The sequence below is a fragment of the Physcomitrium patens genome, chromosome 3 (genome assembly GCF_059467195.1).
Source record: "Physcomitrium patens ecotype Gransden chromosome 3, ASM5946719v1, whole genome shotgun sequence".
Taxonomy (NCBI): Eukaryota; Viridiplantae; Streptophyta; class Bryopsida; order Funariales; family Funariaceae; genus Physcomitrium; species Physcomitrium patens.
Window position 1 is genome coordinate 9,593,767 of NC_143412.1, and position 72,089 is coordinate 9,665,855.

The 72,089-nt window shown below is 29.6% G+C and overlaps 2 protein-coding genes across 2 annotated transcripts; both read right to left on the minus strand.

Annotated features, from left to right (window-relative positions):
- Positions 1-20,999: 20,999 nt before the first annotated feature.
- LOC112279975 (14 kDa zinc-binding protein) lies at positions 21,000-21,806 on the minus strand. Its single transcript, XM_024514813.3, has one exon. It carries the CDS (start codon positions 21,675-21,677, stop codon positions 21,087-21,089), a length of 591 nt encoding a protein of 196 aa, XP_024370581.1. The 5' UTR covers positions 21,678-21,806; the 3' UTR covers positions 21,000-21,086.
- A 506-nt stretch (positions 21,807-22,312) lies between these two features.
- LOC112279974 (violaxanthin de-epoxidase, chloroplastic) lies at positions 22,313-26,370 on the minus strand. The gene is made up of 8 exons (XM_024514812.3): positions 26,002-26,370; positions 25,491-25,813; positions 25,002-25,117; positions 24,694-24,790; positions 24,114-24,366; positions 23,734-23,872; positions 23,082-23,331; positions 22,313-22,947 (listed from the first exon to the last, which is right to left on the minus strand). The coding sequence occupies exons 1-8, from the start codon at positions 26,045-26,047 to the stop codon at positions 22,576-22,578; spliced, it is 1,596 nt and encodes a 531-aa protein (XP_024370580.1). The 5' UTR covers positions 26,048-26,370; the 3' UTR covers positions 22,313-22,575.
- Positions 26,371-72,089: the final 45,719 nt, after the last annotated feature.

A 72,089-nucleotide genomic window follows, 5' to 3' on the forward strand; every position in this document is an offset into this window, starting at 1 on the left:
CTCAAAAAGACTAAAAAATCACTTATAAATGATATAGTATTAAACTAAAATTGCTATTGCCAAAGACAAGAAGACTAGAAAGTCTTGAAACAAGACTAAAGACTAAAAAGGCATTGACAAGAGTGAAGAAGGCTTCACTCTTGCCTCCATATATATTCTTAACTAAGAGCTATGTGGCAATGTCCTATAAGACCTCTAAAATGTATTGACTTTATAAGACACATATCTTAATATACAAGACAAGTTTTTTATATGTGTACTACATAGTTAGCTTGTTTTGCAAGCTACCAATATGTGGTTAATTTGTTGACCAAGTTTCTAACTTACCAATCAACTACAAATACAATTAAAGTCAAAGTAATTTCTATGAAGCCATTAAGAAGCTTCTCTAGAAAATATTATGAAATAAATTTATTTTTTTTTACTTATATTTAATCATATGGATAAATATTGCAATAAATATGTATGTTTGTGATATTATTCCTTCTTCTAGGAATGAGTTCCATGAGGAGCGGTCATCATGTGTTGAAAAAATCTAAGATGCAATAAATTATATTTACTACATACTTTGATCTTTTTTTTCTTTAAAAATGGTTGATAGGTCCTCTCAACTATAAATACTATTTTATACCAAGGGAGAAAGACCACCCTATTATTTGATTATTATTGAGGCTTTCATAACTCTCTTCAAATAAAACATTTAGAATTCTATCAGGAGTCATTCCTACATCTAATAAAATTTTCAAACATCGACAGTCCTTTTTAAGGTCAAGATACCAAATACGTTGTATTTTGCCATCTATTCAAAAAAAAATATGTTGTTCTTGAAGATCTTCATCTTAATTATATCATCTTAAAGATTTTAACAATCACAATGTCTTCTCCGATAATTCAGCAAGTGATAGCTTTTCTATTGAATCTGCTAGTTGTTGATTTTTTTATCTTCTTAATGTCACAAATATATAAAATTTATAAATAAGAATAAAAAGTAGAATACTATCTTCTCTAAACCTTGTTTCTTTTGAGGCAAAGATTTGTTATTCTTCATCTTAGTTTTCATAGATGTTGTCCATAAAAAGACTCAACTTTCTTTATTGTATTTGTAAGATTCTTTGCTAGCTTCCATATGCATTCACTAATACCATATGTATGCCAATGAACAAGATATTCTAATCTATTTTGGTACTACCTTCAATCTAGGAATTCTTCTACTTCAAACTCTTGATTATTATCAATTTTTATAAGAAAAGGTGTTATAGACATATATATTTACTTCAATAGTTACTTATATATATAGTCTTAAGTTCCCAAAACATCCAAAATATGATTAAAAAAATTCTAAATCCTTATATATCCTTATGGGATATTATTCATGAACTTCAAAAACTCATATCTTCCAATTGGACTATTCAAATACACTCAAATGTTACATGAAGTATTGATGTACTTTTGAACACTATCACAACAAATTTCAACTACAAATTTATTGTAGATCTTAAGATATTGACAAAATCCTAACAGTAGCTTCAAACCCTATTTTTTATACACCTATGTACAATTTTCTTCATATCTCACAAAATAAGCACTTAAATGCCACAAAATTTATATATATAGCTTCTTCATGCAATAATCTACCTTCTTCAAAAGATTTGACTCCAAAATTCATTCAAAAATTCAAGATATGGCTCCAACTATTACTATGAACAAAATCACTTACTTACTGCCTTTGATTTGGATGCATTGACTTCAATCCCCTATAACCTCTTCATCTAAACTTCAAATTTATTAAATAATATAAGAAAGATGTAGTTAAAAAAGTATTCTCTCCAATCCTAGTTGCCAATCTTTCGTTGCTCTTTGTAAACGTATGTTATGCCCCAAAGAGTGATAGTAGGTATGAAATTGACACCTTAACTTTGAGCGCCAATAATTCCTTCATAAAAAACTCCAAATCACATAAAATTTGTATCCAATCTGTATCCAAAAACCTAAACTTGATGATCATAGCCTCCAAAACTCAAATGAATTTAAAAGAGAAACTCTAATCCCTAAGAAGGCCTTGAACAACCTCCTTGAAGTCCAATGGACATGGCCTTTGACTAATAGGAATGAAGATCCCTATTCCTTGCCTTCATCCAACCATGCCTTGCTTTCATCCCTTCTAATAAGCCTCCTATTAGTTAAGAATTTCTTCTTTAAGCTTTAATCTCCTCTAAAGGTTTCGTACTAAATATTTAGGTTTTATAATTTTTTTTTTTTTTTTTGAAATACTATAATTAAAAAAGATAAAAATCAAAATAAAATTTCTTAAATCCACTTTCTTTAAATTAATATATTAACCATTCTAATATACACCAAGACTTATGAATATATTATATGTTCTAATTAATTTTTACATACTATAAGCAATTACAGTATAATAACGTATTAGTAGCTTATAGAACAAGTTAGCTCCATATAGTAGCTTGTGGAACAAGCTAACTATGTGGTGCATACATAGATAATTGGCCTTACAAGTTGAGATACGTGGTTAGCAAAGTCAACATGTTTTGGAGGTCCTATAGGACATCGCCATGTAGCTTCTAATTATAAGTATATAAAGAAGCAAGAGTGAAGCCTTTTTCACTCTTGTCAATGACGTTCTAATCCTTAGTCTTATTTCAAGACTTTCTAGTTTTCTTATTTTTGGCAATAGCCATTCTAATTAATATTACATTAATTTTTGAGTGACTTTCTAGTTCTCTTCAATGACAAAAGAGTGTATCAAGGATTCTCTTTCTTTGAGATTCATGTCCCTGATAGTTTGATAAGAGTGTTAACATACTATTTTTATCTTATTTTAGAAGTGAGTAGATTATCCCACTTTTATTGTTGTATTTTGAAGGTTGTGGATTATCCACCTTTTAAACAAAAAAAATCTTATTTTCTAATTCTGATCTTTTCTTAAAGAGAGTAGATTATCCGTCTTTGTAGAAATTTTTATAAGAGATTGCAGATTATTCTCTTCTAATTTAACTTTTTGGATTTATTTGAGTTACGTATGAAAGAAAAGATTATGGACACTACGTCTCGTAGAAGTGAGAATAGATTTATAACTATTGTAAGTCTTCATGAATTTGTCAACACTTTTAGAGTAGAAATCTTCATATTTCTAATGTGAATTATGAAAATACTATGCGTACACCTATGGAAGAAGTTTAGAATCTGCGACAAGAAGTTCACCAATTGATGGAATCAAGTAGATCGACCTTATAACCAAATCTAGGGAGTTTTGCTTCTACAAGTATGATGGGGACAAAGATTAGTATGCCTGAGAATTTTGATGGAACAAGATCAAAATTTTGAGGATTTTTGCAACAAGTCAAGTTCTATCTAAAGTTGCACCATTTTCAATATCCTAATGGATTTACTGAAGTTGGATTCATAGGCACACTTCTATCAAGAAGTGTTCTTTCTTGGTTTGTACTTTTATTGAAAAAATATTTACTATTCTTTTATAATTTGAATTCATTCCTAGAAGTATTTACAATGACATTTAGATAAAGTGATTGAGAATGAGTAGTAGAGACCAAAATCTTATCTTTACGATAAAGATCACAATCAGCCACCACATATGCTGCTAAATTCTAAAACCTTGCTTGCGATGTGGACTGAAATGATAAAGCATTTATCAATTGATTTTGATATAGATTAAAGGATAGTGTCAAAGATTTGTTAACAATATCAAAAATAGAATCTTTAGAACAATTTATTGCTCAAGCCATTGCATGTAATAATTGACTATTTAAAAAGTATCAAGAACAAAGACTTGGTTGGAAATAAACAAGTTAAGTAATGGCAGCAACTTCTAAGTTTTTTGAAACATATTCATCCAGACTAAAACCAATGCAAATTGATATAATACGTTTTAAAACTCTCATAGAGCAAAAAAAGACTCGACGTCGCCAAGAGGATTTGTGTTTATACTGTGGAGAAGCTAAGCACACTACTCAAAATTGTCCAAAGAAGCAACGCAATTACAAAATGACCAGCACAATTACTAAAAAAGATAATGTATCAAAAAATAAGTTTCTTCAATTATAATAGGGACCGTGCGGTTGGAATCATGTACAATACCTAGTAAAGGTCATATTCTCTCTTCAGATCCCTCACCTTGTCTTATAATAGATGTATATTTAGGACCTAATAATTACAGAGTCCTTGTCTTATTAGATTCAAGAGCTTCAGCTTGTTTTATAGACAAATATTTTGTCAGAAATCAAAAAATACTTTTGTCAAAAAAATATAATCCGTACATATAGAATCATAGATGGTCATTCATTATCTTTTAGAAATGTTATCTATGAAATTATTCTTTTAGATGTAATAATTAAAGATCATAAAAGCATGGTAATATTTAATGTAATGAGATCTTCTTCTAATCCTGTTTTTTTAGGATTATCATGGCTAAAAAATTATAATCCTCAAATAGATTAGATTTCTCATAACCTTAACTTTTTTGGTAGTATAATCTAAGATCGAGTTACAAAATAGAAGTACAAAAGTCTAGTACTTCCAAACCATTACTAGTAGGTACGAGAGCTTTTATGCATGCTGCAAATCAAGGATCATCTTTTGCTATATATGCTGTGCCCATTTCTAATGTTGAAAAAATGTTAAGTCGTATTTCTAGCTAATATGAAGAATTTCAAGATGTTTTTTTTAAAAAAATATATAAATATTCTTCCAGAGCATTGATCTTATGATTATTCAATTGATTTACAAGAAAGAACTCAACCACCATTTGGACGAATCTATAGCTTATCGTAGAATGAGTTGGCTGCATTAAAGGAGTATATTGATGAAAATTTGGTAAAGAACTTCATATGCTATTCTAAATCTCCAATCAAAGCTCTTATCCTATTTGTGAAGAAGAAAAATGAATCTCTATGGATGTCTGTAGATTATTGAGGACTCAATAAGATCATCTTCAAGAATAGGTATTCTTTGCCTTTGATTTCAGGACTTCTTGATCAACTCAATCAAACAAAGATCTATACCAAAATAGATCTATAAAGAGCATACAACTTAGTTTGTATCAAAGAAGGAGATGAATAGAAGACTGCTTTTTGAACTAAGTATGGATATTTTGAATATAATATCATGCCTTTTGGACTCATAAATATACTAATCACTTTTCAACATCTTATGAATGATGTTTTTCCTAAATTTTTAGATGATTTTATCATTTGATATTTAAACGACATTCTAATCTACTCTTAGAATATAGAAGAACATGAACTTCATATTCATCGCGTATTATAGAAACTTAGAAATGCAAGATAATATGCCAAGTTAAAAAAGTGTATATTCCACACTACTCAAGTTGATTTTTTAGAATACATCATTTTCAACAAAGGCCTTATGATCAATTCTAAGGAGGTCCAAACTATCATAGATTGGAAGATTCTAAGAATAATACAAGATGTGCAATATTTTTTAGGCTTTGCTAATTACTACCAAATCTTCATCAAGAACTTTTTTCAAGTTGTAGCTCCACTTACACCTTTGACATGTAAAGATAAACTTAAGTGGAATAAAGAAGCAAAATCATCATTTGATGCTTTAAAGAAGAAATTTACTTATGTATCAATCTCATATGGTGTCAACTTTTTTAAGGCATTTTTTATAAAAATAGATGTGTCAGACTTTGCTATACATGCCGTGTTGTTACAAATGAAAATAGTTGATAATCTCCATCTACTAGTTTTTTATTCCAAAAACTTTTTAGTAGTTATAAATTAATTATAAGATCTATGATAAATTACTCTTTGTAATTTATAGAATAGGTAAATAAATTTTGTGGTAAGTTACTCATTGGTTATTGACAACCTTGAGAATTAGACTTATGGTTAGGCAGTTTAGTTAGTAATAGTAGGTTGTTAGTGGAACAAATGGTTAAGAATTCAAAGGATCATAACCTTTAGAATCTGTTGGCTGATGGTCCATCTTTTGATAGGATAAAGAGGTTGAGAAAAGGAAGATCGGGGCCAGACTGTGAGAGTCATAGGCTGGGGTAAGTTTGGTGCTACTTCTTTATTTTTTTTATTTTTATTATTTGCTTATGAAGAATTGTGATTGAGAGAAGTATTGTTGAAACTATGATTAGAATATTATATAATATGACTTTGGACTGACCATTTTAGAAAAAATTTGTGACCTTGAGGATTCAGATGATCAAATTGTGTTGTATTAAGTAACAATATTGAATTCTGTGTGATGATTTGAGAAATTGAACATAATAAGTAAGATAGAGATCAGTAATTGAATATATATAAATCACAAAGAGAGTAAGTGGGAGATGAACTGATAAGAATATGGAAATATTATTGAATTGATAGTCATAGAATAGATTATGTGTTGAATTGAGATGAAAGTAGTAAGCCTTGGTATTTTGTAGTTTGATAATTGATTTTAGATAGCTAGAGTATAGTCAATTATAACACTAATAAACCCAATTCATATAATTAGTCTTTCTTCGTGTTCAAACCCACCTCTATTAGTTCAATTGCTTTGGTATATTGAAGCTTAAACACAACGAGAACAAAACAATTATAGATTCATTTCAAGAATGGCATCATTATCTAGAAGGCACTTTAAGTCTAGTTATCATGTATATAGATCATAAGAACCTCAAATATTTCATGTGAGCATGTATTTTGAATTGTTGTCAAGTCCATTGGAGCATGTCTTTATCCAAATTTAATTTCAAGATCACTTATTGATCCAAAAAATAACAAGGTCTATCAGATGCCCTTTCTAGTCATTCTTATCTTGCACCAAAAGAAGGAGATGCATCTTTTGATCAACAAAGAATGATTCTCTTAAAGTCCAAGTATTTTCATCTTCAAGCAATAAAATCAACATTGACTATTGATTCAACTTTTATCAAGAAAATCCAATTAAATATGTCCTTTGATCCTCTTATTCATAATATTAAGAATCTTTCTTCTAAGTCTCATGATATTTCAAAGTTTTAATTCAAAAAAACCTTCTTTATTTTGAAAGATGCCTATATGTTCCAAAAGAAGAAGTACGTCTACCTGTTCTTTAAGCATGTCATGACTATCCAGTAGTAGGACATTTTGGATACAACAAGACTTTAGAACTTATATCTAGAGATTTTTGGTGGTCACAAATATGGAAGGCAATAAAAGACTTTGTACAACCATGTGATACTTATTCAAAATTCAAAGCTCCTTACCATCAACCTTACGGACTTCTTCAACTGCTACCAATTCCAGAACAACTATGGTCTTGTATTTATATCATTTTTATCACGGATCTTCTAATCTATCATCAAGATGATTAGACAATGGTTGTTCAGGAATTGGTTACAACTATCATCAAGATGATTAGATAATTCTTTTACCATTGGTAAAGTTTGCATTCAATAATTTGGTACATTCTTTTATTCAACAAATACCTTTCTTTGCTAGTTATGGTTATCATCTACGACTTGATACTCTTGACTTTTTAAAACGTGATGATCTTGTGATGAAAGATTAAGCAAATCATTTATCAGAGTTACATACAACAATGAAGATACAATTAAAAGAAGCTTAAGAATAATGTTATAATACGTGAAGTCTTGCTTGAGAATACTTTAAGCACCTGGTTGTGGAAGGTAGAATGGAAATTGCAACAACAAAATCTTAACTCTAATAGAACACTAACAATGCTAAACAAGCTTTAATCAAATTCAGAGACACTTCAAAGGAATTCCAAAGAAACAATAAAAAATCTTAAAGAAATATTAGAATGATTACAAACATATCTCAAATACATCTCAATTCAATCTTAATTTAATCCTAATTGAAATCTTACTTCATTCAAACTTTAGGCCAAAAACTAACTAAATTTTAAATCTTAAATAAACTCAAATAAAATCCTAAACTCTAAATCAAATCTTGATCAAATCCTAATCAAACCTTAAACCCTAAATCAAATCCTAAATCTTAAATCAAATCCTAATCCTAAATCAAATCCAAACCAAAATCTAAATCCTAAACCAAATCCAAATCCTAAACCAAATCCAAATCCTAAACCAAATCCTAATCCTAAATCAAATCCTAATCAAACCTAAATCCTAAACCAAATCCTAATCCTAAATCAAATCCTAATCAAATCCTAAATCCTAAATCAAATCCTAATCCTAAATAAAATCCTAATCAAATCCTAAAACCTAAACCAAATCCTAAAACCTAAACCAAATCCTAATCCTAAATCAAACCCTAACCAAACCTTAAATCCTAAACCAAATCCTAATCTTAAATCAAATCCTAATCAAATCCTAATCAAATCCTAATCAAATCCTAATCAAATTCTAATCAAATTCTAACCCTAAATCAAATCCTAACTAAATCTTAATCCTAATTCTAAATCCTAAATCAAAACTTAATCCTAAATCAAACCCTATCCACCCTAACCCTAAATCAAATACTAATCAAACCCTAGTAATTTCTATAATAGAATTAAACCTCAATAACTAATGAATGAACTATTGATCTTAACTCAAATTTTTCATATTTCTTAAAAATTAAGTTGAAAATAATCACAAAATTTTTGAAAAGAATCGGAATTATCAAATAGACAATAACCTCAAAAACATGCTCGGGTATTGGTCGGCCTCTTTCTCCAACCTTGATGCCAATCTCCTAGAGCCAATACCTCTTCTTTTTATCTTTCAATTGATCTCAAAATTTTTATAAACATAGAAAAATAAGTCTAATATCCTTTAACATAAATTTCACACCAATCCAACTAGTAGATTGCAAGAAATCTTAAAAACCCTCCCAAGACCTAAAATTCTACTTTCTAAGACCTTGACTCACTTAAACCTCAATAACTGTCAACGACAAGAACTTGATGAAAAAGTAATTCAGAAAAGTGAACCTTCACTCAAAGAAAGATAACAAAATATAAATAAATAAGTATGTATATTGAAAGAGAAATTGGAATGGCTATTGCCAAAAGACAAAAAAACTAGAGACCCTTGAAACTAGATTGGAAGCAAGAAAGGAGTAGACAAGAGTGAAGAAAGCTTCACTCTTGTCTCTATATATACTATCTAACTAGAGGCTACATGGCAACATTCTATAAGACCTCCAATATGTGTTGACTTTATAGGACACATGCCTTGACTTACAAGGCAAGTTTTTCTACGTGTGGGCCACATAGTTAGCTTGATCTTCAAGCTAACAACATGTGTGGCACATGGCCAACTTGTTGACTATGTTTTTGATCCAAAAAGTCAATTAAAGACATCTTTGAAGTCAAAGCAACGTCTATAAAGCTTTTAGGAAGCTTCCATATTAAATACTATAGAATTAACTTTTATTTACTTGTATATGTAATTACTAGCTTACATGAGTATGTCCGTGACAATAACCCTCAATTCAACTATTATATCAAGTTAAGATTCAAAACACATATTAAGCACAACTATGATCATTAATGTACAAAATTTCATTTGTAGATCTGTTACAAAACTCTTAAAATCACTAGAAACATCAACCCTATTTTATTTCACAAAATCTAAGTCATCTGAAAACAAACTTGACTTTGTAAAGCTCTTACAAAGTCATAACAACTCCAAATTATCCAAAAACAATGCTTATAGAAACATTATTCAATCAACTATCAAATCCTACTCTCTGATTTGCAAAAGAACCCTGGAGTCGTCGTTGAGACTCGGTTTTGTACCTCAAGGTCTGATTTCGACCCTGATTCATAACCGGTCCTCTCTAGGTATCAATATCTAGTTTTTAAAAATAAATTTTACTAGAATTTACTCTTAATTTCTTTCTAAAGATGCCTATATCATTTATTTTTCTAATCTACTTTATTTTTTCTTATTTATGGTCCTACAAAGTAAGTAGAAGTCACCTTTCTAAAAAGGCAGCATTGATACCTTTTAGTTTTACTATCCTTTTGACAATTAACTATATTTCTAAGATAATTTGCTCTAATACTTGAACTAAGATCTCCTACATTATAATAATTTCCACACTCTTTCACCTATTAGTCATGTTACATCACGACATCCATTCCCCTTGAATGTGTGCATCCTCTGGCATGCACTAACAATTCTTCAATATATTGATGTAGAATGTTCTTCATCTTGGTCTGATTCTTGATCTTCAATATGCTCTTCTGTTCCAATCTCAATATCTTATATTATAGTTTCTTCTTCATCAAAACAAATATCTTCTTCTCTTTGTTTAAATAACTTGATTCGTTTGTCTACTATAAGTACCTTCAATTTTGTACCATCAAGTTCTTTTAATAAATATGTTCCATTATTTTATGCCTTTTTCATAATATAAAGTCCAAACCATCTCTTTGCAAACTTCTTCATAGTGCTATGTTGATTGTCTAAGCTACTATCATAAATTAATATCCAATGACCATCTTCAATTGCCTTAGGTTGTAATCAATATTTTTTATCAAATCTTTCCTTATTCTTTTCCCTTGTCCTTTCAATTTTTCTATTGCTACTTCAATATCATTAGGTCTTCTTTGTAGTTGTTGAATTTGTAATGCTAAAAGTTTTGCTCTATTGAGATCATTCTTCCAAGGCAATACACTCCATGTAGGTACTACATCTTCTATTGGCATTACTAGTTTTTGCCCATATATTAATTCAGAAGGCATATAACTTGTTACTGAACTATGAGTTGTACGATCTGCCCATAGTACAAATAGTAGTAGTCTAGGCCATTCACATACTTTGCCATTGCATGCCTTTACTAATGCCTTAATAATAGGTGAATGTCCATGCTTACTTTTACCATTATCTTCTGGATTATATGTTGTTGTTAAAGAAAGTTTAATTTCTATTCTACTAAAGAATTCTCTTGCTTCTTTTGCATTAAATTCACTCCAATCCGCCATGATTTTTTCAATACAACCATAGCAATAAATAACCTCTTTTAATAGAAATCGACATACACCTTTAGTATCCTTTGTTTTTAATGCTCGTTCTTCAACCATATTTAATAAATCTTCTTGTGCAAGTATCAAATACTTCATTTATCCAACTTCCATAGGCATTGCTACTAAATCCACCACCTACTTATAATGTAAAGCCAAAGGATATGTTGGATGTAATCCATCTCAATGCTAAATATTTAAATACACTTAGCAAGTCTCATAAGATCCTATAAAATTTGCTACGTCTTTGTACATTTCCTTCCACCAATATTTTCGTCTTAATTTAGTGAATGTTGTCCAAATACCTCAATGCCTTATCCATAAATTTTCATGAAATTCTTTAATAATCCTTTGTTGAGCTTCAAAACCACATATCACCCTTTATGGTACTTCTCCTCTCTTTTTTAGATGCTTCCATAAATATCCAATATGTAAAAAATATCCATATGCTTTCTTATGAATTTTCTTAAATTCTTGATTTGTCCAACCTTTTTGTGACTTTAATGTACTCAAATACTCTCTAACATCTTTCCATTCATTTTCATATAAATCTCTTAAAAATATTTCCAATGATATATTCAAACATACGCCTTTTTTGTTTGATAATGCATTAATATAAAATTTTGTACCCACATCATCTTCCAAATCAATCATCTCTTCTTCATCATTATACCTTGCTCTTGATAACATATCTACTACTCAATTTTCTTTCCCTACAATATGTTTAAATTTTGGATTCATAGATTTGATATATGTTATCTATCTCAACATAGCAATATGAGGAGTTGAATAACTTGTAATAACCTAAAAAATATAGATAATCTATTTCTATAACTACTGATGCCGTAATCAAGTACTCTTTTTCATTTTTCATAGCTATTACTACACGCCATAATTCTCTTTTGATTTGTACATATTTCCTTTGTTTGGAATTCAATACCTTTGCTCCAAATCTTCCTACATATCTATTCTCTTGTTCGTCATCTTATCTAACTACCCAGCTTATTCAATTGGACTTGTATCAACTATTAATACCATTAGGCTTCCACTTTCATAATTTACTTTCTTCAAAGTTGGAGATGAAGAAAGAAGTTCTTTCAATTTTTCTATAGCTTTTCATTGTTCTTCTTTCTATTAAAATTTTTGATTCTTTCTTAATATTTCATACAATGGGTCTAATATATGTGCAAAGTGAGGAATCCATATATTATAGAAAATACATGCTCTTAAAAATCTTCTCATTTCTGTTGTATTTGTACATTCTTTCATTTTTTTAATAATATCAATTTTTTCTATACTTGGCTTGTGTCCATATGAACCATACATGTGTCCTACCACCAAAACTTCTTTTCCTCCAAACATTGATTTTGTCCTCAATAATGTTAAATGAACTTCTTGTAACCTTTTCAAAATCTTTTCATAATCTTCAATATGATCTACCACAAACTTCTTATATTCCTTTGATCCAAAGTCTCATCTTTTCTTTCTTCTTCACATTCCTTAATTGGTACATCATCTAAGAAAGGCATTGTTATTCTTGAAATGAAATCTCTTAACACCTTATGCATTCCATTCATCATATGTGCTATAGAATTTGTAGCCCCTTGTGGTAATATGCACATTCTAACCAATCCTAATGGTGTCTTCATAGTTGTCAAATCCCTACTTTGTATTACTAATTGAAATTGATCATAACTTGAATAAAGATCACCCATTGAGTAGATAGCTCTTCCACTAAATACTTTTGTAAATTCATCCACAATTGGACTTGAATCCATATTTTTAATAGTCACTTTATTTATAGGTTGCATGTCTTGTATAAATCTCATTGTTCCATTTTTCTTTGGCACTATAATCATTGATTAAAATAAGGTACCATAGATGGTTCCAAAATTTCCATTTTAATCTTTTCATTGAGTAAATCTACTAACTTAGATAAATATATTCTTGGTACTAGAATTGGTCACAAATTCCATGGTTCATGAGGAATAGTAAAAATAACCATGGGTGCTATAATATTTAGATCAATACATCCAATTTTATGTGCTTTAAATACAAAAGCCTTTCCATGACGTGAAAGCATATTTTTAAAATATTTTTTTTCACATTTTGTCAAAAATCCATTGCATCCAACATTTAATCTATCCAATGTAATATTCATAAATTTATGTTCTATCTTCTTTGGATCCCTTAAATTTGGTTGTGTCGATGCTCCACTTATCTTTTTTTTACAATCTGATGGTAATAGCAAAGCCACTTGTTTGACCTTTCTTGCTACTGATTTATACTTAGTTTCAACATATACCTCTTGGCGACTTAAATTTTCTATAAATCCTTGAATTTTATCATAAAATTCTTTAGAATAAACATTAATAACTCTATTCTCTACTTTTAATCTACATTCTAATAGATAATTTAATTCCTCCATAGTATTTGTAAAACCTATTTTTTCATATGCACCTGAAATAAATTCATTTTCAACCAATTCTCTATTTTTCTTCAAGTTTTGCTCAATATTTTTAATATAACATTTGTCCATCTTTTTCATCTTATCAATAGTCTTAAAAGTCAATACACAATCTTGTGTCATTCTAATACGTTCGGTAGATAATATTTCTTCTTCTAAACTAAGCGGAAGCTTTTCTTTCTCTAATCCATTACAACCCCGCCTTACAATGATGTGCAGTAAAAACCCTCAAGGTCTTCAAATTTCTCATTTGATAATGGCTTCTCTCTCAACTTATCACGATTTCTCTTATGATTAGTACAAACAGTTAAAAATTGAACTGCTTTCATCCCATCTTGGCTTTTTATTCTTGTATAGGTTGAACCATCATCAATTACTTTTGTTTCCATTCGTGTGGCAATAATATATGGTTGTCCCAATATAATAGGATATGTAGACATGTCTTGTACAAAGAAATTCTGTCCATGAATAACATCTCCTATTGTCACTTTGATATTTGGACATGTTCCATACAAATCTCCTTATGAATTATTTGTTGCTTTTATCATCCACCCATGTTCAGTATCAATAGGCCATTTTTCCTTGTTATATAATTCTATTGACATCAGATTGATTTCAGAACCATGATCAATCAATGTTACAATTGGTTCTTTTAAATTTTCGAATTTTATCAAAGTTTCTATAGTAGCACTTGTCTAATGTCTTCTAGAATAATGGCTAAAAGCTTGAATGACATCTTCTTTTTCTGCAAATCTTACTCACAAGACATCTCCAAAATTTTGTATTTCATCTTCTTCATCTTCATTGCTTTCCATTGCTCTTGTTTCTTGTGCATTTGATGTCATAGAGTCTCCTATAGATTATCATTTTCTCTTTATTATATCAATAATAACTTCATAAAACTCACGCTTTGTAATTCTTAGAATTTCACCAATTATGAATTCAACCTTTTCACTTAAAATCCGCTCTTCCAATACCTTCTTCAAATCTATAGCAACTTCAATATTTGATTGTAATTTATAAGGAGGAGCCTTTGTTTTTTTTTTTTAATTTTCCTTTTTTGTGTGGAAATGTTCTCTGTTGTCTCTTTATGTATAGGATTCTTTTGTTGTCGTACTTTTTCTCTCATTGTAGTTCTTTTTGAAGGCCCTTCATTATTTTCATCTCTCCTTCGTAACTATTTTTTTTGCACCCAAAATCCCTTTTCAATCTTTTTTCTTATAAAATTTATATAATATATGTTCTAAACACCAAATAAAAGAAATAAAATAAGATTTTAAGAATCACCAATGTCTACTAAAGGTTGCTCTAAATATATAAAAACTATTATCAATATAAAATCAACTTCAATAATAGTCCTTTTATACTAACTATTTCAAAGTAGTAATTTAATCATATTTTGCGACTAACTAAAATTTAATAATGTGGCTCTTATTATATTATATAATAAATTATATATTAAATATTTATATGTGCATCATTTTTATATAGTAGCCAAGCCACAACAAGAAAATAAGTAATCTTAGTATTGCAATGAAATAGCCATATTTTATTATATTTGGTGAATTGTGGTTATTTCTTCTAATAGGCATGTGCATTGATCTTTTGTCATTCTTGAGCTTCTTTTAACTACACCTTCATTCTTACATATAGCTTTGATAAAGAATTTCTAAATCTTTTATTGTAAGATTATTAAGTTTTAAAAAATTAAAAATATTAAATCATGAAAATTAACTATAATTGGTAAAAAAAAGGTTCTTATTGATTAGAAGAATGTATTGAATTATTATATGTAAACTTTGCTAATGAAAAAAAATTGTTCAATTATTTTGATGACAGTTTATAGTACACCTCAAATACTTCTCCAAAACTTGATTCACCCATTCTATTTGCTAATTAATTTTAGGATAAAAAGCCAAAAAAAACTTTATATCAATGTTTAGAATCTTAAACCGGATTTTTCAAAATCTTGATACAATCTAAGTCCTCTTATCTAATATAATATCTTTGGTCAATCTATAATAGAAATAAATGTTGTCAAGAAAAAACTTAGTCATTTTTTTACTTGTGATAGATTTTGTACATGGTATAAAATGTATCCTTTTGATAAAATGATCTACTTTCACAAATATAGAATCATAAAAACTTGAGACTAGAAGATCTATAATAAAATCCATAGAAACAGAAGACCATGATTGTTCCAAAATAAGTAATAGCTAGAAAAGTCCAAAAGATTGATGATAAAGAATTTTTGATCTTGAAAAAATATCATATGATTGTACACAGGCTCGAACTATTTTTTACATTTGAAGCTACTAAAAATCTATTGATATTAGCTCTAAAGTCTTATTATATCCAAAATATTTGATTATTAGAAAGTCATGACAAGCTTGAAGAATACATAATTGTGCTTTGCCTTCTAGAATGTACAATTATCTATCAAAATAAAATAAATTATTCTTGAACTTGAACTTAAAAGTATCATGAGATTTAAAAGAATTATTCTTGATATCATAGACAAGGAAATTAGAGGACATACTTGATTGAATTTTCTTGATAAAGATTGAATCAATAATTAGTGTTGATTTTATTGCTTAAAGATGAAAATACTTTAGCTTCAAGAGGATTGTTCTTTGTTGATCAATAATTATGTTTCCTTCTTTTGATGCAAGATAAGAATATTTGACAAATCTTGTTATTTTTTGGATTAATAAGTAATCTTAAAATCAAATCTTGATAAAGATTTATTCCAACAAGCTTAATAATAATTCAAAATATGTATTGATATGATGTACTCAAAGATCTTATGATTTGTATATGAAGTGATTGGACTAAAAGCTTTGTTGTAGTATAATTATTTATAATATGTAAAAATTAATTAAAATATATAATATGTTTATAGGTCTTGGTGTGTATTAGAATTATTAATAGATTAATTTAAAGAGAGTGGATATAAGAAACTTTATTTTGAGTTTTATCTATTTTGATTATGGCATTTAAAAAATTATAAGACCTAAATGTTTAGTATGAAGCCTTGAAAAGAGATTAAAGCCTAAAGATGAAAATCTAAACTAGTACAAGGCTTATTGGGAGGGATGAAAGCAAGGCATGGTCGGATGAAGGCAAGGAATGAGGATCTTCATTCCTTTTGGTTGAAGGTCATATTCAATAGGCTTTTAGGAGGCGGTTTGCAACCATAAGAAGAGTTTTTCAGTGATTTGAAAAAAAATTTGAAAATCAAAAGCTAAGATTATAAGTTTTAGAACTTAGACTACAATTTGGACAAAAAAATTAGTGAGTTTGGAGTTAGGATGAAGAAGTTATAGCCATTTGAAGTTAAGGTATTATTTTAAGATATATTATTGCTCTTTTGAGCATATGAAGAGTTTTACGGCAGTTTTTAGAGATCAAAAGATGCGACTAGAATAGTGATTTTATGACTTACATCTTTTATGAAAGAATTATTATATTTGGAGTTTAAATAAAGAAGTTATAGAGAGTTGAAATTAGTGCATTCAAATCAAAGGCAGTAAGTGAGTGATTTTATTCATAGTAATGGTTGGAGCCATATCTTGAGTTTTCAAACAAATTTTTGGTTCAAACCTTTTAAAGAAGGTAGATTAATGTGTTAAAAAGCTATATATATATAGCTTTTGTATATATATATATTTTGTGGAATTTAAATTCTTAGTTTGTGAGATATGAAGAAAATTACATGCATGTATATAAAAACTAGAATTTGAAGATACTATTAGGATTTTGGCGATATCTTAAGATCTGCAATGAATTTGTAATTAAAATTTGTTGTGGTAGTTGTTAAAATTACATGAGAACTTCATATAAAATTTGAGTATGTTTGAACGGTTCAATTGGGAGATATGAGTTGTTGAAGTTTAAGAATAATATCCCATAAAGTATCCCATAAAGTATAAGGATTTAGAATTTTTAATTATATTTTGGATATTTTTGGAAACTTTAGACTTATATGTTTGATGTAATTTCTCCTATAAATGACATATATATATATATATATATATATATATATATAAACTTAGTCTTTCTTACCTCAAGACTTTATTGAGTAATTAGTGACAGCCAAGAATCTAGTACTTTTTTGAGACAAACATTCTCTACCTCGACAACATGCACATAGAAAACTTGTCTTACAAATTAAGACATGTGGCTTGTAAAGTCAACACATGTTAAAGGTCCTATAGAACAATGCCATGTAACTTTTAGGTAGATAGTATATATAGAGGCAAAATGAAGTCTTTTTCACTCTTGTCATCTTCTTTATTTCTTTAGTCTAGATTCAAGAGTAAGTCTCTGAAAACTTAAGAATTGCCATTACTAATATTGCCATGTAATCCGATGAAAGAAAATAATGAAGTGAGACTTTTTTTAAAGAAGTATGACAAAATAAAAGTAAGAAAATATGTATATTAAAAAGAAACTAGAATAAGTTTCTGAAAACCTAAGAAATGCCATGATTACTGGATTTGTTCTTCTCCAATAAAATCTTTGTTCTTGACACCTTTTAAATAATCAATTGTTGTATGCAAAAGCTTGAGCAATAAATTATTCTAAAAATTCTACTTTTGGCATTGTCAATAAGAAATCTTTAACGTTGTCCTTCAATCCATATCAAAATTGATTGATAAGGGCTTTATCATTCTAGGCTATATGAAAAGAAATGTTTTAGATTTTAGCAATATATATAGTGGCTAACCGTGATTCTTATCATAAAGATAAAAACTTGGTCTCTACTATTCTTTCTTAATCACTTTCTCCAAATATAACTGTAAACACTTGTAGGAATAAATTCAAATCATAAAAGAATTATAAATATTTTTTTTATCAAAGGTATAAATCAATGGAGAGTACTTTCAAATAGAAGTGCGCCTATAAACCCAGCTTGAGTAAATCCATTAGAATATTGAAAGGAATGCAATCTTAAGTAGAGCTTGACTTGTTGTAATTTTGATCTTGTTCTATCAAAATTCTGGGGCATATTAATCTTTGCCTCCATTATACTTGTAGAAGCAAAATTTTTAGAATTTGATTATAAGGTCAATCTACTTGCTTCTTTCAATTGCACAACTTTTTGATATAGATTCTAAACTTCTTTTATATGCATAAGATTAGTATTTTCTTGATTGGCATTAATAATGTGTGAAATTTTCATTCTAAAAGTGTTATCAAGTTTATAAAGATCTACAATAGTTACAAATCTATTTTTACTTCTATTAAGTATAACATCCATGATTTTTCCTTTTGTTTCAAACAACTTGGCAAATCCACAAATTAAATTAGAAGAGAATAATCTTCAACTTATAATATCAAATAAAAAAATTTATAAAGAAAGATAATCTAATTTTTTTAAGGAAAAAATCAGTATTAAAAAATTTAAAAAATTATTTAAACGTGGATAATTTACAACCTTCAAATCACAAGAAGAGAAGTGAGGTAATCTACTTATTTCTAAAAAAAACACAAGAACAATGTTAAATTTTCAAGGACATAAATCTCAAAGAATTAAAATGTCAATATATTCTTGTATCACTCAAAAAGACTAAAAAATCACTCATAAATGATATACTATTAAATTAGAGTGGCTATTACCAAAGACAAGAAGACTAGAAAGTCTTGAAACAAGATAAAGGACTAAAGAGGCATTGACAAGAGTGAAGAAGGCTTTACTCTTGCTTCTATATATACTCTTAACTAAGAGCTATATAACAATATCCTACAAGACCTCTAAAACGTGTTGACTTTACAAGACACATATCTTAACTTACAAGGCAAGTTTTCTATATGTATACGATATAGTTAGCTTATTTTGTAAGATATCAACATGTGATTAACTTGTTAATCAAGTTTCTAATTGACTAATCAATTACAAACACATGTAAAGTCAAAGCATTGTCTAAAAAATATTATGGAATAAATCTACTTTTACCTATTTCTACTTAATCACATAGGAAAATATTAGAGTAAATATGTATATTTGTGATACTTCTTCTCAATTTCTACTATATTCAAAGGTCACAATTTCCAAAAAAAACTTTTTCTTTATCAAACAAAAAACCTTTGTGAGGCTTTTCCACCATTGCCTCACGAAGTGAATCTTTAGATATAAAGACCTCTTCAGTTTCTAATGAAATTTACAAAAAAAACCAAAATCAATAAACATTATAAAACATCAAACTATACTTAAAGAATGTTGGAATGTCTTTATTTTTTCTATCTTTCATTTTCAATTTCGACTTGTATTTGTTAGCATTTACTCACAACATGAAGTATGTCTATGTGGATGAGATGTTTCAATTTCTACAAAAACATGATAGATAATTAGGAGATGAATATGGATACATGGCATGCACTTGATGAATTAATCATGAATTAATCATGCTAGTCCCATCTTCCCATGGCATGCACTTGATGAATTAATCATGAATTAATCATGCTAGTCCCATCTTCCCATGGCATGCACTTGATGAATTAATCATGAATTAATCATGCTAGTCCCATCTTCCCATAGCACGCACTTGATGAATTAATCATGCTAGTCCCATCTTCCCTGCAGACCATCTGCATGGAAATCTGCATGGTGTTTTTAACACTAGAATGTGCCAAATTCACAAGTTGGAAGACAACATGATACAAGATTTAATACACAAGGCACACACGATTGAGTTTTGAACCTGAACCCACCAGATGTTGATTAGCTGCTAAGTACTCCTCAGCAAAAGGTGCAGAAAGCTTGGAATAAACAACTGGAATCGAACACTTGGAGGGTAGCATGCTGTTCACAGTGTAACAATTCTGGTCACTGAGGATTTTCAGCAACAGACGTGAGCTGATCTCTGATGTGAAGTCAGTGCTAAAGCTTTGCATGCATCGAGAGTGATTGTCACAAACTTATCGAATGTGACATTTTAGACATTTTCAAAACTACTGTACATTGTGAAGGATACACATATTGATTTTCTAAAGATAGTTATGGAGATCTTGGCTGCAGTTCTGCTAGCCCTTGATTGACTGTCACCTCACGCTGTGGTGTTTTCGCTGAGCTCCGATGGCACTTGCTTTATTCGACGAAAAGGAATCCGCTGTCCAATAAATAGCTGGGACTACTTTCTAGAAACATTCCCAACGTCTGCATAGCCAGCACAACATGAATTTTGCCAACGTGGAAGCATTCAGAGATGTCATTACATAGCTTGTCACAGATGATCGCACATTTGGTCTTACTACAGAAAGGCACTCTTAACAAACTGCAAGCAGAAACCCTTGACATGCATTTACTCGCTGACATCATTATCCCAAAGCATTTCATGCTCATAGTTGGTTGTACACAGTTCAAATTATACCCTGTTGCTCAGCGACCAATTCTAATCACCTGTTTTCGGTGAGAGAAAGCCCAATTGCCTGACAAGAATATCGTGAGCCTCTAACTTCAATGTCAACAACAGATGAACTTCAAGATCTGCACAATGACACCCTTCTAAAACATACTTCGAGATCCATAGAAACACTCAAAACCTCTGGCATCAGGTTCAATTTTGAAATTTTGAAAACAGCATTAGCCTCCTCAGATTGATTTCAGAAACTCATTGCTTACAATAACTGACTCAGGTTCTAGTTAGCCTGGAGGCCACTTCAATTGCCGGCCTCCAAGCAAGTGCAAATGCAAGTGATATACAGACTGGCAGCCCTGGGGCCCATCGTTGATCACCACACGAAACCCTTCGACAAGGCCCTCCTGCTCCGCCACTACTTTGGCCGCAAATAGAAGCTCCCCTAGCACGTCCTTGTTGCGCTCACTCGCCTTGCTGAGCTGCGTCAATCCATCTCTCTCCTTCGGAATAAGAACCACATGCACCGGCGCTTGTGGATTAATGTCCCTGAACGCCAACACTTTGACGTTCTCATACACAACCGTAGCAGGAATTTCCCTCTTCACAATCTTGTCAAAAATCGTCGGCGCGCCAGCATCCACATTCAGGGCCGCAGCTTTGGCAGCCGCTTCTTCGTCTCGTTGAGCTCGCGCTGAGAAGCTCCTACGCCTCCCACTCGAGCCCCCTCCGACAAGAGCAGGAGTGATAAAAACCTTCTGCTGACGTGCCAAACCTCTTGAAAGCCTAGAAGATAGTACGAGAGCTGTGGTGAGACGAGGAGCCAGGCACGAGAAGTGCAACGACGGAGCTCCGAGCGCCATAGCTTGCGAACACATCACAGATTACACAGGGATCAACACAAATTCGACCCACACCCTGAACCCTTCCTCCTCATCACATTCTAACCATGTGGGTTTGTAAATATCCTACTCACAATGTTTCCTCTTCGACCGACTCCTTTCCATCAATATGCCGCTGCTTGCGAGCACAATGCCAAAGCATGCCCACGGTTATAGGCGCATGCTGTTTAACCCCTAATCCGGAAATGCTTCGTGAGTGTGTTTACAATTTTATTTTTATACAGTAAATAATTTAATCTTCATAGACAATTTACAACTTTGTCATCATACAAGATAAGTGATATCATTGAAAATTTATAATTTTTTGCTGAAAAATAGTTTGAAGATATTGAATAGATGTCATCTCTATGCAGTTAAGGAAAGTACAAATTCAACAATATGTGACAACTACCGAAATTTGATATTAGTATTGCAAAAATACCATTAATTCAGTTCATTCCTAAATTCATGAAGTCGAAGAATAATTATAAGTAATAAAATGATTCTTTTGGCACAATCTTCCATACCAGTGAAAGCGGATGTGACCTTCCTTCCCAAAATACACATCACTTCGATTTCTTCAAGTTGGGGCAGTTGGGTTCGGATTTCAGGGCAAACATGAGGTCCAAAAATTCGTGCAAAGTAAGCAGAACTAGCAAATTGCAGTGATTTCCAGAGCTTCGTTCGGAACTCATCCATGTTCAGTACAATTATCTCGTCTCTAGAGCCAACAACAGACAACAGGTTTGAAGAAAACCTCTCTTTTTAACGTGAATTCACAAGCTGCTGGGCTTTTTCTGACGAGCCAAAATCTGATGTGCTTGATGGTAGTCAAGTACATAAGTTCTCAAATGGGAAGAAACACACAATTCCTGGACCACATACTGAGGGATTTCTACCGAAGCTTGCGTAGTGGAACGGAGTTTCCAAATAGCTTTCCAACGTCAGATGGTTGCATCCCCAAGTCTTCAAGCAATTTCTTCTCTTCATCTCCCAAAGATTGCATGAACTCCTCCTCGTTCATTTGAGCACTCTTTCCGAACTCTCCAAGCTCCTTGAGGAGCTGCTCCTCGTCACGCCGCACCTCTTCAGCGCCTTTGGTCAGCTGAGCCCACAGTCGTCCCAGCTTCTGGATAATCTTCTCGCCACCTTGCTCCACCTCTTGTGCCTCCTTTACAAAGAAGCTCTCTCCTTCCTCCACTTCTTTCTCCACAAACTTCTCCCCTTCCACCACCTCCTTCTCCAGGAATTTCTCTCCTTCCTCCGCCTGCAAGTTTTCCAAAGCTAAGCTTGTCAACAATTCACTGCTGCAGCCAATGCTGGAGCTTTTACTGCCATCTCACTAGGATGTTGGCACTTCAGTGACAATGAAAGCACTGCAACTGGTTTGTGGGACGTTACCTTCTTTTCCAGTCTGGCAAGCAATGGCGGTTCCGGTCCACATGTGTTGTCAGTTGTGGTGAACTTCTTGAAATCCAGATTTACTTTCTTCGCTGCTGCCCCCAGCTCGGGGATGATACTGGTTGGCAGTGTTGAGCTCTTGGTGTAAACGACTGCTCCTCCATATCCATCCCAGGCGTCATTCTTGCCTCGGTAATAGATAAACACATAGTCATCCGGCTTGTTCTCTATCCTTGATGCGAGAATGTACCTGAAAGAGGTTGCGATGTGTACAAATTCAAGACTCGCATGCAGTTTCCATTTGCATTAGGTAGGTGATCAACCTCCGGTATTATCCATGCAGCTCAATGCATCACTCAGATGATATTCTGATTTAAGACAACTCTTTCATTGACTGGAGTGATATATTTTATTTTCTGGAGCCACAACTACATCACGAAATTGTGAAAAGGAAATTTCCTCCAAGACCCTAACTTCATCAGACAACCTCAATGCAAAAGACCTCACCTTAATCAGTGTGTACGACACAATGAACAAGTGAGCCTGTTACAATTTCTCCCTCAGGAATAAAGCAATCTCCAGTACTGCGAAAATAGATGGTAAGAAATAGGGATCTTAAGCCTAAAGGTAAAACAAGGACAGCAGTTTATACCAATCATCCTGATAGTGGAGGAACTCGTTTCCGTGGTTTAATAAGATTCCTGGTTGCTTTTCGTCTTGTACGAAGTTCTGCACAGTAGAACGAGTGAAGAAGCCTCCATCTGGAGTAGCAATTCGCCAGCTCAGATTTCCTGCAACACATTATGAAAGCTAGTTCAGCACAATTGATAAACATGTGAACCGGAATCGGACAAAGTTCACAATTAAAGACCCCAACTTCAATCAGTGTAAAAGCTAAAAACTACCACCTCTTGGTCATTGAATCGAAAACTGATCAAATACCAGAAAAAACCTCGATGCTGAGTTCTCGTACTGTACAACTGTTCTTAGCTTCAGAGCCAGTAAACAGAAACAAATCAATTCACCACACACCTGATAATTTTGCGGGCTCTGCTGTGAACTCATGCTTTTGACAGTCGAAAGTGTCAAAAGTTTTGTTCAAACCACTGGTGATGTACCATGTCCCTGTGAAGCGTGTAGTGTCAAAGTCTTGCACTAAGCTGGATGGAGCGGGCACCGGGAAGCGACCTTCATCAGCCTTCTGAGGGACGCAGCCTTTTCTTGTTACAGCACATTCGTTGAATTCATCGACAACTTTGTTCTCGAATAAATCACCACAACCAATCTGCAAGACATTTTCACCGTCAGATTTCCAGAGATATAGCCAAGTGTGCCTACGTGTAAGATGTAATCTTTGTTCAAAACTTTCCTGCACTTTATCTTTTATCCTTACGCAAGTTGAGACTAAACATGCGCATCATTCTCATAAACTCCCACAAAATCTCCTCTAAAATAATAACGGTTCATCTGTTACTAACGACAGGTATGTGTGGTTTCAACATTAAATCACACAACAAAAATGATCAGACTTCACAGAACAGAACCACCAGGAACAATAATCAATTTGCGCAACACTGAGCAACAACAAGAGAAAGCTGGTGAATTGCCAGACCTGACACTCGGTCTCGTCAGGTCGTCCATTACAGGTTTGTAAACATGCTACATTAGCTGCACACTTCGGGTCTGCAATGCATTTCGCTAATTCCACCCTACGCAACCAATCAACCAAATGAAGAGCTGCAAAAATAACCTCAACCAAGATTCCATGACACATATTCACGCATCGATTCATAGAGGCCTGCGTAAAATCCCACTAATTGGCGCTGAGCAAATATTTTCCATCCTAAACAGTTTTCAAACAATTTCTAGATGCAAGTATTTCCAATAATCTGAAGGTTACTGCAGACACATTATACGTACCGGCATTCCTTAAGAAGACATGAGCATGTTTTTAGAGGGTCAGCAGCCAACGCGCTTGATCCACCCCATAGCAAAAACCCCGTTGCAACAGCTGCCGCAGCTTGCAATGCAAATCCCTGCGTACAAGATTGTAGGTACGTCACATCATCAAGTAGGAGTAGAAACGGTAACCGAAAAAACACAAAAAACAAAAAATGCGCATCCAGCTCGAGTGCCCAACCAAAGTTGTCTGAATGTCGCAAATCGACATTGACAAAACATTAGCCAATCACTTGAGAAGCTGGCAGCTAATAGAGCTGTTGTGGCTTTCAATGGATGCTGAATTAATGAAGAAAAATGCCTATTTCAAGAAGTGTAACCAAAACCTCTGGCTATCAACTGATGCAGAACATCCAATTTCGAAGCTAAAGTTTCATTAAATATAAAGCTATCCACCATAATATTCCTTCAAAACCTCAAAATCAAATACATGGGCACCTTCACACCCACCTGCGCAACGTTTCTAGGAAGAATTTGAAGTCTCCACCGCGGGGATTGAACGCTACTAGCTTCTCTTGCCACGATAGCTGAAGTAGACGCAATTTCCCCATTACTACACTCGGTTTGTCCTTGCTCTTTACACTGCGACTTCGATAATCGCATATTTACTACACAAGCCCTTCTGCAACCGCCTCTAGTCGAAATCCATTTAGTTTTTGAAGACCTAGATACCAAGCCTCCTAAGCAAGGCCTACTGGATAAAGACGACAGGCGTCCAGCTGACGCCGACGTATTCCTTGAATTACTCTGTACAGATAGCTGCAAAGGATTTCCTGCAACAACCAAGACTAGATCCTCAAAAACCCTTAATTCGAATCCCAATCCAGCATCACCACCCAACGCTTCACCCTCAAAATCCCGGCACTACAATACACAAAAAAAAAAAAAAAAAAAAAAAAAAAAAAAAAAAAAACTCAACAATCCAAAACTCAAAAACCACACCAGGATTGAATAAATTTACCAGCAGCAGGATGCGGCAGAGACAGTAAAGCATGTACCACAGCCATGACTAACTAAATCCGCCTCTGCAGCTCAACGCAAGCCTAAAAATTACAAACGCTCCAAAACCCAAACTAGATTCGGAACAAGATAACAGAGAATCGAGAATGTGTGGTGGCTAGAGAGGGTATAGCAGCATCAAGTCAAGCTCCTCCTCTTCCTCCTCATTCTACAAGAGCGAAAGCCCGCGCCTCAGCAACAAAGAACCACGCAATACCACAAAAACCACCACCAAATCCCGCATTGAGCCAATGCCAATGCCAATGCCAATCCACACTGCAATAGCTAAAACTCTACTGGATTCAGCTCCCTGCAAGCTCTCTTTCGCTCTAACTCACTCCACAAATGGAGGCACTGCGAGCTCCAGTGCTTTTGAGTCGTCATCCACAAGGGGATACACTTTTCGGGTGGAAACAATATCGTCTGCCACGTCACTACCTACCATGCAATTCACTACCGACCCACCCCCCCCCCCCCCCCCCCATTCCCTCTACCATCCAGGATCACGAGGTGCGCAGGTTTAGGTGGTTGAAGTACTCTTCATGCAGCTTCGCCAATTGTGTCGCCTCGAACTCTGACTCCGCTGCCGTTGCCATCGTCGATCCGGAGCTCGTCGTCGTCGTCATTCGGTGCCGTCTTTCGGTGAATCGGTGGCGTTCGGAGGAGTGCTCCAGCATCATCATCTGCTTTCGCTTTTGTTTTTTGTTTTTTGTTTTTTTTTTTTTTTTTTCTACCCATAAAACCCTCGTGTCGAGATTGTTGATCCAGGACAAAGTCGTTGTGAGTCGGCTCATCGCGCAGCTTGTGCCGTGGCCTGATGCCGATTGCTCATCCACGATTCCCGTTCGCTCGCTCACCGGCTCCGTTTATCGGAGTCCCGCTGGGTCGTAAGCTTGGATTGCGAGTTCGACGCAGCATTGGCTATTGGTAGGCTTCTCTTGGCTCTTCGTTCTCTTTGGCTTCGTTGAAAGTGTAATTGGGTTGCTCGTATTACCCGAAAATTGTAATAACTTAGGTATTGTTGTCTTTGTTTAATATTAGTATCTATGCTTTTCGGGTAGTGTGTTAGAAATATCTTACGTAGGCAATTGAGAAATTAGATGATGTAAATATTCTTCTAAGAACACAAAAGATACAATACATCAATTTGAAATGCTCCAACAATTCATTTTATTCAATAGCACAAAAATTGTTAAAATACATTGAGTTTACTGAATTGCAATTTATTATGAAAGGATAGAAAATAGTTATAGATAATATTTATTAATATGTAATAAATGAATTTAATATTAACATATTATTATCAAATTTTCAATGTGTAATGAATTAAATTACTAAAATTAAGAGGTCAGATTTATTGAAAAAATAATATAAATATTAAAACATATGTAGGTAGTAGAGAAAAATTATACATATTATTATTTGATGAGTTTAGAATTATTTTTTTCTTAAGAATAAATATTCTTAGATTATAGGTATGATATTTTCATAACTATATATATATATATATATATATATCTATACATATAGTTATTTTTTGAACTATTAGCAAAGTTTTATGGTACATAAAAACTGGTAAATGATTTCTAAGGCACACATTGTACATGAAAGAATAAATAACATTAAAAACATGTTATTTTGCAATAAATATTAATGTTTTAATGATAACTAATAATATTTTAAAAATAAACTTTAAGAATTAAAAAAATATAAATATATATATATATATATATATATATATGAACAATTTGTATTGATTTTTAAAATGACGTTATCTTTATGTTATCAAAAAAATTTAAGAAACTACTATTTATTTATAAGAAATATGAAGGTGAAGATGTTTTTAAGTAGGTTATTTGTAATAAAATAAATTTAATTGAATAAAAATTAAATTGTAAATAATATTTACCTTATAATGCAATTAAAAAAGAAACATTCTAGTATTTTTATGTATAATATATATATATATATATTTATATATATAAGTCTTCTCCAATTAGTAATTAGTTACAAAACCCGTAGTAATTTTTTTATTTGCAAAAAAAAGAAATTATCCATGAAAACCTCATTTTTTCCATCTTTGATCTTAGATCATGATGATAATAAAATATTATTATCAAAATTCTTCTTTGATTTCAATTTCAATTAGAACCTACTTCATAATAGACACATACAGTTATTGATTATTTTTTAAATGTGTATATATGTGTGTATTATTTTGAATTATATTTATTTAAAGCATATCATATAATATAAGAATCTAAAATTATATTAAAAAAATGATAAAACAATAAATTTTATATAAAAATCACACAAAAATTAATATAAGTACAATTTTTTTTTTCTATTGCACGAGTAACATAATGAATACGAAAAAAAAACTATAATAAGTGAACAAAGAGATATAATTTGATTATAAATTTGTAATTTATAAAAATAAATAGATATAAAATTTGATTGCATACAATTTAAAGCACTATTTATAAATAATATAAATATATTTACTTATTATTTTTATTTTTTTTATAACTTATTAATATATCAACATTACACGTTAGGAAACAAATATATAAATAAGGCTTTTTGGAAGGTAGGTATATGATAGTACGTCTATCCATCTATCTAAATTAGATAGTTTTTTTTTAGTAACACCTTAATGATTAGTTATAATATGTCATTTTTGAAACAAAGCATAAAGTCCTAATTTTAGTATATATTATTATACACATATATCATAATAATCAATTTTTTTATTTGAATCAATTTATAGTTGATGTTTTAAAAATAATTTTTTTTAGTATAACATTTTTATACATTCTATCTTTATTTAATTTTTTTAAAAAAAAATCCTTGCTTAAAAATGATTTTGTGGTCCAAACTAAATTTTAATTGGCATACAAGATTTATATATAAGACGTTGTCACATATTTCAAAAAATCAATTGTCACACTTCACAATAAAGTCAATTGCTTGATTCAATTTTTAATGATGAAATAAATTGAGCATTAAGCTTTATTTATTTATTTATTTTTAAAAGAAAAATTATCTTCTTTTATTTTAAAATATGATCCAAAAAAGACTTTATTTTTTATAATCATTAATATTCTAAAGGTTACATTATCATATAATATATTGTCTTACTTGGTAGTTCATCAAGCACTTAATTGTGGAAGGTAAATTAGAAATTAGATCAAACAAAGACTCTAATAATCCTAACAAAATTCTAAATAAATTCCAATTGAGTCTTAAAAATATTAGTTGAACTTTAATAAAATCTGAAAGAAGTTTTAAATATATTACAAAAGAATCTCTAAAAATAATGAAAATAATCATAAAAATAATAATCCTAAAGATATATCAAATAAACCTTAACCAAATCTTCACCAAAATCTAATGAAATCCTATAAATTTTATAAAAATCCTAATCAATCCTAAAAAAATTCTAACAAATCCTAAATAAACTATGATACAAGCCTAAGCAACCATCATAAAATCCTAAATAAATCCTAAATAAATCCTAATCAATCCATATGAAAAATTAAAACCTTAATAACCATTGTATAAATTCTGGATCTTCTTTAAAACTATACACACATTGCAATATACTAATTGATAATATATACAATAATTTTAGAAAAAAATGGAATTATCAATTAAAAAAATAAATTATAGATTACCCAGGTATTGGCCATGCTCAGTTTTTGATCTTAATGTTGATCTTAATGTTGATCTTTTAATAATAATGACTCCATATTGAATTGTTCACTTTTTCTTAAAATTGACAAAACTAATAAAAACTAAATTTAATATCCAAAAAAAAATCCAATAATATAATCTTTTAAAATTCTCATTGATCTTAAAAGTCAAATATTTAAAATTCTAAACCATTTAAATTTTAAAACTCTTCAACCTAATTGTTAAATTTATCTTTAATTTTTAGAATACATTTTAAACAATCAAATTTATAGCTTTATAAAATTGTGCTTCTCCATTTACTATAATACTTCCAAAATTTCCTAAATGTATAATCTCTCTTTTTATTTTTCAAAAACCAAAATTACTAAAACATCTTTGACTTCAAAATACTCTTGACAAATCAAAATTAATCTAAATCACTTGAAGACAATTTCTAAACAAACCTTTTATAGTTTACTTTCTGATCTTACTTTTCTATCAACAAAAGAACTTTAATATCACCATATGTGTGCAATTTTGTACCTTGGGATTTGATTTTGACCATGGTTCACAACTAGTTTTTTAAAGGTATCTATTCCTAAATTTTTAAAGTGATTCTTGCTAAAAACTACTCTGAATTTTTTCTTAAAGATGCATATATCATTCATTTATGTGCATCTTTAAAACAATATAACAGAGATAAAAAAAAATTAAATTTACAAATTTTTATTTTATAATTATTAAATTATAAATAGATTAAATATAAATTTATAATATTTTTTATTTTTATGATTAAATTAAGTAACAATAAATATAAGTTTATATAAATAAAATTAGAAAATAATATCTCTTTTAAGAAATTATAAAGAATATTTCTAAATATAGATTGGAGAAATTTGTGTATCTTTAGATGTACCATATTATTATAATAACATCTCCTAGTTGTTCATTGTATTTAAAATACCATTGAAAAGGTGTAATTTAATTAAGATATTTGACATCCAAACAAAAAATTAAGCTAATATTAATAAAAGTTATAAGTAATTTATATTTTTCATACTAAGATGCTATTTATAAAATTATATATATATATAATATTCTAATTTGATATTATTAATTTAAAAACTAATTTAATTTTTATTTTTTTAATATTAAAATTTTATAATTCTTAATAGAGTAGAAATTCCATCTCTGGTTTTTATATAATTTATTGTATTTTAGATATAATAATTTAAAACTTTAACTTTCTGAAAACAATAGTATTTATATAAGAAATATTTATTGTTTTTCTTTATTTATTTATTACTTATCTATTTTAGTATTTTTTTAAGAAAATTTAAATATAAATAAAAGATTACTAAGATGTATTAATTTTATTTTATTTTAAAATTGATAGCATTCTATACCAATATTTTCTTTACAATTGCATAATTGATGTATGAAAAGAAATTAAATTTCTATTAGAATCTATATACTTCGAATTCTAAAAATTATTAGCATCTTTTGAAAAATATATTGATAAAAATCAATTAAAAAGAATTAGTTGATATTCAAAATATCTTAAAAGTGTATTTATTTTTTTTTATAAAGAAAAATGAAGAATCCTTATAATTGTGTATAAAGGTTTACAAGTTCAAAAGATTAATTGAAAATAAATATATAACCAAACTTTTGATAGATATGTCTCTTAACAAATTGAGTTCTATGATGTATGCTAAAATAGTTTTGTTAAGTAAAAATAATATTGTATGTATAAAAAATATTGGAAAAATTAAATAAAATAAATCATAAAAAATATCATAGACTTTATTTTAAATTAAAGATGGATGTATTAAATCTAATATAAATTTAATTTAATTTAAAAATAAAAATTTATTTAATATCAAATAAATTTTTATCTATAAATAAACTCTAAGATAATAAAAAAATATTATTTATTAAAAAAATTCTAAAATTGTTCAAGAATTTTTATCTACTATTGAAATAATATTAAGTTTATTTCTAAAGTTGTTACAATCATGAATTTACAATATAAGAGACCAAACAAGAAGTTGAATATAAGAATTTTAACAAAAAAAGTTAACATGAACTTAATCAAACCAAGTGGATATGAAATCAATACCAAGAAAGATAACCTAGAACTTCAAGAAATGAATTGTTCAGACTAAGGATCCCCTCAACTTCAATTCTAATATATACTAAGTATTAGAAAGCTTCTCAAGAAGTTTCTATGTTGCTTGAAGATAAAACAACTTTAGAAAACTCTTTAAGAAGTTTCCATATTGCTTGAAGATGAAAGAAAATGATAAGGACAATATCAGTTCAGAAGAGGGTAATCCGCAACTTCTAATATGCTTATATCTTATCAAGAAAAAGAAGTAATCCACTCTTAATCAAGATTAGACAAAGCTCTGATATTATAGGTGTACTCTTGTTAATCTGTCAAGGACAAGAACTCGATGAAAAAATAATTCAAATAAGTGAGCCTTCACTCAAAGAGAGGTAACAAAATATATATAAACAAGTATATATATTGAAATAGAAACTGGAATGGCTATTGCCAAAAGACAAGAAAACTAGAGACCCTTGAAACTAGACTAGAAGCAAGAAAGGAGTTGACAAGAGTGAAGAAGCCTTCACTCTTGTCTCTATATATACTATCTAACTAGGAGCTACATGGCGACGTTCTATAGGACCTCCAATATGTGTTGACTTTGTAGGACACATGCCTTGACTTATAAGGCAAGTTTTTCTACGTGTAGGCCACATAGTTAGCTTGATCTTCAAGCTAACAACATGTGTGGCTCATGGCCAACTTGTTGACCACGTTTCTAATCTAAAAAGTCAATTAAAGATACCTATGAAGTCAAAGCAGCGTCTAGAAAGCTTCTAAGAAGCTTCCATATTAAATATTATAGAATTAACTTACTTTTACCTACTTTTACTTACTTTTACCTACTTTTACTTACTTCTACCTATTTGTATATGTAATTATTAGCTTACATGATTATGGCCGTGACATTACCCCCTCTTCTAGAGACGAGTTCCACGAGGAGCGGTCATCATATGTTGAGAAAATCTATGATGCGGCGAATTGTATTCGCCACATACTTTGATCTTTGTTCTCTTCGAAGATGATTAATAGGACCTCTCAACCATCGGTAGTGTCCCATACCAGGGCCGGAAGACCACACAGTTATTTGATCATTGTTGAGGCCTTCGTAACTTCCTTCGAATAGAATATTTGGAACACCATCAGGAGTTGTTCCTACCTCTAACAAAATCACCAAACATCGGGAGTCCCTTCCCAAATCGTGATACCAAACGCGTTGTATCTCGCCATCTATTCGAGGAAGAACATGTCATTCTTGAAGATCTTCATCTCGATTACGTCGTCTTGAAGGTTGTGACAATCGTAATGCCTCATCCGGTAGGTCAACAAATGAAGGCTCTTGAGTTGAATCTGCTGGTTGTTGGTTCTCCATCTCTTGAGCGTCACTACTACAACGAAGCTACGAACAAGAATTGAAAGTAGATTGTTATCTTGCCTAGATGTTGTTTTTTTTATAAAGAAGGTTTTCATCTTGATTTTGATGGATGTCGTCGATGAAAAGCCTCCACCGCCTTTGCTGCATTTGCAAGATTCTTTATTGGCTCCCATGTGTGTTCACTAATACCATATCCGTGCCAATGGACAAGATATTCTAATTTATTTCGGCGTCGCCTTTAATCTAGGACTTCTTCTACTTCAAACTCTTCATTATTGTCCACTTCTATGGGAGGAGGTGGAGCTTGTCGTCTTCTTGATATGTCCACTGTCTTGTATGGTTCAAGAAGAGACACGTTGAATACTGGATGGATTTTCATTGACTCCGATAGATGTAAACGATATGCAACTGGATTGATTTGTATAGAAATAGAAAATGGTCCCAGCCTTCGATAGTCCAACTTGTCACAAAGACGAGTGGTCTTGATATTGTGACGAAGTAGCCATACCTTATCACCCAAGATGAATGATGGTTTTTCCTTTTGATAGACATCCGCATTGATCTTTTGTTGTTCTTGAGCCTCTTTTAACTGCGCCTTCATCATTGCATGTAGCTCTGATAAATGAATTGTCAAATCTTTCGCAGCAGGATTATCAACTTTTGAAAAGTCAAAAGTATCAAGTCGTGGATGATAACCATAATTAGCAAAGAAAGGTGTTTGTTTTGTAGAAAAATGTACCGTGTTATTGTAAGCAAACTCTGCCAATGGCAAAAGAGTTGTCCAATCATCTTATTGGTAATTAATGGTACATCTTAAATATTGCTCCAAAACTTGATTAACACGCTCCGTTTGTCCATCAGTTTGAGGATGGAATGTCGAAGATAGTTTTATATCCACTTTTAGAATCTTGAAAAGAGTCCGCCAAAATCTTGATACAAATTAAGTTCCCCTATCTGATATAATATCCTTGGGTAATCTATGATAGCGATAGATATTGTCAAGAAAGAGCTTAGCTGTTTCTTCACCTGTGATAGATTTTGTACATGGTACAAAATGTGCCATCTTGGTAAAATGATCTACTATCACGAATATAGAGTCATAAGAAACTGAGATTGGAAGATCCGTGATGAAGTCCATAGAAACAGAAGACCATAGTTGTTCTGGAATGGGTAATGGCTGAAGAAGTCCAAAAGGTCGATGACGAGGAGTTTTCGATCTTGAGCAAATATCACATGATTGTTCAAAATCTTTAACTGCTTTCGACATTTGAGGCCACCAAAAATCCCTAGATATCAGCTCCAAAGTCTTATTATATCCAAAATGTCCTACTGTTGGGAAGTCGTGACGAGCTTGAAGAACACGTAAACGTGCTTCTCTTTTTGGAACATATAGGCGTCCTTCGAAATAGAGTAGGTTATTCTTGAATTCAAATTTAGATAGATCATGAGATTTAGAAGAATTTTTCTTGATATCACGAACAAGAGGGTCTGAAGACATACTTAACTGGACTTGCTTAAGAAAAGTTAAATCAATAGCCAATGTTGATTTTATTGCTCGAAGATGACATTGCTCCGGCTTCAAGAGAAACGTTCTTTGTTGCTCAAAAGCTACATTTCCTTCTTTTGGTGCAAGATAAGAACGTCTAGACAAGACATCGGATAAACCTTATTGTTTTCCTGGCCAATAAGTGATGATGAACTCGAATCTTAATAAAAACATGCTCCAACGAGCTTGGCGACAATTTAATACGCGTGCTGACATAAAATACTAGAGGTTCTTGTGATCCGTATACACGGTGACTAGACTAGAAGCGCCTTCTAGATAGTGACGCCATTCTTGAAAAGAATCCACAATTGCAAGAAGTTCTTTGTCGTGGATCTCATAATTGATTTCTGCTGCTGAGAATTTTCTTGAATGAAAGGCTACTAGATGAAGTTTGTCATCTGTTCCCATTTGTGATAAAACCGCATCCAGAGCAAAGTCTGATGCATCTGTTTCCATAAAGAATGCTTTAGAAAAATCAACACGATACAAGATTGGTGCAGAAACAAACGCTGTCTTTAAAGATTCAAAAGCAACTTCCGCTTCTTGATTCCATTGGAGTTTGTTTTTACAAGTCAAACGTGTAAGTGGAGCTGCAACTCAAGAGAAGTCTTTGATGAAGATCCAATAGTAGTTGGCAAATCTCAAAAAACATTGGACATCTCTTACCATTTTTGGGATCTTCTAATCTATAATAGTTTAAATTTTCTTAGGATCCATCATAAGTCCATCATTTGAAATGATGTAACCTAAGAAATCGACTTGAGTAGTGTAGAATACACACTTTTCTATCTTGGCATAGAGTCCTGCATCTCTTAATTTTTGTAACACACAACGAACATGAAGTTCATGTTCTTCTGGATTCTTAGAATAGATCAAGATGTCGTCTAGATAAAATACCACAAAATCGTCCAAAAACTCTCAAAAAACATCATTCATTAGATGTTGAAAAGCTGCTGGTGTATTTGTAAGTCCAAAAGGCATGACGTTGTATTCAAAATGTCCATACCTAGTTTGAAACGCAGTCTTCTATTCATCTCCTTCTTTGATGCATACTAGATTGTATGCTCACGAAGTTCTATTTTTGTATAGATCTTAGCTTGATTCAGCTGATCAAAAAGTCCAGATATTAAAGGTAGTGGATACCTATTTTTGATGGTAATCTTGTTGAGTCCTCGATAATCAACACACATCTGCAATGATCTATCTTTTTTCTTCACAAATAGATTTGGAGCTCCTGCTGGAGATTTAGAATGGCGTATGAAATTCTTGGCTAGATTTTCTTCAATATACTCCTTGAGTTCAGCCAACTCATTTTGTGATAAACTATAGATTGGTCCGAATGGCAGTTGTGCTCCTTTTTGAAGGTCAATTGAGCAATCATAGGGACGATGTTCCGGGAGTGTATCCACATTTTTTTTCAAATACATCTTGAAATTCTTGATATTGGCTTGGAATGCCACTTGAAGTCTTTTCACCAGTAAAAACGGGTGTAGCATAAATAATCTATGATGATTCTTTCATAGCAGCATGTAAAAAAGCTTTTGCACCTATAAATACGGGTTTAATTAAACTGGACTTATGACTCTCTACTTGATTAACTACACTATTAGTTATACTTTTAGGGAAAGTAAGAGTTCGAGAAATCCAGTCTATTTGAGGACTGTATTTTTCTAATCACGATAAACCTAAAATGACTGGATTAGAAGGAGATCTAATAATATTAAATACTACAAAACTATTATGATCATTGATTATTACTTCTATAGGAAGGGTTTCGTGAGTAATATCTCCAGAAGACAATGGACGACCATCTATGACTTCTACATGAATAGGTTTAGTTTTCTTTACTAAAGATATGCTATGTCTTTTAGTAAATTCTTCATCTAAAAAATATGCTGAGGCTCCTGAATCTAACAAGGCAGAGACTTTATAATGTTTAGGTCCTAAAATAATATTTAATGTAAAACAAGGAGAGGGCTTTGAGGAGAGAATAGGACCTTTACTAGATGTTGTGCAAGGTTCCAGCCGCACGGTCCCTATTGTAGCTGGACAAACTCGTTTTCTGACATATTGTCTTCTTTCACAGCCATACTCCTCATTTTGTGGTTGCGTCATTTCTTTGGACAATGTTGAGTAGTGTGCTTTGGTTCTCCATAATATAAACATAATCCTTCTTGACGACGACGAGTCTTTTCTTATTTAGTAAGAGGTTTGAAACGTACTGCATCAATTTGCATATCCTCTACTTCCGAATGTATGTGTTGAAGAGGTGTTGGTGTTGCCATTGAATTATAGTAACGTTGAGGTCCACTTGTACGATTCTCAGATTGGAATTCAAAAAGGCAATTGTCACACTTCATAGCAAAGTCAATTGCTTGACTCAATGTTTGAGGATCAGGTAAGTTGAGCATTAATTTTTTTACCTCATATTGTAATCCATAGAGAAATTAGCTAATAAGTGCAGCATCATCCCACTTGATATCAGTTGCAAGTTGTCAAAATTGTGAAGCATATAATGTTACTGATCGATTACCTTGTCATAAAATACGGATCTTATTGGTTGCAACACGAATTACATCATGCTCTCCATACATAGATCGAAACTCTACCAAAAAAGCCTCTAGATTATCCAATATTGGATCTCGTCATTCAAGAAAAGATGAAAACCACGATAATGCTGAACCTGAAAGAAGCGTACTAATGAATCTAACTTGTGATCCTGGAGTTGGATAGCTTTGGGGTTGAAGTTCAATCACCAGTTGCACTTGATTGATAAATCCTCGAAACTTGGATCTGGTGCCATCAAACTTCTCGAGTAGGATAATTCTTGGTTCTCTAACATTTGAAGGGCGTTCCACCATAGAAGAAAAGACATAGTTTGGTGCAGATGTTGAAGCAATTCCAACCATTTCTATATCTTCACTTCCTACCAATCTTGTTTCTCTTTGTGGTGGTAAATTGAGTTGATGCATCGTAAGCATTAATTCCTTCAATTGCTCTTGTATTTGTGCCATTGCACTCTTCATTTCGAGAAGTTCTGCCATGATAACACTTAAAAGAGAGAAGATGTCTAATATCACTCAATACAAATAGAAGAGAGGACTTGAGGACAAAGAAAATGATAAGGACAATATCAGTTCAGAAGAGGGTAATCCGCAACTTCTAATATGCTTATATCTTATCAAGAAAAAGAAGTAATCCACTCTTAATCAAGATTAGACAAAGCTCTGATATTATAGGTGTACTCTTGTTAATCTGTCAAGGACAAGAACTCGATGAAAAAATAATTCAAATAAGTGAGCCTTCACTCAAAGAGAGGTAACAAAATATATATAAACAAGTATATATATTGAAATAGAAACTGGAATGGCTATTGCCAAAAGACAAGAAAACTAGAGACCCTTGAAACTAGACTAGAAGCAAGAAAGGAGTTGACAAGAGTGAAGAAGCCTTCACTCTTGTCTCTATATATACTATCTAACTAGGGGCTACATGGCGACGTTCTATAGGACCTCCAATATGTGTTGACTTTGTAGGACACATGCCTTGACTTATAAGGTAAGTTTTTCTACGTGTAGGCCACATAGTTAGCTTGATCTTCAAGCTAACAACATGTGTGGCACATGGCCAACTTGTTGACCACGTTTCTAATCCAAAAAGTCAATTAAAGATACCTATGAAGTCAAAGCAGTGTCTAGAAAGCTTCTAAGAAGCTTTCATATTAAATATTATAGAATTAACTTACTTTTACCTACTTTTACTTACTTCTACCTATTTATATATGTAATTATTAGCTTACATGATTATGGCCGTGATACCAACCTAGGTCTCAAGTTCTAATCTTTGATCTTCAAATGAAACCCTATTTTACTTTAGACGGTCGTTTTAGTGGCTAGAGATCTGATTTCAATCTTGTCTCACAAACAGCTGATCCTCTGATATCAATCTAATCTATCCTAAGGATTTTTTAACCCAAACCTATTGTCAACTTAACTCTCGTATCAATTATATTAATTATTTACCTCTTCTAACTTCATTTTATCAATTTATTGTCTTTCTAAGGTAATAAAAGAGGCTCTACAGCCTAGAAGATAAAAGTACTAACCAATCTTCAACCTATTAACTATTAAGATAAGAAAATAAACTAAGAGGCTTTTATAAAAGCCATGTTTAGATACTTTGAATTATTATTGAATTAAGATAATTAGATATTAATTAGAAATTAAATTTTGATTATAGTTTCATTATATAGTCGTACTATATCACGAAAATGTGCTAAATGTTCTAAGAACCTTTTAGAATCTTTTAAAAATCTTTTAAGAATATTTTGTAATATTTTAGAATCAAATAGAAGATTTTAAGAATATTCTTAAAATCTTCTTGTTGAATGTCTATAACATCACTTCCCTTTCTAATTCCGAATTTCATAAGAAGCATCAATTTCGTATTTCCTTTCTTTGATATATACAATATCTTTGTAATAGCTTCATAAGAAAGTCATCTTAAAATAGATTTAGATTTTTGAAGATAGCATCAATGAAACTCTTGTATATTTGATAGCAAATGAATTAGATTTTCTACTAGTTTCTATGTATATCCATTAATATCATAGCAGCACCAATGAATAAAATACTCCAAGTTATCTCTTCTTTGTCAAGTATCAAAGATCTTTTCTACATCATATTCCACATGATTATCTAATTCAATGCAAGGTGGTGATGGTTGTATTCTTTTTAAAATGGTTTATTTGAATAAAACTCTAAGAGAGAAATATTAAAAATTTGATGTACCTTCATAGATGTAGGTAGTTCCAATTGATTAGCCATTGGATTGATTTATTTTTTATTAAAAAATGGCCCCAGTCTTTGATAGTCTAACTTATTGTAAGGTTGATTGATTTTGATATTTTTTTTTGGAGAAGCTATACTTTATTTTCAACTTGAAAAGAAAGAAATTTATTTCAAATTTTATTTAAAGATACTTTGTAAAAATCATAAGCTTCTTATAAATAGAACTTTAAAGTTATCTAGAATTATAATAATTATTTTGTAAGATCTTCAACTATTGGATTTTCATCCTTTGATGTATCTAACAAATTAAGCTTCAGATGGTAATCATAATTGGAATAAAATGGTATTTGTTGAGTTGAAGCATAAAGAATATTATTTTAAGCAAATTCTCTTAAAGATAAATACAAGGTCCAATCATCTTATTGATATTTGATGGTATATCATAAATATTATTTCAAAACTTAATTAACTTGTTTTATTTAACCATCTATTTAAAAATAGATGGTAAAAAAAATTTGATATATATCTTTAATATTTCAAAAAATGATTTTTAAAACATTGATATAAATTAAAGTCATTAGTTAAAAATGATGTCATTAAATAGGCCATAATATCAATATATATTATGATAAAAAAACCTTGCCATTTCTTCTCTAAAAATTATATTTTTGTATGAGACAAAATGTGCTATCTTTGTAAGTTAATCCATAACAATGTAGATAGCATCAAATGAAGCTGATGGTGGTAGATCAATAATGAAATCCATTGATACTAAACACCATAGATGCATCAAAATTGATAGTGGCTATAGAAGTCTATAAAGACAATGTCAAGAATTTTTGGAACTTACATAGATGTTATACAAGAAGACAAAGTCTTTCATGGTCTTTCACATTTGAGGCCACGAAAAATCTTAAGAGATAATCTTTGATGTTTTGTTAAATCAAAAATATCTTGCAATTGAAAAATTATGATAAGATTAAAAAATACGAAGTCTTACCAATCCTTTTGGAATATATAAACGATCTTTCAAAATATCAAAGATCTTCCACAAACTTGAACTAGTCATTATTAAGGTGCTTCTTGATATTATAAACTAATGATTCTTTAGTTGATGCTACACAAATTTATTCAAGAAAACTTGAATTAATAGGTATAATTGTAGAAGTAGCACACAAATAAAATTATTTTAGCTTCAATAGAATGATATATTATTGATCTAATATTACTTTTCTAGCCTTAGGAGCAAGATGTAATTTCTTTGATAAAATATTTGATAGTCTTTCTTTCTTTCTTGATTGATATATAATCACAAAATCAAAATTAGATAATAATATATTTTAACAAGCTTGGCAGTAATTCAAAATCTAAATTGATCTAAAATTATTTAAATTTTTGTGATCTATATATATAGTCATAATATGTGTAGTACCTTTTAACAAGTAATGTCATTCTTGAAAAGAGTCTACAATCACATGAAGCTCTTTATCATGAATCTCATAGTTGATCTCCTCAGCTAAATACTTTCTAGAATAAAATGAAAATCGATAGAACTCCCATCCTTTTTCATTTGTGATAGTATAGCTCTTAATGAAAAGTCAAAAGCATCAGTCTCCAAATATAAAGCCTTTATAAAATTTGGATGTAATAAAATTGGAGTTGTAATAAAAATTACTCTTAAATCTTGAAAATGCCATTATGCTTGAGATCTCTATTCCAATTTATCTTTAGAGGTCAATTGAGTGAAAAGAATAGCAACTTAGGAATAATTCTTAATAAATATCTAATAAAAATTAAAAAATTTAAAGAAACATTTTATATCTTGTACTATCTTTGGAATTGCTCAGTTTATTATAGCTTGAACTTTCTTTGAATCCATCAACAAGCCTTTATTAGATATAACATATCCAAAAATATTTATTTTTAAGTAATAAAATATATTTTTTTTTCAATTTGGCATATAATCTTACATCTCATAACTTTTGCAAGATTAATTTTACATGTTTTTCATATTTTTTAAGAAACTTGAAATAGATTAAGATATCATTAAGATAATAGACAATAAACTTGTCCAAAAATTCTTAAAAATAATATTCATTAAATGCTAGAATATAGTTGGAGTATTTATTAATCTAAAAAGCATGACATTATATTCAAAATTTCTATATATTATTTGAAATATTGTCTTTCATTCATCTCTTTTTTTAATCAATACCAAATTATATATTCTATGGAGATCTATTTTAGTATACATTTTAGCTTAATTGAGTTACTTCAAAAGCTTTAATATCAATAATAATGGATAACAATTCTTCACCATTATTCTCTTGAGGCCGTAATAATCAACATATATTTGCAAAGATCCATCTTTTTTTTTATAAAAAATATTGGTATACCTGTTAGAGATTTGGATTGCCAAATAATTTTTTTTTATAAGATTTTTTTCAAAATAATTTTTCAATACTAAAATCTTATTCTATGATAGATAATAGATTAGGCCAAATAGTAGTTGGGTATCTTCTTGAAGATTGATGGCACAATCATATAGTCAATGTTCTAACAATATTCAATTTTTTTTATTTGAAGATATCTTAAAATTCCTTACATTGCTCTAAGATAGCTATTAGTAAGTTTGTTTCTTCACAAGCTAAAGTTTTATAAATAAAAAATAATATTTTCTTCTTAATTATCTTTATACAAACCATTATTTTCAAAAATGAGGGCTATATTATTGATATCTTCTTCATAGGTTTTACTTGAAGGAATTTTATAAGAAATTCAATCTTATAACTTCTTCAATCTATAGATGGTGTGAATAATCAAATTGACTCATTAGTTATTTTAAAATAAAATAATATATTTAGAATACTTAAAACCATAATATTTGGTGAATAATTATAAAGGACTTGAATCTTAAAGAAAAAAAATCCTCAATATACTCTTGTGTCACTGAAGATAATTATAAAGTCACTTAAAGTTGATATAATATTAAATTAGAATGGCTATTTCTAAAAATAAGAAGACCAAAAAATCTTGAAACAAGAGTAAGGACTAAAAAGACATCGACAAGAGTGAATAAAGCTTCACTCTTGCCTCTATATATACTCTCTAACTAGAAGCTATGTGAGGATATTCTATATAACCTCTAACATGTGTTGACTCTGCTAGCCATATGTCTTAACTTGTAAGACAAGTTATCTATGTGTGTGCCACATAGTTAGCTTATTCCACAAACTACAAATACGTGATTAATTTATTGACCAAGTATTTAATCAACAAACACATCTATAGTCAAAATTACATCTATGAAGCTTCTAAGAAGCCTTTCTAGAAGACTTTATGAAATTAATCTATATTTACTTACTTCTACCTAATCATATAAGTAACTATTGAGATAAATATATATGCCTATGATATTATCTTTCCTTCTAGGGACGAGTTCCATAAGAAGCAGTCATCATCTTTCATGGATCTTGAAATATTTCATCTTGATTTTGATGGATGTCATCAATGAAAGGCCTCAACCTTCTTATTTGCATTTGTAAGATTTTTTGTTGGCTCTCATGTACGTTCACTAATATCATATTTGTGTCAATGAATAAGATATTTTAATCTATTTTAGTGCCACCTTGAATCTAAGATTTTTTCCACCCCAAACTCTTGATCATTATTCACTTTTATTAGAGGAGGTGGCATTTGTCTTCTTCCAAAAATATTCATTGTCTTATATGGCTCAAAAAGAGATGCGTGAAATATAAGGTGGATCTTCATAGACTCCAATAGATGTAATCAATAAGAAATAGGATTGATTTTTTCACAAATAAAAAAAGGTCCCAGCCTATAATAGTCCAACTTATCTTTAAAATGAGTAGTCTTGATTTTGCAATGAAATAATCATACCTTTTCAATCACATTAAATTGTAATTGCTCTTTGCAATAGGCATCTGCATTGGTCTTTTGTCATTCTTGAGCTTCCTTTAATTGTATCTTCATTGTTGCATGTAGCTTTGACAAACAATTTTTTAAATCTTTTGTCACAAGATTATCAACTTTTAAAAATTCAAAAGTATCAAGTCATGGATGACAACCATAATTGATAAAAGAAAAAGGTGTTTGTTGAGTAGAAGAATGTAATAAATTATTATATGCAAACTTTACCAATGGCAAAAGAGTTGTTCAATGAGCTTAATGATGGTTGATGGTATACCTTAAATACTACTCTAGAACTTGATTCACCCATTCTGTTTGTCTATCAATTTGAGGATGAAAAGTCAAAGAGAGCTTTATATCCACCATTAAAATCTTGAATAGGATTTTCTAAAATCTTGATACAAATTGAGTGTAATAGGATAAAGATAAGATAATTATACAAGTAGTTAGAACCATCAAAGTTTTTAGAATTGGAGTTAGATTAATGGCGTAGGTAGGATCCACAATAGAACATTCTAAAAAGAATTTAGAGCAGTTATTTTGATGAGGTGTGAGTCATCAAATTGACTTACTTATTATTTTAGGATAAAAATATTTTTTTAGAATGCTTAAAATCACAATATATAATGAATAGTATAGAAATCCTTAGAGAAATAGAAAATTAGAATGTTAGTAGTGGAAATGGAGTCTTAATAAGTCTTGGAGGTAATTATCTTCATTGGTTTAGTATTTTTATTCATTGTTAAATATTAAGGATTATTTATTAAGACCAATATTTATATTGATCTTGTATCTATATATACTACTTATAAATACTATAAATGTTAGTAGTTAGAAGAAGCATGAGAAAGAACCTCGTGTCATTTTAGTTATTCATATAAAAAATAAGATTTATAGTGGATTTAAATTAATTTTTATTATCAAAAATCACCAAGGTAAGAAAATATAGCCTTAAATGGATGTTAGCATTATAGAAACATTATAAAATTTTTCAGAATTTATTTATAATTTATATAGTATTTCTTAGGAATTTTTAGAGCAATTTTTAAGAACTTGGTAAAAATAAATTTTACCATTTTGGAAGCTTTTATAAAGAAATGGAGCAAGAATTGAAGGCCATAGAATATTCCTAGGCTAATTGGATCTTTTTGAATACCATAGTAAGGTCAAAAATGTAAAAATATTGGTCCTTCTATTAGAAAATAGGAGGACCAACAGCTAGTGTAGTCCTTGTAGGAAAAAGGGTGCACAAGTCCCATGTGGGTTGTAGCACCTTGAAGGTAGTTAGGAGGATAAGACTAAGGCCTTGTGATACCCTTGTACACTACATGTGAGCCTTGGTGCGGCTCAAACCCTTGATCTATAAGCAAATTATCCTTGAGGTAAAATATTTTCACTTATCTTTTCAATTATTCACTTCTAATCTTGAAATTTTCATAACTTATTCATAATAATTCGGATTTACATGTTTCTTTTACCATTGGAAAGCCAAAAAAATTAACTATTTAAAAATATAATTTTAACTTTTTACTTTTTACTAGGTAAAAACTTAATGAATAGACTGTGACTGAGTTTTGGATTGTGTACTTGATTCATGTCATTTATTTCAATTGCTTTGTGGTTGTTCTTCTTTTGTTCTTGTTATTTGATTTCTTCACTTTACACCACCAATTACAAGAAACTCTTAATTGAGGCCATCTTGTAACTTGGATTGAGGAGTGAAAATTTACACTCACATTTTGGTGCGTATGCTAGGAGATGGTGCTTCTAATGGTGTGTGTGAATGTGAAGTTTGCTTGTTGTCATTGATTTTGCTTGGTTGTGTTGAGTGGAGAATTCAAGTAGCTCATCATTAGTGGTAAGTTTTCTTCATCCCTTCCTTATTGGTGTAAGCAAAGCATTTCTAATTCTCAATTTATAAGATAGTCAAAAATTTCTTTGTTAAATTGGATGTTGAATTGCTTTCGGATTTTCATCAATCAGTTTTTATGTATTGCATCTTTGAAGTCGAAACTTTTTCAAGTTTTGTTTTTTAACGTTAGCTTTCCAAAAAGCTATTATATGTTCAAATCAGAGTTGTTTTGAATTTGTAGTGATTTTTAGAGTAGAAAGTGGTTCACAGCCTTAGTAGTTTTATGTATCTCATGTTTGGAAAGACATTTCTTAGTGCCTAGTGATTCTTTTATAGTGGAAATTTTTGTGTACAAACATCTTAAATTTGAGGTTGTAGTGGTGTAAAATTCACTGTAATTTATTCAAAACTGAAATTTTGGCGATTTTTGGAGTTGAGAGAGGTTGCTGCCATAATCGGAATACAATTGAAGTTAGTGATTTCTATCTCTTCTATCAATTACATTTTGGATTTTATGTTGTATTTTAAAATTTTGTGTTAAAAATCTTCTTCTTAACTATATCAAATTATAATTAAAAAAAATATATATATATATATATATATATATATATATATAAATCAAGAAATAAATAAAAATAAATAAAAATGAAAGAGAATCAATATTAAATTAATAATAATAATCAATAAAAAATAAAATAGAAATAATAATAATAATAATATTTTAAAATAATTATTTAATTGATTAAAAAAACTAAACTTAATTAATAGTTTTAATTTGTTTTTAACTTTTATTTTAACTTTTATTTTTTCTTTTACTTTTTTTTATTATTTTTTATTTAATTTTTATTCTTACTTATATTTATTAATATTGTTTTTTCTTTTACATGCATGATAAGTTTTATGTATTGAAATAAATTCAATATATTTTTTTTTCCTTTTTTTACTAATTGATTTTTTTTAAGGCTCTATTGTTATTTCTAACCTTAAGTAATATTTGATTACTTTATTATTAGTATTAGCATTACTTGGTGGTTCTCTTAAGTTGTTTGTCAATTCCAAAAGCATAAGAGGTGGAGCTTATCTTTAAGGTTTTATTACTCCCTCTCCTTGTAATTTTTTATGTTAAGGATATTTTTCTAGCCATAGAAGGATTTAATCACCTCCTCTATCTCTCATACCATTTCTTTTTATCTTTGTAAATTTCCAATTGAAGGCTTTATTCTAGTAGTAGGGAGATTTAATCACTCCCTATATCCCTTGTATCCCTTCAATTCATAGAAATAATGTAAAAAGAGCTTAAAAAGGATTCAAAAGAATTCTTCATCAACAAAAGAAGAAAAAAAAATTAATAAGAAAGAATTAGATAGAAGAATCTTAGAAAAAAGAATGACATAGAAAATAGAATAGAAAAAAAGAGAAGACTAGTAAGTACAATTTATAATCTAAAGTGAGTATCTTTTCAATAAAATTCATTTAATTTTTAATTTATTTTGCTAACATAGATTATAGTTTGAAGAAAAGGAGCATAAGAAGGAAAGAGGAAAGAATTAATAACTTGCAAACAAGTAAGTCCTTAAACCTTGTCAATTATTCTTTCTTTGAAATTTTAAAAAATTGCTTAAATACAAGGAGCGAGAATTAGCAGTTAGAGGATAGAATCTAAGAAAAAGACACGAGAGAGATAAATCTCTAATCTCTCTTATAGATGTGGGTGGAAGAAGGTAGATAGAATATTTAATCCATTTTCTTTAAATCTTAAATCTCTACTTAAAATATTTAGTTTGATATTGATTAAGAGAGAAGTCACATATTTTGGAAGTTCGTTAATAAGTGACAAATTGGCTAGAGATGCAATTAGATGAGTTCTTCTTTAATGTGGTGTAAACTATTTTCAAAGAATTATTTTTATAATATAACTTTTATTGTTAATTATTATAGTAGGTAATTCTTTAACTATCTTATTATAAAAAATTAAGAAAAAATGAGAGCTTGGACTTCTAGCTATCATGGTACGGAATTCTTTTTCACAACTAAGATTGCTTAGAATCACTTCTATACAACAATAGTTTTATATAACAATTAAAGTCAGGAATAGTCTTGCTTGAGGTAATACTTAAGCAAGTATTTATCCTTTAATTGTTATTATTTTATTTTTCTTTCCTATCAAAAGGTACTTTAAGTAGATTGTAGGTAGAAGAGCCAAAATATTTTAACTGAATTTTGTAGAAATTGGAATGTTTAAATTATAAATCTAAGTAAAAATTTTATTTATAGTTATATTAGATGCATCATTCCATAAGATCTAGACAATATAAATTAGTCTCATCTATTGAAAATCCAAAGAAGTCTATTAAAAAATCCACACTATAATTTAGAAGAATTGAGGTCTAACGATTGAGTAAAGAAGATTTACCTATAATGTCACAAGACATATTTGTAATCAATCTATTAGAATTAAATCTTAATTAAGTGGTAGAAGAAGAAAGGTTGGATCTGAGATCTCTTAGTTTTTTAATAGGAATAAATCAAGAAGAAAAAGAATCAAGACATAATTTTCCATTGATGGATTTTAAAAGAAAAGCTTCTCCAAATTCTATACCTATAAATCCTTTAGTTTAGCCAAGGAATTTGTCCATTTTAATTCCATAGGGATTGCAAGCAGTTTCCAAGTCTGACAATCTTCCAAGCTTTAGAGGAACTAGAAATAATGATCCATCCACACACATAAAGAGATTCATGGAACTTCTCATGATATACATAATTACCAACCAAGGATATTAATTAGTATGCTTTTTGAGTACATTGAAGAATGGAGCCTATGAATGATATAGAAACCATTTCTCTGAAATCTTCAAGAACTAGGATATGCTTATGAGAGAATTTTTAAAAAAATTTAGATTAGAAGTAAGGCAAAGTAATGCCATCATAATCTTTTTTTCTTTGAGACAAGGAAAATGAGAAGATATCACCAAATATATTTGGCGATTTGAGTTGGTAATAACTTAGTTTGTGGAAACTCTTTTCACGGATGATACCATCATCCATTTTTTTATCCAAGAATTTAATACTGAAGGTATAATTAGAAAAATACTCAAGGGAATGCCAAAAAATTTAGAGGATGCTAAAAAAATAGCACAAGTAATTAAAGACATTGACAAACAATAAGAAAGGATGTGGAAGAAGGAAGACTATAGAATTCCAAGTTATATTCCAATCTATGCCCAAAATATAGATAAGTTTCAAAGACACTCTTATGGAGCTATAAAAAATCAATTCCAATCCATAAACCATTATCCTACACCTTTAGAAGTTAGACTACCACCTAACCTCCCAAAATCGACATATTCAGAGGATAAAAATAGATAGTAGGAAGAATTTAAAAAGGAGATTTTTCACAAACAAAAGGGATTTCAAAATGAGCTAGTATAATAGATAAAAGCCATGTAAGAACAAATGATGCTTTTAATTAAGAACCAAAATCCATGCCAAGTTCCATTGTCTATAGAATTTGATAGGTATTGTAAGTCCCACGAATGGATCTCAATTGGTGGATTAGTTAAAAATATAGTATTGAGTCATTTAATGAGATGAATACTAAGATTAGAGGATCTTTTGACTATTTACATATTTATTAGAATTTAAAAATAGTTATAAGTATAAAATTCTTATTAGAAGAAAAGTTACAAAAATAGAATCTTAGTAAGTCTTGGAAGCAATTATCTTAGTTAGTGTAGTATTTTCACTCATTATTGAGTATTAATGATTAGTAATTGAGACCAATGTCTATACTGGCCTCATATCTACATGTATTACTTATAAAAATCCTATCAATAATTATTTAATAGTTAAAAGAAGCATAAAAAAGAACTTCATGTCTTTCAAGTTATGTATGTAAAAAATAGGATTTTTAGTAAATTTAAATTGATTTTATTACTATAAAAAATAATAAATATAGAAAAATATAGGATTATATAGATATTAGTATTATAGATATATTATAGGATTTTTTATGAATTTTTAGAGAAAATTTCAAGACCTTGGTAAAATTGAGTTTTACCACCTTAAGAGCCACTATGAAGAAATGAAGTAAGATTTGAAGACTAAACAAGGTTTCTAGGCTAATTGGGTATTTTTGAAGACCGTGGTGAAGTCAAAAATGCAAAAAATTAGTTTTACTAGTAGAAAATAGGAGGACCAGCAACTAGTATAGTCCTTGTAGGAAGAGAGGCGCACAATTTCCATATGGATTGTAGCACCTTGGGTATAGGTAGGAAGATAAGACTAAGGCCTCAAGGCCTCTTTGGACGACCAATATATACTACTTGTGAGCTTTAGTGAGGCTCGAGCTCCTGATTTCTTAAACAAGTTTGATTGCTCGTTTTACTCATTCAGGAAGAAACCTCCCAGAATAAATCCATATAGGGGGATTCGAACACGAGGAATGACTAGTTGCTTAAGCATTCACGTTAGGGTCACACAATCAATTACCTCCTAAATGTATCGTCTCTATTTCTAATATCTGAACACACAAAAAAACTATAATCTCCTCCTTCACCTTATCGGTCTCTTCCTTACAGCAATTCAGTTATATCAATAACTGCTATTTCCACCAATATATTCACCCTCATAATCTCCAACTATAATACTCTGCCTTCACAACTTTCATCATACAATTACCCTCACACAAAATTGCCATTCACATTACAGTGTTTCACACAAACACAGACTGTCACGGACATACATATAATTACCTATATGAATAGATAAAAGTATGTAAAAGTAGATAAAAGTAGGTTAATTGTGTAATATCTTCTAGAGAAGCTTCTTAGAAGCTTCATAGATGCTGCTTTGACTTTATAGGAGTCTATAGTTGACTTTTAGGTTAGAAACTTGGTCAACAAGTTAGCCATGTGCCACACATGTTGGAAGCTTAAAGAACAAGCTAACTACGTGGTCCATCCATAGAAAACTTGCCTTGCAAGCAAAGGCATGTGGCCTAGAAAGTCAACATATATTGGAGGTCTTATAGAACATCGCCACGTGGCTTCTAGTTAGGTAGTATATATAGAGGCAAGAGTGAAGCCCTCTTCACTCTTGTCAACTCCTTTCTTGCTTCTAGTCTAGTTTCAAGGGTCTCTAGTTTTCTTGTATTTTGGCAATAGCCATTCCAGTTTCTTTCTTAATATACATATTTCTATTTTGTCCTATTTCTTTTTGAGAAAAGTCTCACTTACTCTTTAGCTTTCATCGAGTTCTTGTCCTTGACACAGACTCATTCTCTCTGCTGAACTACAATCAGATTTTAGCATTCAATCTTTCTTCTTCTCAAATAATACCAATCACATTTCCATTCCATAATTCACTTCACAATATTCAAAAACTCTCAATCCTCTTATTCAAAGAAAATAACAAACAAAAGAAAAGAGGTAGCACCAAGCTTACTCGGGCTCACACTATCACAGCGATGGCACCTTAATTAACTTCTACAACTCCTATATACTTTCTCCTAATTCTGTAGATTCTAATCGTAATTCTATAATTAACCACTTTTAATAATTAAATCACTCATCCATCTTCCTAAATTTCTTATTATATGGACTATTAATATATTTTACCAATATCTTTCAAAAACGAATTAATATCTATTCTACAACAAGTTATCCTTGAGGTAAAAATTATTCACTTAACTTTTCTATCATTTATATTCTATCTTTAATCTATCACAACTTATTCATAGTAACTTGGATTTATATGAATTTTATGTCATTGAAAAGATAAAAAAAATTATCTATCTAAAAATATATTTTTTATTTTTTACTTTTACTTTTTTTAGATAAAAATCTAATAAATAAAATATGACTAGTTTTGTAGTGTATAATTGCTTGATTGCACTTATTTCACTTATTTTATGTTGTTCTTCTTTTATTCTTATTTATTGTTACTTTTACTTCATACTACCAATTACAAGTAATTCTTAATTGAGGCCATCTTATAATTTGGGATGAGGAAAAAATTTATCCTCATGTGCACACTTCATAGTTGTGGTATACTCAATATAATCAATCACAGCACACTAGCCAATTTTGTTCAAATCCGCAAAATTACCAGCATAACTTTGGCCAGCAATAATCTTATATTCTACCTCATAAAAACCAAAACCTTGAATATTCTAATCAAAGCTTGAAAAACCAATCATGGTAACAGCAAGAAGTACATTATCTTTGCAATAAAAGGCATCGACTTAGTAGTTTTTGGATAGATAATAAGGTAGTTTGTAAAAATTGTAGAAAAAACTATCCTACAAATTTATATAGGCAATTTGACAAGATCGTTGCTTCAAAAATTTCACAAGAAAATTTTCAACAACAAGCATAAGATCAATTAAGGAAGGCAAGAATCTCAAATTTGAATAATAGCTTAGGACTTCCTAACCTATTTTATGATTATAATAATAATCATCAAACTCAACACCCTCTATTAGGTTTAAATATATAAAGAAGATTTATTTTTCAAAATGTAGATCAGTCTCAATATATTCAATAAAATGATGGCCACAATTCACAGATGTAAGGTATTTAGAAATACTAATTGATGAACAAGGTTCTCAACCTCTTAGAGACCAACCATTGTCTTCTTTCACACATTACATCTTTCATGAAGAAGTATCTAATAAAGAAAAAAGATTTCTTAATATGCCAGCCTTGGCAGTTATAACAAGGTCTAGGTATACTTGTCATCTCCTTCCTACTTCAATAGATAGTAAAAATAATTCAAAAGACTCTCTTCACTTTTTTAATTTAAACAAAGTTACAAGAAAGGCAATGGATAATATGAAGAAATCAAAAAAAATATTTCATAATTTAGAATCCATGATCATTCAAAAAACTAAGATAGGAAAAGAAAATAATCCTTGTAGAGGAATTCTCCTCTATAGAAGAGTGGGAAGATCCTAAGATTCCTATTCCAAAAGGTGCTATCTCATTTTTCCTAAAAAAAAATGATTAAAAGGTGTCTTATGACTTATGAGAAGACTTGAAAAAAATCAAGGCTGATATAATTATTGCTCAATTATTGGAGGTTTCTCTAATAATGAGAAAAATATTTAAAACAGGCTTGCTTATTGAGAGATGCCAAAGATCAAAGGAAAAAATTCAAGTCCACATTAGAATAATTCAAGTGGCACAAGAAGTGAAGGTAATTGAATTAGAAGTGTCTATAGTGGATAAAATCATACCTTATACCATTGTAGATGGAGGTAGTGGATTAAATATCATGTCAATGAGAACAATAAAAAAATTAGGACTCAATATTATTGCACAGTCTTTTTTTATAATCAACATGGCTAATCAAAGTCAAGACATATCTTTGGGACAAATTAGTGGATATAGGATGATAATGAGAGGTGAAAAATACTCCTTCATCTTTCATATAATTCATATGCATCCTAACAAAAACTCATATCCATTATTTTTAAGTAGACCATAGTTAAAGGCAACAAATGTAAAAATTGATTGCAAAGGTAAGAAGCTCCATATTTCAATGGTACTCACTCAAAATTTTGTAGCTTTCTAAATCAAGTATGACTAATCACCTTACTTCACCCTCAACAATATTTCAGTGAATCATCTCGTGTTGGTTTAGTTGGAACTTTATTCTTATGTCAAGCTTTATCTTATTTTGCTCTATTATTAGAAAATAATTCTCTTATATTACACAATTTTGAAGCATTTTTGGCAGCATTTGTAAAAGCATTTGGTGAACATGATAAGGTTCATTCTTCAATAACTAAAATTCAAAGCCTTTGACAAAGAATATATTCTGCATCAACGTATGCCTCAAATTTTTGATAATTAGCAGGTAATATAAATTGAAGAGAAGATGCATTGATGAGCCAATTTTATTCGAAATTAAGAGACGATGTCAAGGATATTTTGTTATCTGTGTTAGATCCTGAAACACTCAATAAAGCCATTAGTCAAGTTATGAAGTGCAATAATCATTTATTTGAATGATGACAAGATATACGTTCTTCAATTATGCCACATGTATATATCAATTATTTTGCAACTTCTTCACCATCCAATTCTAATGAGTATTTGAAAGTAAAAGATATGCAGATTGATGTAATTTGCCTCAAATTTCTTTCTGAGCAAGAAAAGAAGCATCAAAGGAAATTTAGCCTATACATATATTATAAAAAATATAGCCACAAGGTTAATAAATTTTTAGAGAAATATTAGCATACATATCAAATGAGGAGTGCTGTCACATCATCAAAAGCTTTGCAAGAAAATGAATCTAGCCATAGAAGGGACCGTTGTCGGGGTAGAGATAGTTTACCTCATGAAAGCGCTGGGCTTTTGGTTGCCACCAAATAATCAATAAAGACTAAGATATAAAAATATCAAGTTTATATATATAATATTTTTCTTTTTTGGGTGATTACAACAATATATAAGTCCAAGTACCAAAAAAAAATCCAAATGTATGATAAAGTATCTTAAAACCTTATACATCTTTATGAAAAATATTTCTTGAACTTCAATAGCTCATATTTCACGATTGGAGTGTCCAAACAATCCTAAATTTCACTTAAATTACTGATATACTTTCAAAAACTATTATAAAATAATTCAACTACAAATTCATTACGGATCTTGAGATATCACTAAAATCTTAATAGTAGCTTTAAATCCTAGCTTATATTCTTTTATATGCTATTTTCTTTATATCTCTCAATATAAGTACTTAAATACCATAAAACTCTAATCTATAGCTTCTTAATCTAATAAGTCACACTTATAAAACTTTTAAGCTAAAAATTTATCCAAAAAGTTAAGATATGGCTCCAACCATTATTATCAATAAAATAACACACTTACTACCTTTGAATTACATGTGCTATCTTCAATGCCCTATAACTCCTTCATCTAGACTTGGAATTCATTAGATAGTATATATAAAGTATAGTTAAGAAAGTATTCTCTCCAAATCCAGTTGCCAATCTTTTATTGCATTTTGTATGCATATGTTATGCTTCAAAGAATGACAGTAGGTACAAATTTGATAGCTTAATTTTGAACACCTATATCTCCTTTACAAAAACTCGAAATCATACAAAAATTTCATCCAAATTATATCCAAAATTTTGAAATTATTGACTTTAGCCTCCAAAGCTCGAATGTCTTCAAAAAAAAAACTCTAATTCCTAATAAGGCCTCGAGTAGCCTCCTTGAAGCCTATTGGGCATGACATTTGACCAATAGGGATGAAGGTCTTCACCCCTTACCTTCATCTAACCATACTTTACTTTCATCTTTTTCAATAAGCCTCCTAATAGTTTAGACTTTCATTTTTAAACTCCAACCTTTTCTTAAGCTTTATACTAAATATCTAAATCTTACATAACATAAACACTATAACCAAAATAGATAAATCTCTAAATAAATTTTCTTATATCTATTCTCTTTAAATTTATTAACTAACTACTCTAATCTACATCAAGACTTATAAACATATTATATATCTTAATTAATTTTTACATACTATAAGCAATTACTGTATGACACAGTGCAGTTGGATTTTTTACTATCACAAACCAATAAATGTCATGTATTCTTTGTCAGCCCTTCCCATTGTATTACTATACCTATACAATTAGGAGTCACAAAACTAGAGTATCATGCATTACTTGACTAGAGAGCCTCTACATGTTTTATTAACAAGGATGTTTTTACATTACATAAAATCTATATAGTCAAAAAATCCAAAGCCGTACATGTAGAAGTAATAGATGGTCGACCTTTATCCTCTAGAGATGTCACTCATGAAACAATTCTATTAGAAATAACCTTTGACAACCATAGCAGCCAAGTAGTAGTCAACATCATTAGATCACCATCAAGTCTAGATATTTTAGGACTCTCATGGCTTAAAAAATATATTCTATAAATAGATTGGATATTCCAAAATTTAAAATTTCCTCTAGTAGATCATAGAACCTCCAAATCTATGAAAAAAATACTTATATTCAATAAGCCAAAACTTAAAGAATATTTATTTATTGAAGCTAGAATATTTGTGAGGACAACCAAACATGGCATTACATTTGCTGTCTACGTAAATCCACAATCAAAACCTATAGTTACTACAACAACAGTTTCAAAGACATATAAGAATTTTGCTAATGTATTTAAAAAAAATATATATATACATCCTATAGAAGCATTGTCATTATAATTGTGCAAATGACCTTCAAGAATGTATTCAATTACTGTTTAGACCCATCTATAATTTATTCCAAAATAAACTTGCAACTTTAAAAGAGTACATTGAAAAAAATCTAGCTAAGAATTTTATTTGACATTCTAAGTTGCTAACTGATGCTCTGATATTATTTGTGAAGAAAAAAGATGGATCATTACGAATGTGTGTTGATTATTGCGGTCTTAATAAAATCATAATAAAGAATTAATATCCATTGCCATTAGTATTTGGACTTTTTGATTAAGTTAGTCTAGCAAAGATCTTTATAAAGATTGATCTACGAGGCATGTATAATTTGGTATGCATTAAAGAGGGAGATGAATGTAAGATAGCATTTTGCACCAAATATGGACATTTTGAATACAATGTCATGCCTTTTGGACTAACCAATGTACTAGCTATATTCCAAAATTTAATGAATGACATATTTTATAAGTATCTCAATGACTTTATTGTAATCTATCTAGATGATATTCTAATCTTTTCTAAGAATCTGAAAGACCACAAAAAATATATCCGCCTTATGTTGGAAAAGCTAAAAAGTACTAGGCTATATGCAAAACTAGAGAAATGTGTATTTCATGCACCTCTAGTCGAATTTGTTGAATATATTATTTCCAAAAAAAATATTTTTATGATTCTAAAGAAGATATAAGCAATCATTGATTGAGAAAAGCCAAAAATTATACATGATGTCTAATGCTTTTTTGGATTTGTAAACTTCTACAAGATTTTTATTAGAAATTAATTCAAGATCGCTGCTCTACTTACATGGTTGACATACAAGGCCAAGTTCAATTAAGGTCTTGAAGCAAAGAAAGGTTTTCAAAGCTTAAAAGATGCTTTCATAACAGCTCCAATTTTGATCCATCCAGATTTCAATAAGTTCTATTTTATGGAGATTGATGCTTCAGACTTTGCTTTTGAAGCAATCTTGTTACAATATGGAAAAGATAGCAAACTTCATTCAATTGCATGCCATTCTAGATAATTTTCAATAATAATAATTAACTACAAAATCCACAATAAAGAGTTATTTGCCATCATAGATTCTTTCCAAGAATAGTGTCACTTTCTTAAAGGCGCCTCTCATCAGGTGACTGTATATACAGATCACAAGAATCTTAAATACTTCACGTCAGTTTGAGTCTTGAATCATCGCCAAGCGTGTTGAAATATATCTTTATCACAATTTGATTTTTGCATCATGTATCAACTTAAGAACTAATAAAAGTTATCAGATGTATTATCAAGATGTTCCTATCTTGAATCAAAAATAAATAAAGTAGCTTATAATCAATAATAGGCAATCTTATTAAAATTTGAGCAATTCCATCTTTGAGCAACCAATGTATTAATACTTGTGGATTTATTATTTTCTGATCAGGTTTGTAAAGCCTCAAATATGGACCCTCTTATTCTTAATATCAAGCATCTTATTAATAATCTTTTTGAAGAATTTTTTAAATTTAAGTATGAAGACAACTTTTTATTCTTTGAAGAATGTTCGTTCATTTTTAAAGGGCCAACTTACTTATGTATTCTTCAAACAAGCCATGATTTTTCTATAGATGGACATTTTAGATTCAACAAGATCTTAAAACTTCTATCTAGAAACTTTTAGTGGTCTAAAATATAAAAAGATGTTAAGAAATTTGTATTATCATGTGATATTTGTTCAAGGTCAAAGAACCCTTGACATTGGTCATATGGACTTTTTCAACCCCTTTCTATTTCAAGACAATCATGGTCATGTATCTCTATGGATTTTATTACAAATCTTCCACCATCAAAGTCATTTGATACTATCTTTGTAGTTGTTGATTGATTGATCAACATAGCATATTTTATACTTTGTAAAAATTCAATTACTAGTAAAGAGATGGCAAGACTCTTTATTGATAATGTCTATCGTTACCACGGGTTGCTAAATGACATTGTATCAAATTATGAGCCACAATTTGTATCAAGGTTTTAGAAGGCACTCTTCAAGATTCTTAAGGTTTATATCAACTTTTTTTCTACTTTCCACCTTCAAATTAATGGCCAAATGGAGCAGATCAATCAAATGCTTGAGCAATATTTGAGGTATACCATTAACTATCAACAAGATGATTAGACTTCTTACTTGTCATTGATGAAGTTTGTATATAACAACACAATCCATGCATCTATACAACAAATGCCATTCTATTCAAATTATGGTCATCATCCAAAGTTGGATATGATAGAGCCTTTAAAATCGGTAAATCCAAAGTTGGATATGTTAGAGCTTTCAAAGTCGAGAATATCAGGATGTCTTTCCAATCGACATACCTAGTAGTGTACCTTTTGTTCAAGGTGCGTCATTTCAAAAAAAATATTTCCTAGAAGCAAATTGGTAAGTCGACCAATTTATTGCTTAGCACCAAAAGAACTTCAAAAGCTACAAAAGATATTAAATAAAGTCTTAGAAAAAGGCTTCATTCAAGAAAGCACATCACCATAGAGAGTACTTGTATTCTTTGCACTCAAGAAAGATAGTGGACTTTGCCTTAGTATCAACTATTGAGGCCTCAATAAGTAGACTGTTAAAAATGCATATCAACTTTCACACATAAATGATCTTCTTGACTAACTTTGAGGTGTGATCATCTTTAATAAATTAGATCTTTGGAGATATTTTTAGGAAACACCTATTGTAAGAAAAGATGTGGAAAAGATGGCATTTTGTATGCACTATGGACATTTTGAATGGTTGGTTTTATCCTTTGGTTTAACCTATGTTCCAATCTTTTACATAGGTCAAATAAACAAATTGTTTTAAGACCTTTTCAAAAAGTATACAGTTGCCTTCATTGATGATATCTTTGTATATAGTAAAATCTTTGAAGAGCATGAGCAATACTTATGAAAAGTGCTATACCAATTATAAGATAGTTGCTTCTATTGCAAGCAATCAAAATATAAACTTTGAAAGTCAAAAGTCATTTTTATGGAACACGTAGTGTCTTCTTAAGGCGTGCGTATGGAACAAGATAAGATGAAATCAGTAGAAGATTGGCCACCCCCAAGGATGCTTCTAAAGTTTGTTCATTTTTAGGCCTTACTGAATACTATCATTGTTTTATCTGACGATTTGTTCACATTGCTACTTTATTGACATATCTTTTGAAGAAAGGTGTCTCATTTGAATAGAAATTAGAATAGCAAAACATCTTTGATAAGTTGAAGGATGTACTCATTGTTGCTTCAATATTACAACCGTATGATCCTAATCTTCATTTTAATCAACATTGATGCTTTCAATTTTACTATTGGAGTGGTCTTTTAATAAGACTTTGATAGGAGCCTTCAACCTATGGCATATGAATCATGTAAGCTCAAAAAGATAGAGCGTAATTACTTTGTACATAATTGAGAAAAATTAGCAATTATACATGCCACAAAGGTGTCGTGATACTATCTATTGAAGAAGCCAATGGTTATTTAAACTGACCATAGATCCTTGCTACATGATTTGTATTTGAAAAATATGAAATTATGGCATCATTGTTGAAAAAAAAGTTGCAATTTTTTGATATCTACCTTGAGTATAAGCAAGAACAATAACATACTGTGGCAGATAGCTTATCGTGGGGACTAGACTTGAAAGAAGCTACGTATTGGGATGCTTATTTTAAGATGATTAGCAATTGGTTGAAGGTAGGTAATATACAATATTAAGATTACACTCTTAGTGATGGCTTCTCCTATTTCAAGAAACAAATTTATATACTTAACAATGCTAAACTTTGGACATGTTGTCATATGGCGTGATTTACAATCTAAGAATACACTAGATATTTAGCTATAAAGAGTTTAGCTTTAGCTTATATATGATGTCTTATCTCCTAAAAATCCCTTTATCTTGTACAAAAGCTCAAATTATAATAAAATTCTTCAAAATATTTTCTTTCCGCAAAAGATGTTCTTACCTTGAACTTTGGAAATTCATATGTCTTGATCCAACTATTTATTTATTTTCAAATTTCTATTTAATATAGATTCTATCTTTAAGCTTTATTAAAAAAAAATAAACCATAAATCTATTACCGATCTTCTAGAATCTTTGAAATCCTAGTAGATACTTTAAACCCTAATCTACTAATACCTCAAAACTATTTTTTTTATATCTAAAAAATCCAAAACTCAAATGCCACAAAATTTATAAATTAAAGTTTACTAATATGATTATACATATTTTTGATAATTTTAAGCCAAAATCTCTTCAAATTGCTCAAGATATAGTTCAAAATACAACTACTAGTGAATCAGGTCACTTACTACTCTTAGAATTACAAGCACTGATTTAAACCTCCAATATCTCCTTCATCTCGACTTATAATCCATCAAATAGTATTTCAAAATTACAGCCGAGAAATTGCTCTCTTCAATCCCAGTCATTGATCCTCTGTTGTTTTTTGTACACATGCGTTATATCCAAAAGAGTGACATTAGATACAAAATCAATACCTTGACTTTAAGTGCCTATATCTCCTTCATAGAAACTCCAATTGACTCAAAATTTGAATCAAAACCATAGCCAAAAACCTAAACTTGCCAAATCTAGCTTCCAAAAGCTCAAATGGCTTGAAAGTTTAATCCTAATTCCTAATATGGCCTCTGGCAGCCTCCTTGAAGTCCATTCATCATGATTTTTGACCAATAGGAATAGAGATTTTCATCATCCATCTCCATTCATCTACATGGATATCCTAAACTCTCTTTTTGCTACCAAAATCCCTCTCCAACTCTTTTTTTTTATAAGATTTATAAAATATACCTCCTAAACATCATATAAAAGAAACAAAATAAGACTTTAAGTATCATCAATATCTAACAAAGGTGAGTCTAAGTATATAAAGTTACTACCAATAAAACCAACTTCAAAAGTCACTATCAAAAGAATATAAAGTTATATAAATTCTAATAGTAATCATTTTAAACAACCTCATTTTAAAGTAGTAATTTAACCACACTCTACAAACAACTAAAATCCAGTAGCATGGCTCTCACCATATTACTAAATAAATTGTATAATAAGTATATAAACACATTATTTTCACATGATAGCTTAATCACAATATGATAGCATATACTTCAAAAAGGACATAACATCTTAATATCTAGACATTTGAGACAAGAGAAGACTTTAGAATGGATCTCTAGGATATAATTTTGAGCAAGTTTGGATTGGAATGTTTGAGCCTTTATATGCTTCTATAAGTCATATTAACATCATAAAGCATATAATACAATGTCTTTTAGATTATAGTAGCCAATTTTGCTACCTATATTATGTTAGAAGTAGGTGACTATGGATCTTATTACGTTTTTGCTACACATGCCTCATAATCATACCGCAATTGTTGTCTTTATGGATCAACTCTCAAAGCAATTTTACTTAGTTATAATATGCTTGGATATTGATGCCTCAACACTTACATCAGTCTTCTTTGATACCATCTTTTATCACTATAGATTATCTCTTCTCATTTCTTTAGATCGAGATCCATATTTCATGGGAAGTTTTTAGCAAGCCTTGTTCAAGCTACTAAGCACACAACTTATCACGTCTACAACTTTCTATCTTTAAACAAATAAGAAAATAGAGCATACAAATTAGACCTTAAAAAATATATTATAGATATTTATAGTAATTTATCATAATGATTGAGATGAATACCTAACATCCTTGGTATTTACTTACAATGATAGTATTCAAGTAAATACCAATCATTTACTATTTTTTTTGAATACTGGTCAACATCCACTTACACTAGTAATTTTTTATTATCTCAAAGATATCAAAAATCCAATTATTAGATTAGTGGATATGATAGGACGTACTATAGAATATTCTAAAAAGATTTTAGGATTATTATTTAAATAAGGCCCACCATAGAACATTCTAAAAAAGATATTTAAGGTAGTTATTTAGATAGGACCTACTACCTACAAACATTCTAGAAAGTCCACAATGGTAGAACAAGGTATCAAAAAGATTGGCTAGGGTCTTTGGGGGCATCAAGTCAAATATGGCTTTGGATCCTTTTTCTTAGTAAAATTAGGTTTTATAACTTTCTATTTTATTGAGTTTTTATTTGTTCAATTTTTTTTTGTATCCTATTCTATTTAATTCCATTCAATTTTATTTTAGTCTATTTTGTCCTATTTTATAATGAGACTTTATGTTATTGTAGATTAGAAGGATCTTTAATTTTTGAGATAGTCTGGACTTATTTCATTGAATCTTTTTATCCGATATAATATTCTTTGGCAATCCATGATAGTGATAGTTATTGTCAGTGAAAAGCTTAGTTGTTTCTTCATCTAATATAGATTTTGTACATAATACAAAATATATCATTTTAGTGAAATAATCTATGATTATAAATATAAAGTCATATAAACTTAAACTTAAAAGATCTATAATAAAATCCATAGAAATTAAAGACCATGGTTGTTTAGATATAGGCAATGGTTGGAGAAGTCCATAGGGTTGATGATGAGGAGTTTTTGATCTTAAACAAATGTCATATGACTAGACAAAGTCTTTTACCATCTTTTTCATTTTTTGCCACCAAAAATCTCTGGATGTAAGCTCTAAAGTCTTCTTATATCTAAAATATCATACTCTTGGAAAGTCGTAACATACTTGAAGAACATATAAATGTGCTTATTTTTCTAGAACATATAGGCATCCTTTGAAGTAGAGGAGGTTGTTCTTGAACTCGAACTTTGAAACATCATGAGACTTAAAAAAAAGATTCTTGATATCATGAACAAGAAGATCAAAGGACTTACTTGATTGAATTTATTTGATAATGGTCGAATCAACAATCAATATTGATTTCATTACTCAAAGATGAAAATGCTTTGCCTTCAAGAGGATTAATCTTTATTATTCAAAAGATATGTTTCTTTCTTTTGGTACAAGATAAGAGTGTCTAGAAAGAGCATCTAATAAACCTTGTTATTTTTTAGGTCCATATGTGATTTTAAAATCAAATCTTGATAATAACATACTCCAAGAGGCTTGGTGATGATTCAAAACAAGTACTAATATCAAATATTCAAGATACTTGTAATGTGTATATACTGAGATTAGACTTGAAGCACCTTCTAATTAATAATGCCATTCTTGAAATGAATCTATAATTATAAAAATTTCTTTATTGTGGATTTTATAGTTAATCTTGACTATTGAAAATTTCCTAAAATGAAAAGCTATTGGATGGAATTTGTTATCTATTTCTATTTATGACAATATTACACTGAAGACAATGTTTGATACATTTATTTCCATAAAGAACGCCTTAAAAAAGTCAACGTAATATAAAGTTGATACAAAACTAAATTTCTTCTTTAAAGTTACAAATGATACTTTGGCTTCTTTATTCCACTCAAAATTATCTTTACAAGTCAAGCGTGTAAATAGAGCTGCAACTTGTAAAAAGTTCTTCATAAAGATTTGATAATAATTGGTAAAGATCAAAAATCATCTTTGAAATCTTGATCCTAGCTAGAAATACCACTTAATATCTTCACACGATCATCAATGTAGTGGCATGTATAACAAAAGATGGCCTTTCATTTGAATCATACATAAAAGCTCTTACAGCTATCAATAATAGTTTGGATGTACTAAACTTATGGATTTTTACTTACCTAGTAGGACCTTGGGCTAAACTATGGAAAAAATCAAGATTGGAAGAAATTCAATCTATTTGAGGATTATATCTTTTTAACTACAATAATCCTAATATAATTGGATTAAAAGGAGATTTAATCACATTAAATATTACTAAATTATTGTAACTAATAGTTATTACTCCTATAAGAATAGTTTCATATATAATATTCCTAGAAGATAATGAACGTCTATCTATTATTTCTATGTGCACAGGTTTGATTTTTTTAATTAAAAATACATCTTATTTTTTCACAAAGTCTTCATTTATAAAATAGGTTAGGCTCCTAAATCCAATAAGACTAAGACTTTGTGATTTTTTAGTCTTAAACAAACTTCTATTATAAAATAAGATAAGGGATCAGAAGAGAAAATATAACCTTTACTAGATGTTGCATATGATTTCAACTACACCATTCCTATTATAGCTGGAGTAACTTATTTTTTGACACATTGTCTTCTTTGGCAATTGTGCTTCTCATTTTGCAATTATGTTATTTTTTTGAACAATATTAAGTAATATGTTAAGCTTCTCGATAATATAAGCATACATCCTCTTGACATTGTCAATTCTTTTCCTACTTTGTGAGAAATTTAGAACGTATCATATCAATTTATATTGGTTTTGGCCTTGATAAATAAGTTTTTGAAAATATTTGTCATTATTTGATTAGTTCTTCTTCAACCAAATCTTTATTTTGACATCTTTTAAATAATCAATTATCACATATAATGGCTTGAGTAATAAATTATTCTAAAGATTTTTTCATTGGCATTGCTAGTAATAAATCTTTGATATTATTCTTTAATCTATATCAAAATTGATTGGTAAGGGCTTTACCAATCCCCATTACAAGCCAGATTTTGGAATTCAGTAGCATATATGGTCACTAACGGTGATCCTTATCATAAAGATAAGAGCTTTGGCTCTGTTGCTCTTTCTTAATCTCTTTTTCCAAATATGCCCGTAAATACGTCTAGGAATGAATTCAAATTATAAAGGAGTTACAAAAAAAAATTCATTAAAGATGTAAACCAAAAGAGAATAGTTTCTAATAGAAATGCATATATGAATCTGACTTGAGTAAATCCATTGAGGTATTAGAAAGAATGCAACCTTAGATGGAGCTTGATTTGTTGCAAAAATCTTTTAAATTTTCATCTTGTTCCATGAAACTTCTTTGGTATACTAATCCTTATCTCCATCATACTTGTAGAAGTTAAATTCTTTGAATTTGGTTATGAAGTCAATCCACTTGCTTCTTTCAACTGCATAACTTCTTGTCACAAACTTTGAACTTTTTTTATAGGCATAGGCATAGTACTTCTATGATTTATATTGGAAATACGTGAGATTTCTACTCTTAGAGTGTTGATAAGTTCATAAAGATCTATAATAGTTGCAAATCTATTCTCACTTCCATTAAAAGTAGCATTCCTAATCTTTCTTTCTATAGAGAACTCAAACAAATTCAAAAAGTTAAATTAAAGGAGGGTAATCTGCAATCTCTAATAAAAATTTCCACAGAGATAATTGATTTTCTTTAAGAAAAAGATGAGCGTTAAAAAATAAGATTTATTTGTTTAAAGGTAGGTAGTCTACAACCTTCAAAATATAACAATAAAAATAGGATAATCCTCTCACTTCTAAAACAAGATAAAAACAGTAGATTAGCACTCTTTTTAAACTATCAAGGATATGAATCTTAAAGAAAGGAAATCTTCAATATATTCTTAAGTCACTGAAGAAAATCAGAAAGTTATTCCAAGATGATATAATATTAAATTAGAATGACTATTGAGAAAAAAAAGAAAACTAGAAAGTCTTGAAATAAGAGTAAGGACTAGAAAAGTATTGAAAAGAGTGAAAAAGGCTTCACTTTTGTATCCATATATACTCTCTAACTAGGAACTACGTGGCAATATTTTGTAGGACCTCTAACATGTGTTGCTTTTGCTGAGAGTATGTCTTAACTTGCAAGGCAAGTTATCTATGTATGTATCACATAGTTAGCTTGTTCCACAAGCTACTACATAGATTTAACTTATTCTACAAGCTATCAATACGTGATTAACTTATTGGCCAAGTTTTTAATCTACAAACATATCTAAAGTCAAAACCGCATCTATAAAGCTTCTAAAAAGCTTTTCTAAAAGACTTTATGAAAATAATCTATACTTACCTACTTCTACTTAATCATATAAGTAACTATTGTAGAAATCTTTAATCAAATAGAAAATTAAATTATTAGTTGTAAAAATGAAGTCTTAATAAGTCTTGGAAGTAATTATCTTAATTGATTTAGTATTTTTATTTATTATTGAATATTCAAGATTATTTATTAATATCAATATTTATATTGGCCTTCTATCTATATATATTATTTATAAATAAACTATAAATATTAGTTAGTAATTAAAAAAACATAAAAAAGAACCTCATATCTTATAATTAATTATATAAAAATTAGGATTTTTAGTAGATTTGAATTTATTTTATTATTATAAAAAATTATCATAATAAAAAATTATACCTCTAAATTGATATTAGCTTTATAAATCATTTTAAGAATTTTTAGAATTTATTTAGAATTTATTTAGAAAATTAAGAGCAATTTTTAAGACTTCGGTAAAAATAATTTTTACTACTTTGAGAGCCATTATGAAGAAATGAGTAGGGATTGAAGGCCATTCATGGTTGCTAAACTAATTGGCTGTTTTGAATACCATGGTGAAGTCAAAAATGAAAAAATATTGGATCCACCAGTAAAAAATAAGAGCACTAGCAACTAGTGTAGTCCTTGTAAGAAAGGAGGTACATAAATCCTATATGGTTTGTAGCACCTTGAAGATAGTTAGAGGATAAGACTAAGGTCTTGTGGCCTCTTTTACACATTTTTACATATTATACATTGTCTAGGTAGAGAGAATTTACTTTAAGAAAGCGATGGGCTTTTAATTGTCACTAAATGCTCAATAAAACCTCTAAATAAAAAAATACCAAGTCTATATATAAAATTGTCCCTATAGGAGAAATTAAATCAATATATAAGTCTTAAGTACCAAAGATCATCAAAAATGTGATAAAAATATTATAAAAACTTAAATATCCTTAAGATAAATTTTTTTCAAACTTCAATAGCTCATAACTCACGATCGGACTGTCCAAACAAATCCAAATTTTACTTAAAGTACTAATGTACTTTTAACAACTACTACAACAAATTTCAATTAAAATTTCATTAGGGATCATGAGATATCACCAAAATTCTAACAATAGCTTCAAATCCTTGCTTATATGTACCCATGTGCAAATTTCTTCATATCTCACAAACTAAGTACTTAAATACCATAAAAAAAATTTATATAGCTTATTAACTTAATAATACATGATTCTAAAAATGTTTAGCTAGAAATTCATCCAAAAACTCAAGATATGGCTCCATCCGTTATTATTAATAAAACGACTCCATTAATGCCTCTGAATTACATATGCTATCTTCAATACTCTATAACTTCTTCATATTAACTTTAAAGATAGAAATTCTTTTACCAAAGATGTAGATCTTGAAATCAACTTTAGAGCCGCACCTCTCGATCTCCAAAGTCTATCATAATACTCCTTTTATCTTCAAAACAACAACAATGTAGCTTAAAAGATACTTTAACTTCAAATGGACATAAATTCATAATTCTAACTTCAAATCCTCTAAAATTTGTACACAAATTGTAGTCCAAATCCAAAATCTTATAATCTTTACTTTTGATTCTTAAATGCATCTTCTAAAGTTACTAAAATCCTTATTATGGTCACAGACAACCTATTGAATGTCCAATAGATATGGCCTTTGACGAATAGGGATGAAGATCTTTATTTTTAGCCTTCATCCATCTATACCTTGCCTTCATTCCTCCAAATAAGCTTCCTAAAGATTTGAATCTTCATCTTTGAGTCCCAATCTTCTCCTTAATTTTTATATTAGATATCTATATTTAATATATTTTTATATTATAATCAACATATATAAATCTCAAAATAAATTTTCTTACATCAATTCTATTTAAATTAACCTACCAAATATTTTAAACTACATCAATACTTATAAATATATTATCTATTTTAATAAATTTTTATATATTATAAATAATTATAATATAATGACGTGAATCTTGGTGACTCTCAAATCTTTGATCTATAAACAAGATATCTTTGAAATAAAGTATTTTTACTTAATTTTTTATTTATTTACTTGTTATTATTAAACCTTTATTTCTTATTCATAGTAATTCGGATTCACATGTTTCTTACACCTTTGGAAGGATAAAAAAAATTAAATTTAAAAAATTAGATTTTTAAAATTTTATTTTTTTTATTTTTTATTAGATGAAAACTTAGTGAATAAATTATGACTAAGTTTTGGATTGTGTAATTTCTTGATTTTGTTTATTTTTTTTATGTTTGATCTTCTTTTGTTATTGCTACTTTTTTCTTTACTTTATACCTCCAATTACAAGTAACTCTTAATTGAGGCCATTTTATAATTTGGATTGAGAGATAAAATTTATCTTCACATTTTAGTATATTTGCTGGAAGATAGAACTTCTAATAGTGTATGTGAATGTGAAGTTTGCTTGTTGTGATTGATCTTGCTTATTTTAGTTGAGTGGACAATAAAAATACCTCTTTATTATTGATAAGTGTTATTTGTCTCTTTCTTATTGATATAAGCAAAGCAATTCTATTTTTTAATTTATAAGATAATTAAAAATTTAATTGTTGAGTTGGATGTTGAATTGCTCTCAAGTTTTCATCTATCAACTTTTATATATTGCATCTTTTATGTTGAGACTTTTTAGATTTTCTATCTTAATATCAGCTTTCCAAAAAATTTTCACATGTTTAAATTAGAATTGATTTGAATTTTTAGTGAATTTTAGATTGAAAGGAGGTTCAATGTCTTAGCAGTCTTGTATATCCTATATTTGAAGAGGTATTTCTTAGTATCTAGTGATAATTTAATAGTAGAAATATCTAAATACAAGTACCTTGAAGTTAAATTTGCAGTGGAACAAAATTAAGTGCTATTAAATTTGAAGTAAATTTGTGGCTATTTTGGAGTGGAGAGAAAATACTACCTTAAATAGAATACAATTGAGATTAGTGATTTCTATCTATTCAATCATTTATGTTTTTGATTTTATATTATACTTTTAAAATTTATTTTTTAATATTTTATTTTTTTAATTATATTAAATTTTAATAAAAATTAATTAATAATTATATTCTATTTAAGGTAGTATTTTAAAAATTAATTAAGAAAATACAATTTAATATTAATTAATATTAATTAATTAATTTAATATTAATTAATATTAATTAATTAATTTAATATTAATTAATATTAATTAATTAATTTAATATTAATTAATATTAATTAATTAATTTAATATTAATTAATATTAATTAATTAATTTAATATTAATTAATTAAGAAAATACAATTGAGATTCTATTTAAGGTAGTATTTAAAAATTAATTAATAATTGTATTTTATTAATTAATTAATATTTAAAATTATTTTATAATTAATTTTCTTAAATAAAAATTAATTAATTAATTAATTAAGAAAATGATTATAAAATAATTTTAAATAAAATAAAAATTAATTAATAATTATAATGATAAAATAAAAGTAAATTAGAAATAAAAATAATATCAGTAAATTAAGATAATTATTTTAATAATTAATAAAAACTAAAATTAATTAAAGTTTTTAAATTTATTTTTTATTTTAATTTTTACTTTTTTTATATAATTTTTATTCTTATTTTTATTGAATAATAATATTTTTATTTTACATGCATGATTAATTTTATATATTAAAATAAATTTAATATATTTTTATTTATTCATTAATTGATTATTCTATAATATTATTATTTCTAATCTTAAGTAATATTTGAGTAGTTTAATGTGATTATTAGTATTATTTGGTGGTTCTCTTTAGGTTGGTTGTCACTTCCAAAGCACAAGGAGTGGAGTTCATCTTCAAGGTTTCATTACTTTTTTCCTTGTCATTTTTCAATTGAGAGCTTTTTTCTAGTAGTAGGGGGATTTAATCACTCCTTCCACCCTTCATATCATTTCTTTTGATCTTTGTGAATTTTTGGTTGATGGCTTTTTTCTAACAGTAGAGAAATTTAATCACTCTTTCTATCCCTTGTATTTCTTTAATTTACAAGAAATAGTGTAGAAAGAACTTAAGAAGAACCATAAAGTAATTCTTTATTATTAAAAGAAAAAATAGAAATAAATAGAAAATTTAGATAGAAGGAATTTGGAATAAATAAATAGATAAAAGAGCAATAAATTCAAATTATAATCCAAAGTGAGTATCTTTTCAATAAAATTTATTGAATTTTAAATTTATTTTGCTAATACAGATTGTACTTTGATAAGAAAGAAAATAAAAAGAAAAAGAAAAAGCATTAATAGCTTGCAAACAAGTAAGTCTCTGATTTTTTGTCAATTTTTTTTTTTTTTTTTTTTGAAATTTTAACAAAGCACTTGAATACAAAGACAAAGAGATAAGAGTTGTAGGATAGAATCTAAGAAAAAGATGCAAGAAAGGTAAGTTTCTATCTTTCCTGTAGATGTGAATAGAAGAAGGTAGATAGAACCTTTAATCATTTATTCTTAAATCTTAAATCCCTATTTGAAACATTTAATTTTGAAATAGTTAAAAGAAAAGTCACGCATTTTAGAAATTTGTTTATAATTGTCAAATTGGCTGGAGATGCAACTAGGTGAATTCCTCTTCAATATAGTATAAACTATTTGTAAAGAATTATTTTTGTAATTTTATCTTTTTTTTTAACTATTATAGTAGATAATTCTCTAATAGTCTTGTCATAAAAAAGAAGGAAAAAAAGAGAGCTTGGACTCCTTGCCATCCTAGTACAAAATTCTTTTTTACAAATAAAATTATTTAGGAATGCTCCTACACAATGATGTTATATTACGTACTATCTTACTTGAGAATGCACCGGGCGTCTAGCTGTGGAAGATAAAACAATGTTTTGTAAGTATCCGGGTAGGCTAGTGGGTTTCAACCATCTAAATACAATTATTTCGGATTTGAATGTAAAAACTTAATTCCATTACAAAATTCTTAGAAACATTATTTTTAATAACTTCAAGAAATCATAAGTACAAGTCTTTTGTTATTTGTTAGTTTTATTATTTTATTTTATTTTATTTTATTTTTTTATTTTATTTTTTTATTTAGGGTTGAGTATGCCGAGTGCATGCAAAAAGTTGTGTTAATTGTGACAATCCGACACCTCTAAATTTCTACTGCAAAAGTTTCTTCAAATTTACAAAATAGTGAAGAATATCAGCTTTAATTTTATTGCAAAAATCCAATTCACCAATACAAACAGTGACTTTCAGTAACGATTGCCAAAAGTCCTCCCAAATCCTATAAACCCAATTCTATACCTTTCGAAGGAGCTTGAAGCTAGCTCTTTGACCCCAAAAAATTGATCTCCGAATGTCCCTTTCATTATCCTCTCTTTCCTTTTAATTCCGTGTGGTCCCATTTTCTCTTGTCCTGGACTCCGAATTAGAACAACCAACGGCGCTTCTCCGAAATTCCTATCTCTAAAAGAATCTTTCCATGGAAAGGACGTTTCTCCCAAAATGGCATAGAAAATAGAACAGCTTAAAATGGAACTGAAGCCTCCGTATTTGGGACCTCATTGAGTTGTTCAACCAAGTCAGGTTTCATACGAAGTAAGAGGCCCATACTAGGACTTGGATTGAATGTCCACGTAATTGGGTCAAATTGGCCCTTCACATCAAACTCACCCAAATATTAAATTGGTCCTTTTTCGTTTTGTCGACTCCTGATAAGAATGGATCGGACTCATTTCACGTGATTTATCGAAGAATCTTGAGGACCTTGATTTATCTCCTCAATTTTTCCTTGACTTTGGATCTAGTGATCCCATTTATTGAAATTAGACGGAGCATTATATTATTCATAAGTATGCCTCGACTGCTTGCAATTCCTATACATTGGTGCGTAATCATCACTCGCTTTGGAATTGGAACATTCACTGGCATAATGACCAACCTGTCTACAACGGAAATGACGAAGTGGTCTTCTTGCACCTCCATCATGCATATTGGATGTCTCCATTGATATATACCTATTAGACTTGTTCCATGTAAGGTTGAAAAATGATCCTGGTTGTCTCGTTGGTACGGAGGGTTCTTGGTTCGATGATGCTTGTGGGATGATATTAACTGACCCTGAATATTGGCATTGGAATTGGCCACTGTTTTTAACATCCAAGATGACTAGATATTAATAATATCTTTTTTATTTATATTTTCACCATATAGTCGTATTACAACATGACGACGATAGTTTTATATAATAAGCAAAGTTAAAAAAAGTCTTACTTGAGGTCATACTTAAGCAAGTATTCTTCCTTTGGTTTTTTTTTTTTTTTTTTTTTCCTTCTCTATTAGAAGGTACTTTAAATGAGTTGTAGATGGAGGAGCTGAAAATTAAATTTCTTCTAGAATTGATAGATTAAATTATGTTAAGTTAAATGGTATATTTAAAATTATATAGATGCATCATTCTACTATATCTAAGCAATCCAATCCATCCTTACTTATAAAAAAATCCTAAAGTAATTATTAAGAAAATTAAACCAAAGCTCAAATAAATAGAAATCCAATGATTGGATAAAATACCTCTACCTTCAACTATAGAA

Excerpts from the sequence above, each read along its gene's own strand:
- LOC112279975 (XM_024514813.3), bottom strand. The coding sequence starts at position 21,677 with ATGTGTTCGCAAGCTATGGCGCTCGGAGCTCCGTCGTTGCACTTCTCG.
- LOC112279974 (XM_024514812.3), bottom strand. The coding sequence starts at position 26,047 with ATGGCTGTGGTACATGCTTTACTGTCTCTGCCGCATCCTGCTGCTG. Across the intron at positions 24,791-25,001 it reads TGTCTTCTTAAGGAATGCCG|GGTGGAATTAGCGAAATGCA; the intron begins GTACGTATAATG and ends TTGGTTGCGTAG. Across the intron at positions 24,367-24,693 it reads CTGACGAGACCGAGTGTCAG|ATTGGTTGTGGTGATTTATT; the intron begins GTCTGGCAATTC and ends AATGTCTTGCAG.